We start from the raw sequence: 72,089 nt of genomic DNA, 5'->3' as shown, positions 1-72,089 counted from the left end.
TTGGGGATATGCAAAACTGTGTTTTCACAATGGATGAGATAGTGAGCGGTTAAGTAAATAAGAATAACTTTTGTCTTTTGTCTCATTCTTTTAGACATTATTTTAATATTGGAGATGATGGAAGATGTTGGGTTTAAATTACACATTGTTCCATTACTCTGAAACCTGGTTTCCTTTCTTTTTGAGCCTAAAAAACTTTTATTTCTGTTTTAACAGATAATTTCTTAAATGAGGGGTATCCTTCTTTCAAGCTGATGTAGAAGTTGGGCTGTTTAATTTTAACACAGAAGGGTAGGTTCCTGTGAGGTCCAAGTCCTTTTTCCAAATAATTTTTGAAGGAGGTACCTCTTGATGTAGAGTAATCATGTGAGTCTACTACAAAGCTGTGAGTTTGGAGTTCTAAATATGTATTCTGTTTTTAAAAAAACAAAATGCAAGTGACATCCAGTGCATTCTCTATTGTTTCTATGTACTGAATGTGTCATAGGGAAGGAAAGAACAATATGTTTCAGATTTATCACGATTTTTCTCTCATCATTACCACGTGTTAACTTTGGCCATTCCTCTAAAGGTTCCACTAAGAGGCTTTAAGGTCTCAGAAGTAGATACTTACTTGCACTGAATGTAGCCTAGGCAAACTGATTAACTTTAAAATATGACTGACAAAGAAATAATTGCAACAAGATATGCAAAAGAATTGTCAGCAAGAGATGATAAATGGAATTGATTTTCATGCAGTGCAAAATTTAACAAACAAAACAGCCACATGGATTTTGCAGAACATTGTTGTTTCATTTAACGAGTCATATTTGTTATTTGCCCAAACAAAACAAAGCTAATAGTCTTTGAAGGAGGATGTTATTTTAACTGCTTTGACAGCCACTCTGGATTTAGAATGAAAGTATCTGTTGGACAATGAGAAATATATAGAAATATCTAGCTAGAAGCTTTTCCACTAAACTGACACTTAGGTAGCAGACACTACTTTTATAAGAAAGCCATCATTTCTATGAATTTCCACACCTGTTGAAAAATAAAACAGTATGTGGTATGCTAGTGTTGGTTTGGCTCTTTTCCTTTTGTAAGGCTCTTAACTAACATCTCAGAAACCATCTCTTCTCCACCCCACCCACCCTGCCAGTCCACAAAGCCACAAAGGTTGGGGAACTCTGATCTACACTCTGTCATAGGCATAAGCATTTTCTTTTGTTTATATTCAGCTGGTCAGGATCCTCCAGTATCAGAGAAAGAGAAGCCCATTGAAAAGCAAATTAAATAAATGTGTAGGAATATGATGTGTATAAATTTGTATATTTATAGAGTGGAAAATGTAAGAGCAGGAGATGGAAGAAGAAAATAAACATCACTTTTGGCTATTTCTACTTCTCACCACTGCACAATCTGGGCAGCATAATCAGAAGTACTGAACTCACTTATCTCTGGCTGTTCTCCAATGTCTGCCCCCCCCCAACAGAAAGCCATTTGTTTTCTGAGGTTTGATGCATGGCTCTTGCACACAGCTATGCAAATGACCATTTTAGGAGCCTCTTCCCTCAGTGAGCTAGGACACTTATTTATTTAGATTTCTATATGCAAATTCCTTAGCTTAATTGATCCCAGTTCTTTTACCTGACAACAAAGATTAATTTGTTGATAGTTTTCTATTTGTCATTGTTTTAATGCAAGCATTCAGTGTAACCTATTGGTTATCTGTTCATGTGTATGTGAGTGGGTGTGAGAGAAAGGAAAATGCCTCTTCTAAGATGACTCATATTTGCATAATCTTAAAAGAAAGTACATAGGCTTCATTAGAATTATGGCAGCCTTCTCTAAATGGGTATTCAGTTGAATCGCTTGCCTCTGTGCCTGAAAGTTAGATTAATAAAGATTGTCCTGAGGTATTCATTCTCCAGCATGATTGGATGGAGAACCCATGGATGGGTTGTCTTAATCTATCTGCTCCAATTAGACTAAGTCTGAAATTTAGTACCGCTCCCTCTGTGCCAACTGCACCCCAGTTTTAGACTTAGTCTCTTTGCTCTAAGACACGTTTTTTCTTCGCTCCTGGAGCAGAAGACTGTGTATTCCTATTTTATTTTATTCCCTTTAGCTTAGTGCTAACCATTTTTATTAATAGATTTGATAATTTAAAAAAAGAAATTTTTTTTTCCAGTGATCATCCCAACCTGTAGCCTAGCAGGGTGACAGGCTGACAAACCTCGCCTTGGGGGGGGGGGGGAAACTTTACCTTTCTCCCTTTGAGAGCCTTTCAGCTTCACAATCAGCTTGAAAATTGGATTCCCAGAAGCAAGAGAAATCTCCTACCAGGGGCCGTTCCTCTGCATCAGAGGCTCCGTTCTTCTAACCAGAGCCTGGAGGCCTTAGAGGCAGGGGTAAACTTGCCAATTGACTGGGGGGCTCCGCAAGCGACAATGAGGCTCGTCAGGCCTGGAGGGAGCCTTTTCTAGGTCCCTCAGCCTCAGCAGACCGCCCCAGCAGCAGGAGAAAGTTTTTGGCACCGATCCAATTTTCGGAGCCTGGAGGCCTTACTAGGCCTCGGCCTGCCTCAGCCTCTTCAGCTCACCTAATTCCGAGGCCTGGAGGCATTATCGGCCTCGGCCAGCCTCAGCGCCTCCCAGCTGACCATCCTAATACCCTCTGCTGCGCTAGGAGCCCAGGCGATTCTTCGGAACCAGGGTTCACCACAGTTCAGGCCTCCGCTGCGCTAGGAGCCCAGGCGATTCTCAGGAACGAGGACTCATCGCAGTTTAGGCCTCAGGCCTCAAGGCCTCCTTTCTAACGGCCGTTTTTGGCGCACAGAGCTTGCGGCCGCCATTTTGAATTACCTCCCGGCCGCCATTTTGGAATTTACAGAGGCCCAGACTGCCTGCAGGATCATTCCAGAAGGCAGTTTTCTGACAAGTTGAGACAGAGGCCTCTAGATTGATCAACCTTATCACCGGACAAGAGTGATTGGATTGGGGAGGGCCAGCACGTTCCGGAAGGACGCAGTGCCTACCAACCCCCCATGCCCCCCCCTCACCAGGCTGGATCATCTCTGCTGGGCTCCCTTAGTAAGCTATAACGCCGAGGGGGGGTCGTTTTGCTGAGGTTGAGCCCAAAGCAGATTCATCATGGCAGAAAAATCTACCATCACCGGCCAAGAGGAATCATCCTACTGAGGCAAGTGGAAAGAATAACTCCAAACGAGCCAAGTCACGCAGGGAAACCACTAATCCACAGAGGTTCCCCAGGTCAGACAGGCACAACGGGAAGGCCCATTTTTAAACCCCTTTCCTCACATTGTGCCTCAGCCCCAAGGGCCTGGTCTCCCCCCCAGGGAAATTTCCCAACTAGAATCAGCCACAAGGGCGGCCTCAGGGACAGGCTTGATTAGCCAGGATACCCTTAATTTGGGCCCTCAGGCCACATTCACCCCCACTGCAGCAGGGCTTCGCCGTCCTGAGAACCAGACTCTAAACCCGGACTACCTTCAGTCCATGATAGCCCAGGCTATGGCTCAATTCATGGCTTCCAACACCCAACAGCCACCCCCACAATCCATGTATCATTCCCAATCTCCAGATATCATGGATGAACCTTCATCAGACCTAGAATCAACAGGGGCTGAACCATCGGGCCTGATTATATCAGAGGACGAAGGTATCACTTCATCTGACCCCACCGCTCCTGTCGGTCTCTTTGATTCCCTGCTAATCAGGGCCTGCACAACTGCAAACCTCTCTCAAGAGCAGGAGGCCCCATCTGCAACATCCAAGGGTCCCCATGCCATATATATCGAGCCCTCAGCCTCTCAGAATCATATCCCCTTTTTTTCTCAATATGGTTCAAAAACAATGGGAGAATTTAGGATCCCTCTCAAGTCCTGGTGCCGTAGAGAAGACATTATTCAATGTTGCCCCTTCCCTGACCTCCCTATTAGAGATTCCTGAACTCATTGTTTTCCAATGCTAACATCCTGGGGATATAGATGAGACACTTAGGGCGGAGAATAAAATGATTGACTCCGCATTGCGTAGGTCCCATCTGGCATCAGCCTGGGCAACAAAGGTGGCAACATCCATGGTCTTCTTCGCCAGGACTTCAGTCCTTGGGTTATGTGAGCTCCAAGACATGACCCTCCGGACCAGCTCAGAGCTCACCAAAATCTGGGTAAGTTAGTGGCTACATCCCAGTTCCTAGCCGACGCTTCTCGGCACATGGCTAGATACACTGTCCGGACCATCGCTGCAGACATCTCAGCACGAAGGCTCCCTTGGCCCAGGAATTGGCGAGCAGACATCAAGGCCAAATGACGTCTGGCCTCTAAACCTTACACAGGTGGACATCTCTTTGGTAAGGCACTAGAACCATACTTAACTGAAGGTAAGGACAAACGTAAAACTCTGGTTAACTCATGTCACAGAACAATTACAGGAGACAGTCCTTTCGACCACCTCCATCCTAGGACTGGGCCTGGGCATCTCTCTATTCCTTTCAAGGATCGTTCAGCATACAGAAGCAGACCCCAGATCCAGGCCAAGCAGCCCCTTCGAGGCGCGTGGGGCCATTCCTCTAAACGAGGCAAGTGATCTCACAGTCTCACCTCCCTTAGGAGGCAGGCTGGCCCTTTATTCCAGCACTTGGGCAGCCACCACAGATGCGTGGTGTTAGACACTGTCACCCAAGGTCTGAGACTAGAATTTGTTCTCAACCACCTGACAAATTCCGCTCTTGCCCTATTCCAACGAGCAGGTCCAGGGCTGATCTTATGTCAGAGGCCATAGCTCATTATTACAAATACAAGCAATTGAACCAGTACCACAAGACCATGAAGGACGAAGGTTTTACTCAAACCTCTTCATCATCCCTAAAACTTCGGGGGGCTGGAGGGCAATCTTAGACTTGAAAGGTCTAAACCTTACTTGAGGTATAAGAAGTTTTAGATGCAATCACTTTAATCAATCCTGGCCAGCATCAGGCAAGGTGACTCTCGTACCTCAATAGACCTAAATGCGGCATATTTGCACATTCCCATTTATCTGACCACAGCAAATTCCTCAGATTCAGCTATGCCCAATGCCACTACCAGTACAGAGCCCTACCATTTGGCCTCTCATCGGCACTGATGGTATTCACAAAGGTACTGGCGGTGTTCGCAGCTCACCTTAGACAAGTTCCAATCAGAATTCAATGCTATTTAGATGACATACTAATTCAGTCATCATCATTTCGAAATGCTCAGTCAGACCTCGCCCTAGCCATCAAGGTTTTTCAGGAGCACAGTTTTCTGTTAATTTCTAGAAAAGTCATACTGTACCAACAACCCGGCTCCTCCATTTGGGCGCTGTTATACACATGGACAATTGTACGGTCTACCTATCTCAGGACCGACGGAACTCTATTCAGACCCTTGTATGTCGGATCCGAAGGGACAGAGTAGGCACATTGGCCTCCCTATCACAGCTACTGGGGAAGACGGTCCTGCGTGCAAATTGTGCCATGGGCACACCTCCAGACCAGAGAATTACAGTGGCCTTTTCTTCCATTTCAGAGACTTCACACCAGCACATCCCACCAGAAGGTCTGAGTTCCACGACCGGTGTTGAACTCCCTTCGATGGTGGGACTCCCCGGCGCTGTCACGGGGAGCAGAATTCAAAGAACCAGACAGGATTACCATTACCACAGACGCAAGCCTGCTTGGGTGGGGGGCACACCTCCACACGCACTGGGCTCAAGGTCGGTGGTCCAACAGGACCTAAAGAACAAGACAAACTGGCTGGAACCCAGAGTCATACATATGGCCCTAACGAGATTCAGCGATATAGTACAGGGCCAACATGTCCTGATTTTAACCGACAGCATTACAGCCAAGGCCCATGTCAACAGACAAGGGGGGACAAGGTCCAGGCCTCTCATGCAGGAGGCCAAATTGCTGGGGTCCTGGGCGGAACTGAATCTTGCCTCCATCAGGGCGGAGTACATATCCGGAGTGACCAACCAGCAGGCGGACTCACTGAGCAGAGCAACCATGGACCAGTCCGAATGGCAGCTGGATTCGAAGGTGTTCAGAGAGATCATGGACAGGTTTGGTTCCCCAACCTTAGATCTTTTGCCTCCCCCACCAACTCACAACTTCCCAGATTCCTTTCCGGGTTCCCATCTCCATCAGCAGAGGGAACAGATGCGCTCCGCAGTCCCTGGCCCAGGGAACTGCTCTATGCCTTCCCTCCTCTGCCGCTTCTTCCTGCCACAATCAGGAAGATCCTTCGCAAATGAGCAGAGGTCCTCCTGGTTGCGTCGCATTGGCCGAGATGCTCTTGGTTCGCCTACCTGATGGAGCTCTCCACATCCCCTCCAGGGAAGGTCCCAGCAAATCGCATTTCCCTCATTCAGGGGGAACTATGCCAACCAGTCCCTCAAAGGCTCCAGTTAACATCTGGCACTTGAGAGGCAGGACTTAGGCCGAGACTCATATTCGTTGAAAGTCATAGCTATGATTCAGCAATCCAGGCGACCCTCGACGAATAGAATATACGATGCCACGTGGAGAGGCTCCCGTAATTGGTGTTCGGTTCAAAATTGACCTTTTGGCGGTTTCAACGCCAGTTATCTTGGAGTTCCTGAGGGATGGTCTAGACAAGGGGCTTTCTACAAGCACCATCCGCAGGCAGGTAGGAACACTTGCCACAGTTATTTCCTGCGGTAGGGAATCCTTAACACATCACCCTATGATATGCTCCTTCCTAAAAGGAGCTAACAACGCCAGCCCATCAACTGTACATGGATACCCGTCATGGGATCTTCATCCGGTTTTATAGGCTCTTGTTTCATACCCTTTGAACCTATTGACACTTGTTTATTCAAACAGTTATCGATGAAGGTGGCACTTCCTGTTGCTGTAACTTCAACCAGAAGGATCTCTGGACTGGCTGCTCTTCAGTGAGGAAGGACCTGTGTACTTTCCATAAGGACAGGGTAACCCTTAGGCTAGACCCCTCCTCCGTGACTAAGGTTAAGTCCTTGTATCATAGATCTCAGGAAATAGTTTTGCCAGACTTCTATCCTAACCCATCTAATGACATAGAGGTTCAGTGGAAAAAATCGGATGTGCCCAGGGCTTTATGTTGTTATATACAGAGAACCTCATCCTTCCACAGAACAGAGGCTCTGTTTGTGTCCTATCACCCTTCATCACTAGGTCAGAGGGTTTCTTCACCCACAATACACAGGTGGATTAGAGCTTGTATTTCTCTGGCATACCAGACTCAGTCACTGCGAGCTCCCAGGCATATCACGGCCCATTCCACTGGGGCACAGCTACTACAGCTGCCTGGTCTACTCAGGCCTCCGTAGAGGAAATTTGTAGAGCAGCAACATGGGCATCGCCCTCTTCCTTTGTCTGTCACTACAAGATGGATATATATGCATCTTCTACGGCTTGATTTGGCCGCAAGGTTCTAGAACACGCATTAACATCGGATGGGACCCAGGACCAATCTAATTCCCCACCCTAGGGACACAGGGCTTTGGTATGTCCCATCCGTGGGTTCTCCATCCAATCATGCTGGAGAAAGGGGCATTGTCTTACCTGAACGCCTTTTCTCAGCATGATGACGGAGAATCCACTCCCTCCCATTAGGTCAGTTGGCCTGATTCCCATATTGTTCAGACGCATCGGACTAAAGTCTGAGTATCGCCTTAGCCTAAAACTGGGGTGCAGTTGGCACAGAGGGGGCGGTACTAAATTTCAGACTTAGTCTAATTGGAGCAGATAGATTAAGACAACCCATCCGTGAATTCTCCATCATGCTGAGAAAAGGCGTTCAGGTAAGACAATGCCCCTTTTCCACCAAATATAAATGGACAAAGAATGAATTGAAGACTTGATTGCCTAATATTCAGTCAAACTGGGCAATAGACCTAAAATAAATCATTGTGAATCAATCTGAAATATTGTTGTAAGACTGCCCAATTGCTAAGGTTAAAGAAAAAGGATTAAATAGCAGTTTAATCCTGGTATCACAATCTATTTTATTCTCCCTAATATGTATGCAGGTGAATGAAGATAGAAAGGTTGATAGTCATACCTATGTAAGCATTTCTTAGTATGCATCACTAATGCTTTCTTGGAGACAAAGATTGAAATCTGTTTAAGAAATGTCTGAGCTAATTAAATGAAAACTATATTTGTGTGCAGAAGCCTCAGACACTGGTTGCTATGCATCTGGTAGTAAAAGGAGAAGGGTGTTTGCTCATGTTTGCTTTTTCTTTCTTTCAAGTTTACACTGAATATATGCCAACAAAATCTCATTACTCAGAAGTCTTTGAAACATGCATGAAACATTAATTCAGCACCTACACTCAAAAGGGAAACTGGGACAGGAGAGTGTGATGTCTATTGATAACTGTATGGACAGATAAAGACAGAAGAGCAGGGAGCTGTTTACAGATCTTTTTGTGCACCACTGTTTAAAAGATTTTCTCCTCTCTACCAATTGATATGGTAACCCTATTTTCCCCTTGCAAAAGTTGTTTAAAATTATCTCAACATCAAATTCTCCAGAGTACTCTTCATATTTGAATTTTGATGACAAATCAAGTAGGTTACACCCAATGATACAAAAATAGACCATACTGGTTAAGACTTTCCTGCAAAGGAAAGAAAAACATTGAAATTGAGCATGAAATATAAATATTTCATTAGCCTTTGGGGGGGAGGGGCAATCTGAAAATATGAACAGTATAGTGTTCAGCAGCCTTCACCTTTATAACACCTTCAGGAATAATTAAGGATCTGGTGAAGACAGAAGGGAACTACTTGAATGGTAGAAGGACTTTGGGAAAGGAATAAAGATATGGAATCAGTTCAACAATGAATTCCTGTTTTCTAAACTTCCAAACTTTAAATTAATATCCGAAAGACTCCTTTTTAGTGAACCTAACCCAGTCTGGTTCAAAGGTTGAAATATTTCTGGCTGATTTCCTGTCAAAACAGGTTCCTTTGGAATATACTGCAATTTCTAAGTTCAGGGGCAAATTTTATGGTACCGTAGAAGTCAGCTACCCAAAATAAAACATTGTAGGAGAAATGTGTTAGTTTATGGTAGGATAGAATTAGTCTAATAGCATTTTCCCCCACTAAAAATGTTATTTAAAAGAATATTTTTTATGAGTTGCAGTTTCTTCAGATTCATCTAAGATTTAAATTGGGCTGAGTGATAGAGGGAAAGGAGGGAAATACTGGTCAGTTACACAGCTGCAGTTTTTTTGTGAGACAGATTACAAGTACTTTATCAATTAATAATTGTAATCCTTTTTAAAAACATTAAAAATGTTTGTTGAGCTCTTCTAAAATTGCCTGAAACTATTTAATATGTGAGTTCAACAATCTCTCACTTAATGCATTAACTCCATTCTTTTCATTTCTTTAACTTGTATGGCCCCTTATCTCAAATTCACAACTGTACAGTATTATTGTATCTTAAAATAAGAAAAAGAAAGACATAAGGTAAACTATATAGCAACCAAGAAAAACCAATCAATGACAATGAATACAATTATGATAATGACATGGCCTCAGCCATATATCTAGGGCCCCTAGATCAATGACAAAATCAGGATTTTAAAGCATCATGAAAGGCCAGTAAAGTCAAGGTCAATCAGATGCCTGTGGGAAATGAGGTCCCAGAGGGTGGGCACCATGACAGAAAAATTGCTGTTCCTATCTCCTGTCAGATGACTCTCTGTAGAAGATGGGTAGATCTCTCCAGCCAGATCTAACAGAACAAGTAGATGCAAGAAACCTAGTCCCTACCCATGAAGGAATTTAAAAATTATATTTCTTTGAGTGGTTTGAGTAGTAGTAATTATGTTTCAGTAACTCAAGTTATTACAGACAAACTATTTTTATTATAAAAATTATTATTTAAATCTATTGTCTATAAATATCTTTCTATTGGTGCGGATCTGTATGGTTTAGTTAAGCTACAGTGAAGCTCTATGCTACAAGCACATATGATATAAGTCACTTGACAGAGAAGTGCAACTGATGGAATTAAACCAGATACTCAAACAATACAATACTACTGATCCAACAAGGTCAATAGACAACTCAAAACAGTTAGATCAGTTCCCAGGGTAGGTTTGTTAAAAGACAGACCATAGAACGAAGCAACAAAATATGTTTAAAGTAAATAGAATAGAATAGAATAGAATAGAATAGAATAGAATAGAATAGAATAGAATAGAATAGAATAGAACTGGAAGGGACCTTGGAGGTCTTCTAGTCCAGCCCCCTGCTCAAGCAGGAGAACCTATACCATTTCAGACAAATGGTTGTCCAGTCTCTTCTTAAAAACTTCCAGTGTCAGAACATTCACAACTTCTGGAGGCAGGTTGTTCCACTGATTAATTGTTCTGTCAGGAAATTTTTCCTTAGTTCTAGGTTGCTTCTCTCCTTGATTAGTTTCCATCCATTGCTTCTTGCCTTGCCTTCAGGTGCTTTGGAGAATATCTTGACTCCCTCTTCTTTGTGGCAACCCCTGAGATATTGGAACATTGCTATCATATCATCCCTAGTCCTTCTCTTCATTAAACTAGACATACCCAATTCCAGAAACTGTTCTTTATATGTTTTAGCCTCCAATCCCCTAATCATCTTTGTTGCTCTTCTCTGTACTCTTTCTAGAGTCTCAACTTCTTTTTTACATTGTGGTGATCAAAACTGGATGCAGTATTCCAGGTGTGGCATTACCAAGGCATTGTAAAGTGGTATTAATATTTCATGTGATCTTGATTCTATCCCTCTGTTAATGCAGCCTAGCACTGTGTTGGCCTTTTTGGCAGCTGCAGGACACTGCTGGCTCATATTTAAGTGATTGTCCACTAGGACTCTGAGATCCCTCTCACAGTTACTACTATTGAGCAAGGTACCCCCTATACTATACATGTGAATTTGATTTTTCTTGCCTAAATGTAGAAGCTTACTTTTTTCACCACTGAATTTCATTTTGTTAGATAGCACTCAATGCCATTGGTTGTCACCTGTATTTTACAGCTCAGACCACTGAAATGTGCATCTACATCAACAGAATCATCACATGCCTCAACACAAAGATTTGAGGTGCTTTCACATGTTTTTTTCTCAAATTTAATGTATGCCATCATCTGGAATATGTGTTTAATATATTAGAATTGTTAATTGATAAGATATTATGTGTTTCACATGTAATCTGCATTTGCCTAACCAATCTGTACTCTCCTCCCTTTCCCTACATCTCAGTCTAGTTTAATTCCTACATCTATCTAAGAATATATATTATGTGGCTGATATGAGCTGCAGATTGGAAATGCACATGCCTTTTCCTAAAATGTATTAATTTGAAAATGTACTACCAGACTCGTTCTGGTTCTAACATAAGGTAGCACTTTAATCTCTGACTTTCTTAAGTTTAAGAAATTTCTCTGTCCTGCTTTTGAGATTACATATTAATATGGCCACTGATTATTCTGTTCACTAAATTTCAAACTATATAATTTGTTTCTTAAGGATTCTAGTGACAAATGAATTTTATGTAAAATCCATGTTGTTGAAGGAAATTTTATTAATCATAAAGAAAGATTAGCTTCACATGATGTGACCTCATTCCAGATCAAGCCACCATCTTTGCCTTTGTTTTATAAAAGGAGGGAAGCAATGTCATGACACACAACATGCACTTTAGTTCTAAGAATGAACTAATGCTTGGAGCAGAATAAAAGAAATCACATTCTATTCCCATGATCATTAAGAACTTATTGCAGCAACACTTTAATGTTAAGTGTTGATTTCTGAAATTGTTGTTTATCTCCATTTTCTCTCCCTGTCTTAACCCAATGGTCTTTTCTTATATCATTACTATTATGCAACAATTTGCAATGCTTTGGAATGTCAGAAGTGCAAATTGAAAGTTTTTCAAAGATTTGTCCAAAATATCTTGCTTCAGAACTTAGCATCTCCATAACAAAAACATACTAAGTGGGATTTATTCATTTGTTTATAGCATTTATATACTACCTTTTAATTTTTGTAAGCTTTGAAGTGGCTTAAATGGTTATAAAAGCATGCAATAAAGAATGAAACAATCATTTTTTTGAAAAAAAATATAGATAATGGCTGGGGAAAGCAAAATAGAAAGAATATATACATTTCTTAAAAAAATACTAATTTACATCAAATTTAAAAGTGGTTAAAAACTGAGGAGAAGAGCTACGAGGGATATTGGTGATTTCTTCATTTTGCTATAGATGGAAAGTTCCAGAGTAGAGAATTGAAATATTCTTGAGGTTCATTGGTCCTGGAAAGCTGTTGAATTTAAAGTTATTATTTTAAATAACCAGGCCCAGAATTGTGAATAGCTCTGAATAATAATACTAACACCTTGAATCTGGCTCATTAGCAAGTGTAGGTTTTTCAAGAGAGATTGTAATATAACCCTTAGCAATCAATATACTTTTCCCTTCATTCAATTATAACTCCAGTCTCTTTCAAGGACAAACCCACATAGAATGTGTAATAGTACACGAATCTTGAGTGTATGGAATTTGGATCACAGTGGCCAATCTTCCTACCCCAAAATAAGTAAAACTGATGTAAAGTCCAGCTACTAATAAATATTCCAGCCTCTGAGGTCACTTGAGTCAAATAATGTGGAATTTAGAAATACCTCTTGAGTATGACCTGTTCCTTCAGAAAATGATTTTTTTTCAGAATAAGCAGATATCCCAATTACCAAGCCAAATTTATTCTATAGTCCAGCTATGTAATCTGTATCCTCCAAAAATATTTGTTATTGGATTTACTTAATCCTTTGGAACTTACTGCAGGCTAATACATTATAATGTTTCTGGTCCAAGGAGATCTTTTTTAAAGAGATGGCCAGACCATTGTTTCTTAAGAGCACCCTGATCCTAATCCAGTCCATGGTTTGATGGACTAAAGTTGAAACTTAACACACAAAACTGGAAAAACAAACAACAAACAAAAGCATGACACCTCATTTAAAAGTGACACAATTTAAATGATTAGAAAGATGAACAATGAAGAAGACAGCATGTCTTTGCTGGACTCACTATTACTAGTGTAGATATTTACATTATAATGCATGTCCATTTGGAATCAGATCTTTACAATCAGTTAGCTAGCTGTTGTCAGATCTTCTTCATTGCTTAGACAATATTCTGTACTCCGCAGTGTTGGGGAGATCCACACTTGCTATTTCATTGTAAGACTAGGAATTTAGAGAATAACTAACTTTAGTTATCTAGAAAAAAACAAAATAAAACCTTCAGGAATTCATTGAATTCTATAACTTTCAAAGATCACTTCAATGAGATGCCCATAGAACATAATATATACTAAAATTAAAACTCTATAAGAAAATCCCTACACATAACCTTCTTTTAGCATTCCTTTTTTATTAACTGAAATGTCTACTGATAGAATTTCTGATCTTCTGATGACTTCTGCTCTGCAAAGCGAAAGGTCTCTGCCAAGTACCAATCTTTGAGAAGCATGCATAGATTCAGCAAATAATCCTATGATAAATCAAAATGTTTATGACAGCATGAAATAGATGAAGAAGATTTCCAATCATTGGCCAAGTTAATCATTACTATATTGATTGTGTTAACATCCTGTTTAATAACATCTCAAAATGCATTCATATTTTTAGTGTACTCTGTCAGGCCCCACCACACTCAGGAATTAAAACAAAAGAAAGCTATTCTTAAACAGATATACAGTAAAACTGTTATATTTTTAGTACCACTTCTTTTTAGTAACTAATTTATGCTACAAACAATGAAATTAAGTGAAGTTAGGTTGCCTGAGGAAAACTATGTGTAACTGATTTGGACTCATATTTGCACTTTAAATAACAATAAATGTTGTCTAGTTTGATTCCCTTGATTTAGAAAAGGTCAGATAGCATGGAAGGAAATATACTCATATTTTTCATGCTTCCTAATAGTTTTCAAGTAGAACTTTGCCCACTTTTTCCTCTGGGACATACTGATACTGAAGATCCCAAGATACTTAGACAAACATTCTTAGACACTGATGTTTCTACCCTCCATTTCTGGTTTTATAAGCGCACAGTGGCTACGATGCTGGCTTGACAACAGCAAGCCTGTGATCCAGACTCAAGTGTTGCTGTGGCGAGGGTGAGCTCCCAACCTTTGCTACAGGTCTTGATGGGGTCACGAAAAGAGCCATCAACTGGCATCCCCAGGCAGCAATGATGTCACTGGCTAATCCTTTTGATATGGAAGCACTTTGGTGCTTCTGACATAGGTGCAATACAATTTTTTATTTTTGTCTAGTTTAAATGAAGAGATGAAACATGTCATTTACAGCAGTGAACAAGAGAATGGAGACCCTCCATGAACTAGATATGGTCTATGGGGCAGATGTTTTTCTTTATCCTTTATCTTTTTAGGCAATATCCTATTCCCTTATTCTGATTCCCCTTTACTTCTCATAATTTTTTCCTTCACTTCTCCAAACCCTTATTTCTCCAAATCAGATCCTTTACTAATTCATGTACTTCTCTGAGCTATCTCTTCTTTAAAGTCCCCATTTATCATCCCCACCTTTGTGATTTTTTTTTTCTAATTTTTCTCATCCCACCCCTTTTATTAAATTGTCTAGTGGCGCATTGTGTTGATTTTGAAAATAAAGCATAACATCTTCTAAGTGAGTTACTAATTTAACATGGTTCATTCATGTCCAGATTTGTAGAAGTAAAAAGGCCACATTTGTAAATTAAAAATAATTGTGAGCTACAAAGGAATATCTGGCAACCCAATTGGCTATCTGGCAGCTAGCAGAACAGGATCAGTGCTGATGAACATGGTGATGCTTGGAGATGTTGGAGACACTCAACAGTGCATCCTTTGGAGTGGCAGTAATGGCAAATTTATTGACTTAAAAAAATGCTGATGGGCCATTTGTGATCTGTGAGTCATATGTTGTGCTGAATTGCCTATTTCAGCTTGTTAACCTATTTTCAATTTAAATTGTGCAAGTTGACATGACGTTTCTCATTTATATCTAAACTTCAAAGCCTTTTTAATTCTTTTCTCTTAATCTCCATGTCTCTGATAATAAATGTTTACTAACATGTGTCTACTATGCCATTAAAGAAGCTTCCTGATTCTATAATAGACGCAGATTCATTAGAAGCAGATTCAGGCCTTGCAACTGAATTCCAATATATCTGCTGACTTCATGTTTACCACCTTTTACATTCCTTCCCCAAAAGTATCTATGCATTGTCATACTACTAGCATTGTCTGCTCTGCCTCTCAGTGAATTAGTTGTATTTAACATGGTGTCATTATAAATTGAAATATTAATCTGCAATGTCTTGAAGTTTAGAAATACCCATGTTATTTATTAGTCAATGCTAATAGTGCCTGTAGTTAATCTGAGTCATCTATTAAAAAATAGACATCACATTATATACTAATGCATACCAACATTCCAATGCAATTTCAGAATAATTCTTAATTAGCTTGTTTTAGCAAGGGATTTCATAAAATAAATGGCTCCCTTGTTTATAAATAGTTACCAGGAGCTCATATTCTAGTATGATCAAGAATGGAAAATCGGAGTTCTGTTAAGCTTTTCAGCTGAAATAAGAAAGAGAAAACAGAAGCCCTCACACGAAAGGCAGATTTCCCCCCCCCTCTATTTTAGGGTCTATGACTGGTCTTCCAATTCCCATTTGCCTTAATAAAGCCAATTATCAATAATGATAAGCTCTGTCTACAAAAAAAACCCGTCCAAAATATAGAGATACACTTTTAGGAGAATATGTTTGAAAACTTTAAGTACTGTGTGCATGTGATGTGAAACTTGAAAGTAAGCCTATAATTTTATATGTCTCTCATTTTAGAAGCATTGCTCATCAAAAGGGCTTAGTGAAAAATTTCTAAAAGAAAATTTTGGTTATCTATTCTCAAAGGGTAGATCTGGTCACAAACAGTCTTTCAACATTCTCCACTAAATTTATAGGCAGAAAGATTGGGTTAAACAATTATTACAAATTTTTCCAGGGAGTGGAGAAATTATCCAGTCATGTCTCAAAAATATCATATAACAATAGAAAAAAATAGAATGACTATAGAAAAAACCTTGGTGATAGATAGTCTTTCATGGATTCTAAGTGAAATATAAAAAGCTATAGAACAGACATGTCAAAATTGCGATGTCATGTGACATCGCACAACTTATTGGGACTGTTTTGCCATTGCCGGCAATGGGGTGGGCGCAGCTTCCACGTGATACATCTGGCCCACTGGCCAGCAGTTTGACACCCTGCTATAGAAGAACAGACTTTGGGACAGATGACTTATGTGTAAGAGCAGGTGACTGAACAAAATTGCAGGCACCTGTGCTACTTTCATTTCTTCCCTTGTGAGGGTTTCCCAAAGTGGCACAACAGAATTTCCAATAAAGATGCAACAGGTATAGGAAGAATATAGGTGTACCTCTGTAGCCACCAGCAAATAAAGCATAGCAGGCAAGGGAAAGAAGGCACTTTTTGTTTAGAAGTAGATGGTCCAAAAGAGAGGAAAAGAGGTATAGAGGTCCAGAAAGACAAAATATGTGTAAAATAAGGGGCAAAAATGTTATGTGCTGTCCAGTAACAGAAAAAGAAGAAACCTCAAAGAGCGGACAGAACAGGCTTACCTTCAATGCCTATTAGTAATAGTATAAGCACATAGGTAATCGTAATATGGCATATTGAATGATAACAGTATATAATAATAATAGTATATAGTATAAATTTTGTCATAGCAATTGAATAATAACAGTTTAGAGTAATATAGTAATTGTCATAGTAATAGTATAGCAATAGTAATAGAACAGAACATAGAAAGCACTCACATATCACTTTTATATATTTTATAAAATATTTCCCCAGGAGATATAAAGAAATCATCCATTCAGGGTACAGTGCATTTAAGTCTGAGTTAATCCATTTCAGCATGGTTCAAAAAAGAACCCATGGCAGACTATGTAAAGAAGCATAGGATGTTCATTTAAATCCTTGGCTATTTAAATCAGAATTGGAACACTTCTTTCACTTTCACTTTCCACATTTCTTCTTTGAAAGAATTTCAAGGAAATTCTTTTTCATTCAATTGAATGAGTGAAAAATAAGAGAATTATGCAGTGGCACTAAAATTTACAGTATATTCAGATCCTCTTAGTGTCTTCTGTTCAGGAACCAAAGGCAATGCAATCATAGCATGTCAAGCAAGACAATGACATTCCCCTTCTTCATTTCAGAAGAGTCTGTTGAACAGTTTGGACAATGAGACGCAGAAGTAGTATGTGTTTTCTGATGCTTACATTGTAGCAATGACAAGAACAAGTAATCATTCATGCAGAGGTGCTTCCATCTCATAGTGCAGAATGTAGCTTGGCCTTGACAGATTCCTTTTGTAACAAGATAATGCATCTCTCTAGAACTGCAGTTTCTGATAATATAGGCACAATATAAATATTTTGCAAGATAATTGGTGACAATTAACAGGAAGAGTCAACCTTTAAAATAGATTGAAGATCAATAGAATTAACATGAGCAAAATTTAATCATGGAATGAGACATTCCAGTTATTATGTCCTTTCACAACCATGTCCAAATCCTGTTTTCCCAATCTCCCAGAATTGTGTTGATATTTCATTGTGTTACTGAGCACCAGTTCTCTAGGCCCTTCCAGATATTGTAAAATGTCAGTCCATATATGACAGCTGAATGTCGACATGCCATCTATTGTTATAAATCTTCTGTTAAACTGGTACTGAAAATTCAGCAAAACCTTTGCTAACAACAAAAAATAAATATGAAACATCTCTTGCACAGAAAGCTTGGCCACGTCAGCTTCAGAGTGTTGCATAGGATGCCAGAGTTTGCAGAGAGATTAACCTTAAAAGGATGTAAGGCATACTTAGACTGTGCAGTATGTAAATCATCGAAATCTAAAGTATTCCCAGTGAGCAAGAAGAGCACAAGGCAGACGACAAGATTCTAGAGTTGGTACATGCAGATTTGGTTGGCCCAATGCAAGCCAGCTTGGGAGGAGCCAGGTATATGCTGGTCATTGTACATGATCATAGTAGATTTGGATTCTGTTATTTGCTGAAAAGTAAAAGAGAGGTATTGCAGAAGTTCAAGCAATGGGTGAGCTTCGCAGAAAGACTGCAAACTGACAGGGGTTCAGAATTCATGTCAGCAAGTTTTCAACAGTGGTTTGGGCAGCTAGGAATAAGACATAGACGCACAAATCTGTATACAGCAGTTGAGAATGGTATGGCTGAAAGACGGAATGGAGTCTTGCAGACCATGAAAGACTCACTGCTTGAAGATTCTGGTCTGAACAGGTTGTATTGGGGTGAAGCCATGTTGACTGCTAATTATTTGGTCAATAGGCTGTAGAGTTCCTCTATCAATGATACTCCATATGCTGTGCTATATGGGAGAAAGCCATCTCTAGCACATTTAAGGGTATTTGGAAACAATGCATGGGTGTATGTTCCAAAGGCAATTAGGAGAAAAGGGCAACAAAAGGCTATAAAGCTCAGATTTATGGGCTATGAGCCTGGTTCAAAGAGCTATCACTTTAGTGATGGAAGCAGAAGGATAGTAATTTCTAGATCTGCTAGCTTTGCAGAGCAGAATTGGGGCAGAATTGATGCCAATTTTGGAGATGATCCAAAGAGAGGAGAAGCTGAAAAAGAGCAAGAAAAAGAGTCAGAAGAAGATAGTGACTCTGATGTGAAGCAGGAAATGAAAATTGAACAGCTGTTGGAGAGATACAACATGAAGGATTGTAATTCTGCTCTAACACCTATGAGCATAGATTTTTCACAACACTTTGGGTGAGGACAAAAGTGAAGCTTGTGATCAGGAGATATATCAGTCAGCAATAGGAAGCCTGTTATTATCTGTCACAGTGGTCCAGACCAGACATAGCTTGTGCAGTAAGCATCTTAAGCCACTTTACTGCCACACCAATGTAGTTGCATTGGATCGGTATGAAGAGAATTCTCAGGTCTTTGAAGGGAATTGTGAATTTGGGTCTTCAAATACAGGTCTATGAAGAATTAAAGTTAAAATGTTATGTTGACAGTGATTATGCCAATAATGTGTCAAACCAAAAAGTCCAATTCTGGGTTTGTGCTATTATTTGGAAGGACTTTGATTGGATGGAAGTCAAGAAAACAAACAACTGTAGCTATTTCTACTGTGGAGGCAGAATTTATTGCTCTGTCTGAACTTTGTTCAGAGGTAACCTGGTATGTACAGCTGTTAAAGGATTTAAGTATAGAAGTTAAAGAAGCTGTAACAGTATTTGAAGACAATGCTGCTTGCATTAAAATGGCAACAGGTGACAGAGTGAAAAGTAGAAGCAAGCATGTGGACATTAAGTATTGTAATGTCAGAGAAGCCATTAAAAATAAATTAATTTGCTTGCTTCATTGTTCTTCAGATGACAATCTGGCAGATGTAATGACCAAGCCATTGGGTGAAGAACACCATAGGATAGGGATGGTGAACCTTTTAGAGACTGAGTGCCCCCAAACCGCCCCGTGCTCCCACTCCACCTCCCACCCTGCCTGCTCCGCCCCGCCCCCCCTGCCCTGCTCATTCGCAGGGCCATGCACCACCTCCAGGGCTTGCCGCAGATCACCCGGGCAGTCCTGCAGTGCCATGGCAGCCATGCCCTCTGCTTGCACCCCGAAGCATCATCTGCATGCTATGAGGCACCAAGGCGGAGTCTTGTCCCTGCTGCCCGGCTGCCATGTCCTTGGCTGCACTGCTCTGCACTGGCTGTGCTCGAGGGGACTCTTATCCAGGGGGCTGCTGGTGAGGGGGCCAAGGGAGGAGGCGGGGCTGGGACGATGGTACACATGCCCACAGAGAGGGCTCCAAGTGCCGCCTCTGGCACGCGTGCCATAGGTTCGCCACCACTGCCATAGGAAGAGTATTAAATTATTTGGTTTTATGTATACTCCAGTCATAAAAGGAGGAGTGTCAGTACGTAAGAATTTATGAACTGGAATAGCCATAGCAAGAAACAAGCCAATGAGAACTGTTTATGATTAAGACACAGTATTGGCTGTGTGAAGCATGTGATCCAGTCTAGGTCTGGGCGTGTCTTAGTCTTCCCTGTGTCCTGATCTCCTGAATTAGTTGTTGTTTTCTAATACGTTGCCAAGAACTGAATGAAACTGTATGTATCATGTTTATATATTTTTTATAGATAAAAGTTTTTCTAAACTATGCCTCCTGCTCATTTTGAATGTGTACTTATTTTGGGGGGCTTATTTTTGTGCTGGAAAGCTGTAAAACTCTAACAAGTATTCCCATTTGCACTTTTTCCCTCTGTCTTTTGCCCATTTACCCTGAATCCTACTGTGATAAATTACAGCAGCAGCTTGGAAATCACTTATTTTATTTCCTTGCAATTCCTGAGAACTCTGACATGTGCTTTATCTAGATAACTGCAAAAAAATGCACATAAGAAATGGCTTTCCAGATTCTGCCACTACCATGAGTAATCTGAAGACTGAGGGGGGGAAAAAGTGAACAATAAGCAAATCAGAAAGATTTTAGGAATGGGATCAGCCAAATCATTTTGTCAGATGTTCTCTTTAATATGTAGTTGGACCTGTCTATATCACAGTAAAGCTCTATCACTATAGATGGGGTGTAATTTTATTGTGCTGGCTTTGGGTGTTTCTTCTTACATTGCACAGAGAAAATTCCAAGAAATACATAAAATCTCTGTAGAGAGGGATTTTTCCCTAGTAGGAAAAAAAATGGAGATGAAAGAAAGAGGTGGACCTGAGTATTTATGAAATGCCATTGTTTGTGATAAATGGAGCAATGATTTGGAAAGGTTTATATGAGTCCCTACATTTCCCAAACCTTCCTTCTACAATGGGAGCATCTATAATAAGGGCCACTTAGCAATACAAATTTCCTTCTTTAGTGCATAATGGTAGCCTGAATAAAAGTTGAATTACAAAGCAGGCTAACCCAGCACATTCTTTGAGTAATGACTGTTATTTGTATCAAGAAAATAAAAAGGAGTTATGAGAACAATCAAAGGACTGATCAAAAGTGATTGTGAAAGAATAACTGAGAAGGAGTCGTGGACATTTCTAATTAAAAAAAAATAAAAGGTAAAGCCCTGGAAATTATTTTTTTTATTTTTTAAGTTTAAGAACAATAATAAAAACTATAACAAATTAAATAGAACAGAAAAAGCGAAAAGAAAAAAGGAACAGAAAAAGCCAAAAGTGGAATGAGAAAATAAAATAGAAAAAAAAGAACAAAATATAAAGATATAAAGAAATTCCAATATTCCTCCACAGATAAAGGCACAACTGTATTTCAACCTCTCTCTCTAAAGTTACACCACGACTCTTATTTTCTAGTGTTTTTTTCAAAACATCCATAATCATCAGTCATTAATAAATGCAGATACTGTGTTTTGTCTAATCAAATAAGCTAATAAAGCAATTAATTCATCACAACAAGATCTGTCAATTTCACCAACCATTCTATCTTTGAGCATGTAATAATCTCATCACAGTCATCATATACTAAAATATTCTCATGACTCCTTTATGTATCCATTAAACCTAAAAGGAAAAAAATTACTGCTTCAACTGAATATTAATCTTTAAAATCCTCTGTATCAATACAGTATATGTATTTGAATCCAAATTCTTTTTTTATATATAGTGTTTGTAATATATTGACCACAACTGTTTTAAATCACTTGCTTAATGTCTGACCTACATTGCTGTATTGTTTAACAGTTGCTACTGAAAGCCAGAATGGCTTCTCCAAGCTGATAATGAGATTTGTGGTGGGAAACTGTTACTTTAAACCTATTGGTTGCCACCTAGAGGCTAACTATATACATAGCTGTGCAGCAGCCTTTAGGGCTGCCTCTGTTCTGAATTAATAAACTTGTTGTTGTTTCAACACTCTGCCTCATTCAATGCCTAAAGAACCGAAGATATAACAGTGTTCCTATTAGGATTTCCTTAATTACAATTGCACCTGTATCATCAAACTTCAATCTAGTATTAAAATGCCACTGCAGCCCTTGATCTCTGGCCTTCTTCCTGACAAAATGCACAAGGACATGCTTAGAACAGCACACCCCGCCCCCAAAACACTTTTGGGCCTCAGGGACTGGTTCTGCGGATAAAGGCTTTTCCAGACCTGAGGAGGGAGTAGTCAAAATTAGTCTGTCAGACTTCCTCCCTCCCTCTGACTCTCCTTTCCTCTTGTCTGCAGGAAACAGAATTGGGTACAAATTTCAGTGGATCTTTGGAAATATAATTAATTTTGAATCCAGTTCCTAAATATTATTGGAAGCAAAAATACTACTATACTATATAACAGTGTGGTTATTTCTTATCTTTTATTCAGCTCAGTTTATTTAAGTTGATGTTTGACCAGCAGACAATATAAAGTAGGCAATACAAAATTAACACTAATTTTTTAATCTGTAATGGTAGATCTTAATAGTCTTACCTAAATTTACAATAATATATATATACACTTAGTCTATAAACTAAAAACTTCAAAATTACAGTATATGTAAATACATATTGTATGTATGAAATCTTTATTTTAAGTCCTAAATATGAAACAACAATAAGGCTAAAGCTTATAGAGTTAAAACTATAAATGAATAACTTCTCCATTCTAACAGCTATGAGTTATTTTACTTTTTTTCTGAAGCAGCTTGTCATGATTAAAAATACCTGGTCTTGGGTCTAACCATAGGACTGGGATAATACCTAATAAAATTAAAAATAACTGCTACCGTGTTTCCCTGAAATTAAGACCTACCCCCAAAATAAGCCCTAGCTTGATTTGGGGGGGGGTTCTAATATAAGCCCTACCCAAAAATAAACTCTAGTTTTGGGGTAAGGCACACACCTAAAAATCAAGCTAAGGCAGGGGTGGAGCTTACCATTGCAGTGAGGCCGCCCATGGATCGACACTTGCCTTGCCAGCCCACTTCTTCCACAGCCAAAGGAGCAGCTTCATTCAGCATCTAAGAATGGAGCTCAGGCCTGCATTTCGCAGTCAGAGGTCTGTCCTAAAGGCCTGTGCAGCTGAGAACTGAGCTATGGTTTCAATCCAGCTGCACAGGCCTTCCGGAAAGTCCTTGACGGCAAAATACAGGTCCGAGCTCCATTCTCAGCTGCAGAATAAATCTGCTCCTTAGGCTGCATAAGAAGTGGGCTGACTGGGAGGGGCTGTCGGTGTCGCAGCTGCGAGATGAGTGGAAAAGATCCCCCCTGCGAAAATAAGACCTGGTGCCTCTTTTGGAGGCAAAAAAAGACAGGATCTTATTTTCTGGGAAACACAAATAATTTTAAAAATAATTTATAATAATAATTTACAATAATAAAATTAGATACAAAGATTGAAATTACAAATATAGCACATAGCCCAATTCTTACTAAATATCAATTCCCATAGTACTTTATTCAGTGCTGCATAGAAATTGGCTACATTATAAGAAATAGAAAAGTCATTGTCAAAAACACTAAAACTTGCATTAAAACACTGATTTGTACAGTCTGGTACCCTTACAAGCAAAAGATGAATAAAAGTAGTGAATATCTCTGCTATATGTATAATGGAATTGGAAAGACCTGAAGGATCTTTGCTCATTGTTGACATGGACTTGTTGGCATATAATCAGTGCTTTTTTGTAAAAAAAAAAAGGTGCCGGAACTCATATCCTGTTAATCTTTTATTAAAAAAAATATATTCAGTTCTTAACATAAATTTAATTTATTGTATTTAAGGCAAATGTTTTGTCCAATTCTCATCTGGGAATTCTTGACTCCTTTCCTTGCTGTTAGTATCTATCGCCGAATGTCATTCTCTGAGTAACCACAGATCAACGTACTTTGAAGGATCAAAAAGTCTCAGAGGTGGTCCATCAAGTTTGATGAACAAAGGTGCTGAAATTGTCTTAGTCTTCAAGGAAGCTCTTGTTGGGGTGGCAAATAGATTCATCTGTGAAAACCCACATTCACATTCACTTGAAGAAATGGGAATGGTTCAGAGTCCATATCAAATGCAACAGTTTTTCTGGATATGTCTTTTCGAGAATGTATACATGGAATCCATGAATCATTTCTCTTTCATTTACTTGCAGTCTGATTGACAAGTTTCTAATTTCCACTTCTCCAAATGTCAGTTGAGTATTAACATCTTCAGGCCAATGTTTTTGATCAAGTATGAGAGACCAATACGCCAACTCATAGTTTTTGCTATCAAGCAATCATTTTTTGAGTGACTCAATTTTGTAAAAAATGTAATTGGGTCAATGGGAGGATCCTTTCTTGAATCTTTTTCATGAAGAAAAACAAAAGTGAAGATCACATACAGCAGCAACAGCGCATTTATAATAGAGCCCAAAGTTCTGTCTTTTTTCTTCAAAAACTTGTACCAGTATTTTTATTTTCTTATTTGCCTTATACAGGTCCATGTTGCGGTCCTGTAAGTCCAAACTTAATTCTGATAATTCTTGGAGAGCGTCACACATCAATCCTAGGTCCAATAAAAATTCTGTAGATGTGATTTTTCTTTTCAAGCCATCACAAGTGCATTTATCATTTTTATCTCTTGTAGGATCATGCGTTGCTTCTTCAAAATGATACGCAAGGAATTCAAAATTATTCCACACAGTCAAAACTGTATGCAAACTAGATGATACCCATCGAGTACTTAAAATTCTTCCAATTTTCAGCAGCTCAGCCCCCAGTAATTCTGCACATAAATGCAACTCTCTACTATTTTTCACCAATGATTTTTTAAAATAAGGAAATTATTTACCTTTCGCACGTAGTCAACCACTGTACACACACCCACTCATGTCATATAACCTGCCTTGCCTACCCTACAAGGTTTACCTTTGTAGTTGAAAAAAAAAACCCTTTCAATTTTTAGTGTATCCAAAAGACTAGGATTTTGTTCAAGGTAAGTTAATACTATTAATGTTACCATGCACTGTGTGGCTTTAAATTACAAGAATGCTATTTATTAATCTTTTGGGACATTTACCACTGGCATACCCATTTAGTTTAATGAGTGGAAATGTTAGCTTTCTATGTAGAATGAAATTGGCCCAATAAAACAAAATTTGGTTGCTTGTAAAAGATTGAATTATTTTTAAGAAGTTGTCAAACAAGGTGGAAAATTTTATATTTGGAGTTTAATATGGATATTGACTTGAAACAAATTAAAGTTGAAGCTTTGTCAGTGAACAGATTACTTTTAATTTACCTTTAAGTTAAACCCAATTTAATAAATAGATCTGATTAAACCTTATACTGTAGGTGTACCTTTACATCTGACCAATACATAATTAATATATGTTATTATTAATAATAATACCTCCGAATCACAAGACATTGGCTTTATTTTTATTCTTCCCCTCTGCAGTTTGAATATAAAATATAAAAGACTAAAAAGAGATTTTCGTAGACATCCCAGCCTTTGAACTACCCAAGGAACTGAAACAGCAAAGTTTCACTGTCGGGCAAGCTTCCACGCCAGCCACCTTTCTTTCCTCTCGCTTTCCCCTCTTTTTAACCTCACACCCCACCTTCTGTAAGGAAAGGCAAAAGGGTCACTCACTCTTTTGTGAAAGATGGCCTCCATGTTTATGTGTCTCCAACTGGCACCATCGGCTTCCACACCACATGGTCAGAACCACCCAATCAAGCCACAGCTGTGTTGCTCTGACGCCCCATGGCTCCTCCTACAGGAGGCAGATAGTGCCAGAGGGGACCCCGTTCTGGTGGGCTCGCACCATACTGCCAGCAGAGCATTTTCAAAAGCAACTAAGGATAGGAAGGGCAACACTAGGAAAAGAACACAAGTCCGGAATATCTGTTGAAAAAAAGTGCCGGAACACCATTCTGGTGGGTTCTATGACAAAAAAAGTCCTGCATATAATTAGTCAACTAGTCAATATATAATGGAGAACATATTCCATAGTGACTACTGGGTCATCAACATGCAGATACAACCCGTCCATTTCAAAGGATCCTTTATATTTTCCTTCTAGCACAGCTGAGGGGGAGGCATTGAAATGTGCCAAGATATCTTCTATATTTGGCATTTCTAACCATTTTAGATGGAAAATAGATACAATCTTAGATTCATAATAGGACAGTTTGAAACTCTGTCTAGGTCAAATTGCTATAATATGTAAACTATATGTTGTCTTAGTTTGGTCATTTTCCTTTGAGAATAAATAAATGGAGGATAACCTCAATACAGACCATTTAGTACAGTTATTTTCCATGAAGATAGTATTATAAATTCAAAATATTAAATAAATTTGTTTAGAAATTCAGCTTGGTGGATTACATTTTTAGGTGAGGCTGGACTTGATCTTAACAATCTCTTAGCATTTCACCTTCTTTCCTATTAACTTTTGTTTGACTTCATAATTTTTTTGGTTTCTTTCTCATCTCCCTTCTAACTCTTGCTGCCCCCTGGCCAAGTTGTGTTACTAATATATAGCAATGGTATACTGAGAAACACATTTGTTCTTCCCTTTCCTTTTCCTCTTTTCTATTTTTTTCTGCAATATTATTAAAACTGCTCCATCAACTGGCTGTAATGGGAACATCTGTATTTTCTCTTTTGCCCATATTCATGACATGACATAATGTCTGCCCTCACTAAGATCCTATAACACCAAGATAATTGAAACATAACTCACTGTAAATTACAGAGTGCTGTTCAAGGCAAGGGCCCAGCCATGCTTTCTAACATATATTCCTTTAAAGGGAGATGCATAGAGAAAACAAAGCCATTTAAAGTCCAGGGCAAACATGGGAGTGGAACAGGATGAATGAGCACTGAAATCCATACAGAAATCTACAGATACAGACAACAGCCAAAAATAACCTTAGTTGGAAAGTGATACCCAGTAGAGATGTGATCATATAGTTGATTATTCTTAAACAGTTAGCTAAAGATGTGTAATGATATGTAAAAATGATCTTGGGAGATTGGGCCCATGGACACTGCCTAGGGAATAGTTAGATAAAAGACAGCATGGATCTGCAGCTGGATAGTGGGTGGGGCAAGAGGCTCAGAAAACACCCTCTCTAATTTCTTTGGGTGTAAAGTAGACAGCAGAATTGTACTTTCAGACTTGCAAAATTCACCTAATGTAGCTTTACAATAAAGTAGATTTAGCTCATGTGGTCATGTTTCCTATCTGATCCACCTGCTAAGGCTAACAAAATAAAATATTTGTCCTAATTGTAGGACTTAAGAAGCTATCATCCCAAAGAGACCAGGCAGATCTCCACATTTTTTATTCTCCTTTTTCCTTAGCAGGGAGGGATTATTGATTCTGAGATAGCAGATGTGAGAAATTATGATATATACCTATATATACTCATAATACTTAAAAATATTTATACCCTGACCTTTAATTAGCCTGGAAGTAATAATTACTGGATTTTAGTAGCAATTAGAAAAAATACACTAATGAGGTAATTCAAAGATTATTATTTTTAAAATAATTTTGAAAATGAAGACCTGGTATGAGTGAGGGAGAAACACATTAGAACAGAACTAGAGTATTCTTGGGAAAGGGTAATATGTAATACTCCCACATACCAGAAATACTATATGGATAATAACTATTACTTCTACAAGTAGGTTTCCCTTTTTGTATGGAGGAGAAAATCCAAAGACAATTCAGAAAAAAAAAATGTCCTGTAGAATACTCACCTAATCTGACAGTCAGATATTTCCCTATGATGTATAAGAATCAACCCAACTATCTGTTGTAGGGGGGAAAGTGTTATGAAGATTGGGATAAAAGTTCTCCAACAATAATTTAAACCTAGAGGCTTCTTCAAGACTTTATATCTTTTAGACTAGCAGTCTATGATGAAGAAAATATTTTGAACTTTTTCCTCACTCCCCCTCATGTTTGCAATGATAAAATATGTTAGAAACATACTGTGAAAAATTTATACATTCAGAAATATGGTGCAGTGAATTCAGCAAGATAAGTGGGCCTGGGACAAGCAGCCTTTCTCTTTTTTCTGTCTTTATATAGATATAAATGTTTATGTTTGTATGTACATATAAAAGGTAAAGGCTTTTATATGTACATGTACACGTGTCTGACTCTAGGGGATAGTGTTCATTTCCATTTCTTAGTCGAGGGACCCAGCATTGTCCAAGATATTTCCATGGTCATATGACCAGCATGACTATATGCCAAGGCACATGGAACACTGTTACCTTCCCACTGAAGTGGTACCTATTTATCTACTTGCAGTTGCATGCTTTGGAACTGCATATTACATATACATATAAAATAAATGAAAGAGTTGATAGAAACACTACATGATTCCCAGGACATATTGGGGGAAATCCAAGATGTTCATAACCTAGTCAGCATTGAGGCTAAGCCTTTAAAAAAAACTTTAAAAATTAATTTGCTTTTTGACAGCTAGATAAATGTGCTCATGGGCATATGCCATCTGCTGGATAGATCAACTAAGGATTGGAGACTGCACGTGACACGTTTCTGAAAACTATTTCTGCAGGTCAGAGAATGAATTAGGAGGTGGAGTTAGGGAGCAGAAGTTAGTTTTCTGATGAATGGGATAAATCCAGAACTGTTCAGTAGGCTACATTCTGTGGTAAAGAAATAAGGTATTTCAGAAACTTGTAGTGCACAAAATAATACGTCAGTCTAAGAATATGCTACACAATAGAAATATGTTTTCATGAATAATAGCCTTATAAAACATAGGCAATATCTTCCATACTTATTATTGTATCGATCTTCTCAATTTGCAACACTACCATTTACTCTTTATTTCTGGTATTCCCATGTTGGGTATGTATCAATTTTGTCCATTTCTTTGGAAGACAGATTTTTATTATTAGAAAAATTGCCATAAATTACGCACATATCTAATGTCATGTCATATAAGAAAGATAGCACTGCAAAACAATTTGTACTTCATTTTCAATTATATCAGACTGGGCAATGGAATTATCCCAATGTGATAGGTGTTTTCTCTTGGAGCTGTATAGATTTTGCCTGAAGCTTTTGACCTGACTCATGACTTTTACTTTTCTACCATATCTATATTTCTTTATTTATAAATTATTTTAATGAATTGTACATATAAAATCTGCTTTCTGTTTATAGTGCATTGCTCTATGAATTATACTTGAATATCTTTGTAAACATAATTACTTTTAACCCAAGGGATATTTGTTATAAATTTGGAGGTTTCATCCTGGGCTTCCTTGAATGGTCTTGAGTTTAATTCTAATTCTGGTTGTTTTGTTTGGTATACTCCTGCAGTAGTCTTGTAAACTTCCACAGTTTTTATCTTCATTGTCTTATCCAACTCAGCTGGCAAATGATTTTGAAGTGCTCTGTGAATCACTGGCTGTTCCAGATTTTTTTGTACAAATGAACATAAACTGAAACAGCCAGTGATCTACAATTATGTAGCTATGTAAGAATAGTCCAATGGACATCAGTTTGAAAATCCAGAGATTAGGGAAACAGGACCAAACAATAAACCCAGATTCAGCAGGAAGAAGTAAGACTACACCCAAAAGCATGTCTGGAATGTAAAACAATTGTTATAAAGAAATGAAACACCAGTAAAATAGAGCCAAAGCACAGTTTAAGATTGCCTTCCTAGTCAAGCAAACTTCTTTTACCCTCCTTCCTCCATAGAACATAATCAACATAATCTTCCAAGATTATAATTCATTATAATTCATTATTATAATTCATTATTTTTCTACGTACTTTCCCTCTCCAATGTTTTACAGGAGTTATTATAACTTTATAATATAACATTATTAAGTAGAATTATTATTTTTATAATAGTGATGATAATTGTGCCAACAAGTTAGCATTAACTTGTAGTGACTATTTAGATTTCTCCAGGATGATCCGTATGGAACTTGGTCCTTCATATTTTCCAAAGGTGCACCCATTACCACTGTGATTGAGTCCATCCACTTTTATGTTGGTTGCCTTCTTCATTTCTTTACTTCCATTCTTCCAAGCATTATAGTATTGTCAAGAGCAAGGATCCTCAACCCCTGGGCTGTGCAAGTTTGAACATTTGGCATCTTTCCTTGATGATGCTAAGCATTATTTCATTTCTGTGTGAAAATAAAGATATTGTACAATAGTTTTTCACAATCCTTTAGTCACATTTTTGGTATGGTATATAGCCTGATCTTTTCCAATTGGTTGCCTTCTGTGTCCTTCTCCAGAATTTCCAGCATAGTTCATTAGAACCTATTGTGATCCATTAGAAGAGAAGCAATTTCTTCTGTTGTTAGTCAAATTTCTTACTTGGTGATGATTAATGTACTGAACTAAATTTATCTTCTAGAAGTTCTTATAAATAGGGAATATCTTCTAAGATATCTTGGAAGGAATATTTTTGCTGTATCTTATATGTTGTCCACTCCATTATACAATATGTTGTCACTTCCAATATATTAGACCCCTACCAACTATTAAGCTCCTAACTAACTCCATGCTAATCGAATGCTCCAGGAAATAGACAGGTCTTCATGGTCTTCTAGAAAGCTAAAAGGGTAGATACCTCTTGAACATAAAGTGAAAGGATATTCTAAAGGCTGGGCCAGCTACAGAGAAGGCAAACATTTGAGGTCTCACTTGGTGACAACATTTTAGGGAGGGGACCTGAAGCACACCCATTCTATGCAATGGTGGAGTAGTATAGCATATAACGTGGACTTGTGGCATGAAGGGCTTTAAAGATGATTATCTATATCTTTAATTGCACCTGGATAACAATAGGAAGCTAGGATAGCTTATGCAATGTTAGTATAACATGGATGAACCCCAGAGAACCGACAATTTCATATTCTAGTGCATTCTGGAACAGTTGCAGCTTTCATATGGTTTTCCAAGGCCTTCTATACATTGTGGGCAATAATTCAAATGGGAAATTACTAAAATATGAATGACTGTTTACAAATTGGCAAAAATGATACATAAAATGAATTTATGTAAATCCCTTGGCTATGGGTTACCACTTGCTTTTTTAGCAGGAGATGTGAGTCCAGAAAGACCCCAATATTGTGTACCAGATCTATCTGGGGGAGTGAATAGACGACAAAGAACTGGAGAAGATAACAAAATACAAAGACCTACAAATAGAAATAGAAAGACTGTGGCAAAAACAAGCAAGGGTAGTACCAATAGTAAGAGGCTCCTTGGGTGCAATCCCAAAACAACTGGAGCACCACTTGAACACCATCGGCATTGACAAATTCGCTATTAGTCAATCGACGATATCTGTAATACCATCAAACATCCACATCTGCCTATCCCAGGTCCTGGGTAAGGACTCAATAGGCAGACAAAATGCCAAATCCAGTCTGAACATCTGTCTGACTGTGCGATGATCCATAATAATAATAATAATAATAATAATAATAATAATAATAATAATAATAATAATAATAGGCACTACCTTGACGCCCCCAGTGAGGCACTACCTTGACGTGGTTGTGAGGCTTGTGCACTCTGAGGAAGATGAGAGCTATGCCAGAGGTTCAAACATACTGGACAGGTCTCATCAGAGGTCAGACAAAGAGTGTCTCTCCCATAAAAAATATGGTGAGACGTAAATTTCAGAATGCCATACCGGCTCGGACGTCGCCCGGGTTAACAAGGTCCGCACTAGATATTGGAGGTCCTGGATATCTGGTGAAAAATGGGTTACAGGACTCAGGACTGTTGGCTGAGCAACCAGGGCTAGCAGCTGCAGAACTACTGGAAGAAAAGGTGTTTACCCGTCGCAGGTACACAGTGATGGAAAACAAAGACATAATGATCTGTTACTACAGATCAAGTCCAACAAGGCGAGGATATCTAAAACGAATGCACCAATTCTGGAAAGAACAACATCCAGAATCAGAAATAACAGAACAGAGACTAGCAGATCAACGCCGATTTATAACACGAAATAAAGTATTCACAGAAACAGAATTGGACGAACTGCAAAGGTTTACCCAGGGCAAAGAAATCAAAGCCTTACCAGAAGTAATTCAGAATGTAGAGGCAAACCAGGGGGAGTTGGCAGTGAAGAATCCAGCAGAGATATACAACTGTTCTCATTTGGAAACCAGGCACCTCTTCCTCAGGAAGAACAAAACCCTCTAACTAAAGAAATAAAAGAATTGAAACAAAGAATAACTGAGCATCTAGAACAGCACAAAAACAACAGAATAAGGCTGCCTGCATTGAAGCTTGTTCCAAAGAAACAGCTAGCACAAGCATTAAAAGATGCAAATACTGCAATAGCAAGTATAAGCACCAATTCACTGCAAGAAACAAACCAACTAATGTACAGCACAGCTGCAGTTATAACAGAATACCTGGGATGCAAAATCAACAAAGAAGAAAAACAAACAAACAGTGCACCACAAAAATGGAAGGTTAGACTAGAAAATAAGATCAGCAAGTTAAGATCACATGCAAGCAAGCTAGAACAGATGAAAGAAAAGAAGCTGAAGAACAAGAAGACCAAAGAATACCTAATCAAGAAATACCACTTAGAAACAAGGAAGATCAAGGAAGCACTGGAAATAATAAAGCAACAAATAACAGCTATAGCCAGGAAAATCAGTAGATATGAAGCTCGAATTGCAAACTATAGGCAGAACCTCCAATTTCAATCCAATCAGAAACGTTTCTACCAATCCATCAATGGAGAAACTGCAAGGAATCAGTCAGTACCTGACAAGGAAGAAACAGTGCAGTTCTGGAAGCAGATATGGGATAACCCAAAGAAATACAACAAGGATGCGGCTTGGTTAAAAGAGGTGGATGCAAATAAAACAGAAGTTGAAATGAAAGAACTAGTAATAACAACAAAAATGGTAGAAAAAAGAGCAAAGAAAATCAAAAATTGGTCAGCACCAGGTGAAGATGAACTGCATGGGTTTTGGTTGAAACATCTAACTGTTATACACCCACTCATTGCCAAGCAGTTCAACAATATACTACAAGGAGGAGAAATTGAAAAGTGGCTAACAACTGGGAAAACCTACCTAATAATGAAAAATCCAGCAAAAGGGGCAACACCAGGTAACTACAGGCCAATTACCTGCTTACCAACAACTTTCAAATTACTAACTGGTGTGGTAGCTGATGCAGTGCAACAGCATCTAGTTGAAAACAATCTCTTTCCACCTGAGCAGAAAGGAAACCGCCCCAATAGCAGAGGAACAAAAGATCAACTCCTAATAGACAAAATGATCTTGGAAAACTGCAAGAGAAGGAAGACCAACCTGAATGTGGCATGGATTGACTACAAAAAGGCATTTGACTCTCTGCCACATGATTGGATAATCAAGTGCCTAGAAATAACAGGAGTAAGTAGAAACATCAGAAAATTTGTGCAAAAATCGATGGCACAATGGAAGACACAGTTGCAGATCAATGGTGAAAAGCTGGGAGAGGTTAATATCAAGAGAGGAATATTTCAAGGAGATTCATTATCACCATTACTATTTGTTATTGCACTGTTTCCTCTGTCAACAATACTGAATAACTCAGGACATGGTTATCAAACATCAAAAACATCTGCTAGACTATCCCATCTCCTTTACATGGATGATCTGAAGCTGTATGGAAAAACGCCATCTGAAATAGAATCGCTGCTCAACACTGTCCGTATATATAGCCAAGATATTGTAATGGAGTTTGGCTTGGACAAATGTGCCACACTTACTATCAAACAAGGAAAAATAGTGAAAACTGAAGGAATCAAGATGCCCCACGAAAATAACATTAAGAGTCTGGATGAGGAAGATACTACAAATACTTGGGTATCCTTCAAGCTGACAACATCAAGCACACTGAAGTCAAGAAAAAGATTAGAGGTGAATACATCAAGAGAGTGAAGAAGATCTTAAAGTCCAAACTCAATGGAGGAAATACCATAAAGGCAATCAACACCTGGGCAATCCCAGTCATTAGGTACACAGCTGGAATAGTGGACTGGACTCAAGCAGAACTAAAAGCAATGGATAGGCAGACCAGAAAAATAATGACAATGAATCATGCCCTTCATCCACGCAGTGACATTGATAGACTTTATCTACCAAGGCAAATAGGTGGGCGTGGAATGCTACAAGTACATCAGATGGTTGAAGAAGAAAAAATGGCTTTGGAAGAATATCTGAAGAACAATGATGAAGATGCACTGAAATTAGTATATCAGGAAGGCTTACTAACTACTGGAGAGACCAAACTGGCCTACAAGAAAGACCAAATGAAGAACAAAATAGAGGCATGGGAAGACAAAGCACTACATGGCCAATACATTAAAAAAATAGCTGGGAAAGCAGATAATAATAAAACCTGGCAATGGCTAAGAGCAGGAAAATTGAAGAAAGAGACCGAGGGACTAATTCTGGCTGCACAAGACCAAGCTTTAAGGACAAATGCATACAAAGTCAAAATTGAGAAGACAGCAACAGACAGTAAGTGCCGCCTATGCAAAGAAGCTGAAGAAACAGTGGACCACTTGGTAAGCTGTTGCAAGAAGATTGCACAGACTGATTACAAGCAGCGGCATGACAAAGTAGCAACAATGGTGCATTGGAAGATCTGCAAAAAATATCATTTGCCTGTAAGCAAAAACTGGTGGGATCATAAAATAGAGAAAGTCATAGAAAATGATAAAATTAAACTGCTCTGGGACTTCAGAATTCAAACAGACAAGCACCTGCAACATAACACCCCAGACTTAACAATTGTCGATAAGAAAGACAAAAAAGTCTGGATAGTGGACGTGGCAGTGCCTGGAGACAGCAGAATAGAAGAGAAAGAACTGGAGAAGATAACAAAATACAAAGACCTACAAATAGAAATAGAAAGACTGTGGCAAAAGCAAGCAAGGGTAGTACCAATAGTAATAGGCTCCTTGGGTGCAATCCCAAAACAACTGGAGCACCACTTGAACACCATTGGCATTGACAAATTGCTATTAGTCAATTGCAAAAGGCGGCCTTATTAGGAACTGCTTCCATCCTGCGACGATACCTGTAATACCATCAAACATCCACATCTGCCTATCCCAGGTCCTGGGTAAGGACTCGATAGGTAGACAAAATGCCAAATCCAGTCTGAACATCTGGCTGACTGTGCGATGATTGATAATAATAATAATAATAATAATGATAAAATTAAACTGCTCTGGGACTTCAGAATTCAAACAGACAAGCACCTGCAACATAACACCCCAGACTTAACAATTGTCGATAAGAAAGACAAAAAAGTCTGGATAGTGGATGTGGCAGTGCCTGGAAATAGCAGAATAGAAGAGAAAGAACTGGAGAAGATAACAAAATACAAAGACCTACAAATAGAAATAGAAAGACTGTGGCAAAAGCAAGCAAGGGTAGTACCAATAGTATAGGCTCCTTGGGTGCAATCCCAAAACAACTGGAGCACCACTTGAACACCATTGGCATTGACAAATTCGCTATTAGTCAATTGCAAAAGGCGGCCTTACTAGGAACTGCTTCCATCCTGCGACGATACCTGTAATACCATCAAACATCCACGTCTGCCTATCCCAGGTCCTGGGTAAGGACTCGATAGGTAGACAAAATGCCAAATCCAGTCTGAATATCTGGCTGACTGTGCGATGATCCATAATAATAATAATAATACTTAGTATATCAGGAAGGCTTACTAACTACTGGAGAGACCAAACTGGCCTACAGGAAAGACCAAATGAAGAACAGAATAGAGGCATGGGAAGACAAAGCACTACATGGCCAATACATGAAAAAAATAGCTGGGAAAGCAGATAATAATAAAACCTGGCAATGGCTAAGAGCAGGAAAATTGAAGAAAGAGACCGAGGGACTAATTCTGGCTGCACAAGACCAAGCCTTAAGGACAAATGCATACAAAGTCAAAATTGAGAAGACAGCAACAGACAGTAAGTGCCGCCTATGCAAAGAAGCTGAAGAAACAGTGGACCACTTGGTAAGCTGTTGCAAGAAGATTGCACAGAATGATTACAAGCAGCGGCATGACAAAGTAGCAACAATGGTGCATTGGAAGATCTGCAAAAAATATCATTTGCCTGTAAGCAAAAACTGGTGGGATCATAAAATAGAGAAAGTCATAGAAAATGATAAAATTAAACTGCTCTGGGACTTCAGAATTCAAACAGACAAGCACCTGCAACATAACACCCCAGACTTAACAATTGTCGATAAGAAAGACAAAAAAGTCTGGATAGTGGACGTGGCAGTGCCTGGAGACAGCAGAATAGACGAGAAAGAACTGGAGAAGATAACAAAATACAAAGACCTACAAATAGAAATAGAAAGACTGTGGCAAAAGCAAGCAAGGGTAGTACCAATAGTCATAGGCTCCTTGGGTGCAATCCCAAAACAACTGGAGCACCACTTGAACACCATTGGCATTGACAAATTCGCTATTAGTCAATTGCAAAAGGCGGCCTTATTAGGAACTGCTTCCATCCTGCGACGATATCTGTAATACCATCAAACATCCACATCTGCCTATCCCAGGTCCTGGGTAAGGACTCGATAGGTAGACAAAATGCCAAATCCAGTCTGAACATCTGGCTGACTGTGCGATGATCAATAATAATAATAATAATAATAATAATAATTATAATAATAATAACAATAAAAATTTGTGCAAAAATCGATGGCACAATGGAAGACACAGTTGCAGATCAATGGTGAGAAGCTGGGAGAGGTTAATATCAAGAGAGGAATATTTCAAGGAGATTCATTATCACCATTACTATTTGTTATTGCACTGTTTCCTCTGTCAACAATACTGAATAACTCAGGACATGGTTATCAAACATCAAAAACATCTGCTAGACTATCCCACCTCCTTTACATGGATGATCTGAAGCTGTATGGAAAAACATCATCTGAAATAGAATCGCTGCTCAACACTGTCCGTATATATAGCCAAGATATTGTAATGGAGTTTGGCTTGGACAAATGTGCCACACTTACTATCAAACAAGGAAAAATAGTGAAAACTGAAGGAATCAAGATGCCCCACGAAAATAACATTAAGAGTCTGGATGAGGAAGAGTACTACAAATACTTGGGTATCCTTCAAGCTGACAACATCAAGCACACTGAAGTCAAGAAAAAGATTAGAGGTGAATACATCAAGAGAGTGAAGAAGATCTTAAAGTACAAACTCAATGCAGGAAATACCATAAAGGAAATCAACACCTGGGCAATCCCAGTCATAAGGTACACAGCTGGTAATAGTGGACTGGACTCAAGCAGAACTAAAAGCAATGGATAGGCAGACCAGAAAAATAATGACAATGAATCACACCCTTCATCCACGCAGTGACATTGATAGACTTTATCTACCAAGGCAAATAGGTGGGCATGGAATGCTACAAGTACATCAGATGGTTGAAGAAGAAAAAATGGCTTTGGAAGAATATCTGAAGAACAATGATGAAGATGCACTGAAATTAGTATATCAGGAAGGCTTACTAACTACTGGAGAGACCAAACTGGCCTACAAGAAAGACCAAATGAAGAACAGAATAGAGGCATGGGAAGACAAAGCACTACATGGCCAATACATGAAAAAAATAGCTGGGAAAGCAGATAATAATAAAACCTGGCAATGGCTAAGAGCAGGAAAATTGAAGAAAGAGACCGAGGGACTAATTCTGGCTGCACAAGACCAAGCCTTAAGGACAAATGCATATAAAGTCAAAATTGAGAAGACAGCAACAGACAGTAAGTGCCGCCTATGCAAAGAAGCTGAAGAAACAGTGGACCACTTGGTAAGCTGTTGCAAGAAGATTGCACAGACTGATTACAAGCAGCGGTATGACAAAGTAGCAACAATGGTGCATTGGAAGATCTGCAAAAAATATCATTTGCCTGTAAGCAAAAACTGGTGGGATCATAAAATAGAGAAAGTCATAGAAAATTATAAAATTAAACTGCTCTGGGACTTCAGAATTCAAACAGACAAGCACCTGCAACATAACACCCCAGACTTAACAATTGTCGATAAGAAAGACAAAAAAGTCTGGATAGTGGACGTGGCAGTGCCTGGAGATAGCAGAATAGAAGAGAAAGAACTGGAGAATATAACAAAATACAAAGACCTACAAATAGAAATAGAAAGACTGTGGCAAAAGCAAGCAAGGGTAGTACCAATAGTGGTAGGCTCCTTGGGTGCAATCCCAAAACAACTGGAGCACCACTTGAACACCATTGGCATTGACAAATTTGCTATTAGTCAATTGCAAAAGGCGGCCTTATTAGGAACTGCTTCCATCCTGCGACGATACCTATAATACCATCAAACATCCACATCTGCCTATCCCAGGTCCTGGGTAAGGACTCGATAGGTAGACAAAATGCCAAATCCAGTCTGAACATCTGGCTGACTGTGCGATGATTGATAATAACAACAACAACAACAACAACACAATAAACATGAAAAGAAATGCAATATATAAAGTTGAACTACAACCATTACTGCAATTTGAAACCGAAAACTTTCTTTCTCAGTTCAATGAATGCACTGAAAACAAAATTGCATCTGCAAGAAGGTAACCTATTGTTTGCCTGTTATATCATCAAAGGAAGAGCCATAGAGAATATGATGAATCATGTCTTCTATTTGGCTGGCACTGCAGGGGCAGAGATATTGTTTCCTGGGTTCTTCTCTCAAAATATGCTGAAGACATAACCCATAAGAAGACCTATGTAAACCTCTTCCTCAATGGATCATTGGCAATGTTAATGAGATACTAAGATAATGTAACCTTGTGCTATATAAATAACATACCTAACTAATTACACTATGAATTTCAAGACTTTTAAATAAGACTTTGGAAGTATGACTCAGTGAACCTTGTAATTTTTTTCTCTCAGCTATGAAACTTTACTACTACTACTACTACTACTACTACTATTATTATTATTATTATTATTATTATTATTATTGATCATTGTACAGTCAGCCAGATGTTCAGACTGGATTTGGGATTTTGTCTACCTATTGAGTCCTTACCCAGAACCTGGGATAGGCAGATGTGGATGTTTGATGGTATTACAGATATCGTCGCAGGATGGAAGCAGTTCCTAATAAGGCCGCCTTTTGCAATTGACTAATAGCGAATTTGTCAATGCCAATGGTGTTCAAGTGGTGCTCCAGTTGTTTTGGGATTGCAACCAAGGAGCCTATGACTATTGGTACTACCCTTGCTTGCTTTTGCCACAGTCTTTCTATTTCTATTTGTAGGTCTTTGTATTTTGTTATCTTCTCCAGTTCTTTCTCTTCTATTCTGCTATCTCAATGCACTGCCACGTCCACTATCCAGACTTTTTTGTCTTTCTTATCGACAATTGTTAAGTCTGGGGTGTTATGTTGCAGGTGCTTGTCTGTTTGAATTCTGAAGTCCCAGAGCAGTTTAATTTTATCATTTTCTATGACTTTCTCTATTTTATGATCCCACCAGTTTTTGCTTACAGGCAAATGATATTTTTTGCAGATCTTCCAATGCACCATTGTTGCTACTTTGTCATGCCGCTGCTTGTAATCAGTTTGTGCAATCTTCTTGCAACAGCTTACCAGGTGGTCCACTGTTTCTTCAGCTTTTTTGCATAGGCGGCACTTACTGTCTGTTGCTGTCTTCTCAATTTTGACTTTATATGCATTTGTCGTTCAATCATTGTGTAACTGCAATGGGTAAACACCTTTTCTTCCAGTAGTTCTGCAGCTGCTGGCCTGGTTGCTCAGCCAACAGTCCTGAGTCCTGTAACCCATTTTTCACCAGATATCCAGGAACTCCAATATCTAGCGTGGACCTTGTTAACCCGGGCGACATCCGAGCCGGTATGGTATTCTGAAATGTACGTCATCATCATCATCATCATCATCATCATCATCATCATCATCATCATTATTATTATTATTATTATTATTATTATTATTATTATTATGCTTGTCATACAGTGTTGTTGAAACCAGGGGTCACAACAATAAACTTAGTATTTGCTTGCATTGTCTTGGTTGTCTTTTTAGAGAAACAATGATTTCATCATATGCACATTAAAAAGATATACTGTTTAGCCTCAGGCTCAAGTGAGTTCAGAGCTGATATTGCAGTATTTACAGAATGTTGTGAGAATAAGCCACCCTATTTATTGGGTGGAAAATAAATAATAAAATAAAATAAAAATAATAAAATAAGATAAAATAAAATAATGTAAAGTGCATTTTGAAAAGAGTAGTTAGATTCATAGAACATGTTTAATTTTGATACTGAATTAATCCATTCTCTGTGTTTGCATAACACACTGAAGTATAAATTAATCAGAGAGATGGGTTTAGAAAACATAAAGTCAAAGGTTCAAACTAACTGAGGTTAGCACTTTGTATGAACGTATTATGTGGAGAAAATATATTCCACTGTATGAGACTGCCTTTGACATAAGAAAGCAAATCCAGTTGTTCTCATTGAGATAGTTTCTTAATTTCTTCCTGATTAGAAATTGGAAAACTTTATTGACCCCATGGTAAAGTCATTTTTTGATCTGATAGATAAACAGAGGCAGCAGTATGAGATTGACTATGATCAGACTTTTTGCTTGCTGTTGTATATAACACTGTTGAAGCATAACAATTAAATTGGCAGCATAGTGGTTTATCATGCAATGTATCAATTTAGCCATAGACATAAATGATGGAGGACAAAATGTGATGGGTACAGTTATAGAAGAAGGGTTTTCTTAACATTAATTCAGTAGAAATGAATTAGTTTTGTAGAAAATCTTTCATAAATGAAAAGATATTAAAATCATCCTGATGAAGAAACTCTCAAAAAATATAACACTGAGTGCATAGAAAATCTTCCAGTCTCTGTTTTTTGCCTTCTTAGGATATGCAACTTCAAGAGTAAGCTTTTTGGTGTCTAATGAAACATAATCTAAGTTAGATGGGCAACCAGATACTGACAAGAGCAAAATGTGATTATACCTCTTAGATGTGAAGTAAAGATCAAATGTGACTCCGACAGATCTAATTATCTAATGTCCTCTTTTATCATGAGTATATGTACAGAAAAAGAAGTACATGATAGAAACATAAATGATATAAATTATTCTGCCTGTTACTTGGTCCTCTTGTTGCAGCTCATATTGTACAATGGCAAAGATTTCTGATTTTCCTCACATTTCTCTTGAGTCTTGCCACAATAGATGGCTTTCTAGGATTCCTGCTGTATATCCCTTCAAATGCATTCCATCAACAGTGCCAATTTGTATGAGAGTTTGCTTTTCTCTCCTTTCCTCCATCTCCCCTTTCCTTCCCTTCCCTTCCCATCCCATCCCATCCCATCCCATCTCATCCCGTCTATCTCAAGCAATGACTCTGGGCAGTTTATAATTCAGAAAATATATTATGATTAAAAATAAAAGTTTCCTCAGATAGTCAACAAAGAATTGTTTCCTGTTGATGAAAAATAATATATTCATTTAATAACTATTGCCATTAATTCTGAACATTTAAAAAAAGATATTTCTGAAAATTGAGTGAAAATTATAGAATAGTTGCTTTTATTGATAGGCAAATTGCTGCTGGTGATGATGGTGATTTAAATTTAATATTTTGAATTCATGAGAAATTCTTTTTAGTGGTTTTACCACTTTCATTTCTCCTGCATTGTATGTTAGAAGAGGGTAGCTTGAAGGTGTGTGAATTTCAACTCTTCAAATTAACAACATAAATAAAATTTGTCAGTGATGTATAAAATGGACAAAAAGTTCACAGATTTGCCTAGTTTGAATGTAAAAGTAAAAGCCCTATTTATGTTTAAAAATAGATAGAAATTTGTAAAATTGTATCTTTCACTTATCTACAAAACGAACAAATCAAAATTCTCAATCCACTAGATATATAGTATATGGCCACAGCGTAAATGTTCAAGTTATACCTGTCTCATGAAGCTATTAAGTACGAAAAACACATCAAAGAAAAAATGAAGTGCAAAAACCCTAAGGTAGTTGCCATTTAACACCATTAACATAGCAGTAATTACACTTTAAGGAACAATACAGATTTTTGTCTGGAAAAACCAATATCTCAGTTTTACTGATTCTTAATTAAGTTTTTTTAAATTTAAGTTCAGCGTTGATGATTGGAATTTATGAATATTTTTAGATAATTAAAACAGCATTATTAAATTTTCTGTACATTTGTTTTCCAAAATCAAACTAATAAATCTCTATTTTAAAAAGTATAATTTTCAGTCATTAATATTATGTTTTCTTGAAATTGTACATTCATTATTTTTCCACCAGAATTTAAATATTTATATTTGCTTCAGCTCTAGATGTCAAATATTGATGATAGGAAGAAAGAAACAAAATGAAACAACAGAATGAATGAAAACTGGTTAATTCAAAGGAAGAAACATTGTGAATGAAATAATGTGCAAATGAAAGCATTTATCTGTTCACGTCTACTAATCTAATTTGTCTACTGCTACTAAAGCAGTGGTTCTCAACCTGTGGGTCGGGACCCCATTTGGGGTCGAACGACCATTTCACGGGGGTCGCCAAACAAGGCTGTCTGCCATTTTTCCCCCTTTTCTTTGGCCACGCCCCTGGCACCCGGATGTATAAGTGGTTGGGGTTCACCACAACATGGGGAACTGTATTATGGGGTCGCGGCATTAGAAAGGTTGAGAACCACTGTACTAAAGGAAAGATACTTTCCTTGCCTTTCATTTTGTCCCTATTATATTGTCTTCTTACAGTCAGGATGAGGTTGATATCTAGGTTTATGCTGACAACACATCTTTTTATTGGATGAATAGGCAAAATCCTTCTCCAAATCATTCCAGCATGATTTTAATAGTTAGAAGTGGTAACTTTTGGATAATAAATTGATATTTAATTTTAAAGAGATGCAGGCTGTGTTCTATGAAACAGATGGCAAATTGAAATGATGAAAGCTTGCCTCTTCACTTATTCCATGCTTTGTTTTGAAAAACTGTCATGAGAAACTTCAGATTTATACCCAGAAAAACAGGATCTTTAAAAGGACAAGGCATTACAATTTACATATTGTACCACATGTGTGTGGATGAGTGAGTTGGAAAAAAAGGAAATTGGATTAAAATTATTATTATTAATTATACTGGTGAACTGTTAGGTAAATTTGTTCTATTTTGAATTTAAGAAACACTGAAAGGATTAAAATACTGGGTTTTATATACTATTCACAATTTTTCTGTTTAGTAGCCTTGAATGGCAAGGATGATGGGTTAGCCAAGCAAAGTGGGCTAATCAATGTTCTTTAATATTGTTGGTACAATTTTCCCTTGCCCCCAAGGCAGATTTAAATATTGTCAGGGTACAATGGAGGAGAATAGCAGATTCATTAAAAATCATTGTATTAGGTAAAGAACAAGTGGTTATAATTTATCTCAGAATTATCTTTTCTGCAATCATCATTATTGTGGGACAGCTAATGATATGCTTGCATATGTTTGTGAAAACTACCTGTAGATCTCTATTCTGAAATCAACAGTAAAACTAATTTGAATAAAAACAAAATATCCTGTGCCAATATGGATTTGATATATGCATCAGACAGGTAAACATGGAATTGTGCTTCTGATGGATTTCTTTTTTTTTTCAAATGTACAAATCTAAATAATATCAAGTCAAGTGTACTCTGATTAACATTGAACAAAGTCCCTATTTAGGTGATCTACTCCATTAATTCGATGAGACAGTAACATTGTCAGTAGATCTGAATAACAAATATGAATGTCTTACAATCAAAACTGTGGCTTTGATGTAATAGGAGATAATCTGATTGTAAGTACTACAGACTTTTGAACCACTACAGACTTTTGAAGATGAACTGTTACAGCCTCTTCAGAAAGTGATGGATTCCATTTTGGAAAGAGGAAGAATGCCTGAAAGCTGTACAGTTCCAAATATATCATTTTGACACAAAGAAAGTCAGGATCCAACTTTAGCAAAAAATTATTGACCAATGTCTTATCAAATATTAATTATAAAATATTTACTTATGATTTTAGCTGAAAAAAATGAAGTGTCCTCCACAACTTTAAATGTGAAAAATAATATGGCTTTTTGCATAAAAGACAGTTAAGAGATAATATCTTAAAATATTTGGAACATCAGAATAAAAACAAGCTGTATTGATTGTTTTGGATGCAGAGAAAGCTTTTGACAATTTGAATTGGGCTTTCCAGTTTAAACTTCTGGAAAATTGATGTATACATAACAAAGCCTAAATAATAGTTAATGGAAACTGATAAAACCCTGTAGAATACAAAAAAGGACATGTCAAGAATATCCCTTTTTGCCACTACTGTTCATTTTGGCTCCTGAAGTTTTGAATAGAGGCACAAGACAAATAAAGACAAAGTGAGGAAAGCTAAGGCTCAGAGTGAACTAAGGCTTGCGACCAAAGTAAAAAATAACAGAAAAGCTTCTTTCAATATGTAAAAAACAAGAAAAAAGTTAAGTAAATGATTGGTCCATTAGTGGGGGAAAGTGGCAAGAAGGTGACAAGCAACAGGGAGAAAGCAGAATTATTTAACTCGTTTTTTTGCATCTGTCTTTACACAAAGGGAAAAAACAGTCCAACCTATCAAAAACAGTACCATAAAAAACAGATTAGAAACACAAGTTGAGATAGGCAAGACAATAGTGAGTACCTGTCCAGCCTAGACGAGTTCAGATCACCAGAACCAGATGGATTAAACCCCAAGGTTCTCAAGGAACTGGCAGATGTGATCTCAGAACCACTAAACTATATTTTTCAAAGATCCTGGAGCACTGGGAAACTACCAGAGGACTGGAAAAGAGCCGATGTAGTTCCCATCTTCAAAAAAGGAAAAAAAATGGATCCAGGAAACTACAGACCTATCAGCCTGACCTCAATACCTGGGAAGATTCTGGAAAATTAATCAAACAATGAATCAGCAAACACCTAGAGGCAAACAAAGTCATTACTAAAAGCCAACATGGGTTTGTCAAAAACAGATCATGCCAGACAAATCTTATTGCATTCTTTACCAAGTGACAGAATTAGTGTATCAGAAGAATGCTGTGGATATAAATTACTTGGACTTCAGTAAGGCATTTGATAAAGTAGATCACAACATCTTCATCAACGATTTGGACGAAGGGATAGATGGGGAACTCATCAAATTGGTAGATGACACAAGCTGGCAGGAATAGCCAACACTCCAGAAAATAGGCTTAAGATACCGGATAATCTGGACAGATTAAACACTGGGTGCTATTTAACAAAATGAAATTCAATGGTGAAAAAAGTAAGGTTCTACAATCAGGCAAGAAAAACCAAATGTACAAGTATAGTATAGGTGGTACCTTGCTCAATAGTAGTAACTGTGAGAGGGACCTTGGAGTCCTAGTGGACAATCACTTAAATATGAGCCAGCAGTGCGCTGCAGCTACTAAAGAAGCCAACACAGTGCTAGGCTGTATTAACAGAGGGATAGAATCAAGATGACGTGAAGTATTTTTTTTAAAATCCTCTATTTTCTCTTTTTTTATTGAAAGTTTTTTAAATTTTACAAAACAAATCCCCTCCCCACCCACCCCCCACCCTCCCATACCCTCCCCCACCTCCCCAAACCTCCCAAACCCTCCCCCAACCTTCCCAGAGCTGAGTACCGGCTTAATTAAAATTTTTCAGAAAAAGAAAAGAAAAACTTAAAACACATATAAATCCTAAACAAATCTAAATACATTAAATTAAATAGGTTATCTTCTCTAAAAAATAATAATTGCAATCATTAAACACATTATAATATACTCTAAACATTTTCTAGTATCATACTTATATTATTATCCATCATTCTGTATAAACTCCCTCCAAAACACAAATTTAAACATTACTTTCTTTGAATATCTATACCTACAATATAAAATCTAATCTCTCCCTCTTTCTTTATCCTAGAACACAAAAATAAACATATAAACCTTCATTATACCATTAAAACTAAATACTCTTTGAATACTTAAACTAAATACTTACTTAAACTTAAACTTCTTATCTAAGATTTTCATTCAATCTCCATAATCTTCTCTCCTATCAAAAAAAAACTTAAAAGACATATAAATCCTAAACAAATCTAGGTACATTTAATTAAACAAGTTATCTTCTCTTAATAATAATAATAATAATAAAAACCCCCAATCATTAAATACATTATAATATACTCTGAACCTTTTCATATCATACTTACGTTATTATCCATCATTCTTTATAAACTCCCTCCAAAACACAAATTTAAACATTACTTAAAACATTAGAATTCCCTTATACACATTTAAATCTTTACCAATAACAAATTCCATCCACAATAAACACATTCCTTATCAGTCTCTCTTGTCCATAAACCATTAAAATTCCCTTATACACATTTAAATCTTTACCAATAACAAATTCCATCCACAATAAACACATTCCTTATCAGTCTCTCTTGTCCATAAACCTCAAAAGAAGTGCTTTGAAAACTGCCCTTAAAGCTAACTCCAAAAAGTTTGTAAATCTTGCTTCTCCCACAGACTCAGTACTCTTTTGAATACTTAAACTAAGTACTTAAACTTAAACTTCTTATCTAGAATTTTCATTCGATCTCCATCCTTGTCAGTCTCTCTTATCCATAAATCTCAAAAGAAGTGCTTTGAAATCTGCCTTTAAAGGTAGCTCCAAAAAGTTTATAAATCCTGCTTCTCCTGCACTCAGGAGCCAATACTTGTGAGGCTTCCTTAAACTCCTTCTTCTGTTGCTCTTTTTCTTTACGATTATATGTTGCACGAGTTGTCCTCTGCTCCTTCATCTCGACTTGTTGAGGCCCCTCAAACTGAGATTTCCCATTTTTCATTAATATAGGCTCTTCAGACTGCAATTCTACCCTTAAAGGTTGCTCCAAAAAATTTATAAATCCTACTTCTCCCGCAGATTCAGAAACCAATAGTTGTGAGGCTTCCTTAACCTTCTTCTGTTGCTCCTTTTCTTTACAGTTATATGTTGCACAGGTTATCCTCTGCTCCTCCATCTCAACTTGTTGAGGCCCCTCAAACTGAGGTTTCCCAATTTTCATAAGTATAGGCTCTTCAGACTGCAATTCTACCTTCTTTTCTTCCAAAGCTTTAAACTTAATAGATGGCGATGAACATACCCCCAGGACCGAAGTATAAAAGTCTTTTGCTTGAGAAACAGTATTAAGTCTATAACATATCCCCAGGTAATTCACCACCATTCCAATCGGAACATCCCATCTGAACAAGATTCGTCTCTTTTTAAGTTCATCTGCTAAAAAAGCAAACTCCTTTCTTCTTCTTAAAATTTTAGATGGGATCTCCTTTAGAATTATAACATCTTGTGAAGCAATTTGAAATCTCTTCTTATAAAAAGCTTGTATAATTTCGTTGCGCAGGGATCTTTTCCCAAAGTAAATTACCACATCTCTTGGCAAATTCTTTTGCACTGCCACCACAGAGTTAACTCTAAATAATTTTTCAATTTCACTAAGTATTTCCTCTTTTTCTTTATTCAAAATCACAGCAAAGTCCTTTGCAACCATCTCTCTCAGATCTCCTTGCACAGACTCTCCCAAACCTCTGATTCTTAAGGCATATTCCATTTGTCTATATTGAAGCATAAGAATCTCATTTTCCATTTCTTTTTCCATGCTTTCAAATTTTCCCTCCATCAATTCCACTTTTTCTGTTACCTCTTCTACACGAGAGTTCAGCTTTTCAAGAACAGAGGCAACTCCTTTTAGAGCCAAAACTATCTCTTGCCTCAAAATCTTATTATTTTCCTCTAAAATCTCTTTCATTTCTGCCCTAATTTGAGATATAACATTTCCCATCATATCTTGCAAATCCTTCACAATTATTGGCTGTACCAAGGAAGAGGGTGAAGCTATTGATTTAGGTTGTTGCACTGATGATAACACCGAAGAAGAAACCACCTTAGGAGCTGTAGGAATTACTGGATGCTTTGGAGCCATCTTAAAAAAAATCTTTACTCCTTCTTAAAAATTACAAAAATTAAGCAAAAGAAAAAGAGAGATTAAGTCCAAAAAAATTCAAAAAATCCTTCAAAAGGAGATCATTATAACAAAAAAAATACTGAACGCTTTGGAGCCATCTTAGAAAAATCTTTACTCCTTCTTAAAAGTTACAAAAATTAAACAAAAGAAAAAGAGAGATTAACTCCAAAAAATCAAAAAATCCTTCAAAAGGAGATCATTATAATAAAAAGAAAGGAGTTAAAAAAAGAAAAGGGAAGAAGAAAAAAATAATTAAATAGAAAAAATCCATTCCATTTTTTTAAAAGTACAAAAAGCAAAACAAAGAAGTTAAACAAAAATAATAATGCTTCTAAAATCCAAACCCAACATCAAAATCAAATCCACATTCCGTTCCAATCATTAAAAAAAAAGGAAAAGGATAAAAAAAACACCAAAAAGCCTGCCGATCGCCATTCTACCTTCCCAAAGGAAAAAAAAAAAAAACCGAAAGGCTTGCCGATCGCCATTTTACTTTCCCTTTCAACAAAAGGAAAAAAAATAAAAAGAGGGAATATAAAAGTAAAAGTAAATCTTTAAACTTAAAATCCAAATAAAATCAAAGAAAGCAAAAGTTAAATCCTCTACTCAGCTCTGGATGATGTGAAGTATTAATACCACTTTACAATACCTTGGTAAGGCCACATTTGGAATACTGCATCCAATTTTGGTCACCACGATGTAAAAAAGATGTTGAGACTCTAGAAAGAGTAAAGAGAAGAGCAACAAAGATGATTAGGGAACTGGAGGCTAAAACATATAAGGAACGGTTGCTGAAATTGGATATGTCTAGTTTAATGAAGAGAAGGATGAAGGGGGACATGATAGCAGTGTTCCAATATCTCAGGGGCTGCCACAAAGAAGAGGGAGTCAAGCTATTCTCCAAAGTGCCTGAAGGCAGGACAAGAAGCAACAGATGAAAACTAATCAAGGAGAGAAGCAACCTACAACTAAGGAGAAACTTCCTGACAGTTAGAACAATTAACCAGTGGAACAACCTGCCTCCAGAAGTGGTGAAATGGTATAGGGTTTCCTGACTGAACAGGAGGTTGGACTAGATGACCTCTAAGATCCCTTCCAACTTTTATTATTATTACTATTATGGATCATCGCACAGTCAGCCAAATGTTCAGACTGGATTTGACATTTTGTCTACCTATCGAGTCCTTACCCAGGACCTGGGATAGGCAGATGTGGATGTTTGATGGTATTACAGATATCGTCGCAGGATGGAAGCAGTTCCTAGTAAGGCCGCCTTTTGCAATTGACTAATAGCGAATTTGTCAATGCCAATGGTGTTCAAGTGGTGCTCCAGTTGTTTTGGGATTGCACCCAAGGAGCCTATGACTATTGGTACTACCCTTGCTTGCTTTTGCCACAGTCTTTCTATTTCTATTTGTAGGTCTTTGTATTTTGTTATCTTCTCCAGTTCTTTCTCTTCTATTCTGCTGTCTCCAGGCACTGCCACGTCCACTATCCAGACTTTTTTGTCTTTCTTATCGACAATTGTTAAGTCTGGGGTGTTATGTTGCAGGTGCTTGTCTGTTTGAATTCTGAAGTCCCAGAGCAGTTTAATTTTATCATTTTCTATGACTTTCTCTATTTTATGATCCCACCAGTTTTTGCTTACAGGCAAATGATATTTTTTGCAGATCTTCCAATGCACCATTGTTGCTACTTTGTCATGCCGCTGCTTGTAATCAGTCTGTGCAATCTTCTTGCAACAGCTTACCAAGTGGTCCACTGTTTCTTCAGCTTCTTTGCATAGGCGGCACTTACTGTCTGTTGCTGTCTTCTCAATTTTGACTTTGTATGCATTTGTCCTTAAGGCTTGGTCTTGTGCAGCCAGAATTAGTCCCTCGGTCTCTTTCTTCAATTTTCCTGCTCTTAGCCATTGCCAGGTTTTATTATTATCTGCTTTCCCAGCTATTTTTTTCATGTATTGGCCATGTAGTGCTTTGTCTTCCCATGCCTCTATTCTGTTCTTCATTTGGTCTTTCTTGTAGGCCAGTTTGGTCTCTCCAGTAGTTAGTAAGCCTTCCTGATATACTAATTTCAGTGCATCTTCATCATTGTTCTTCAGATATTCTTCCAAAGCCATTTTTTCTTCTTCAACCATCTGATGTACTTGTAGCATTCCACGCCCACCTATTTGCCTTGGTAGATAAAGTCTATCAATGTCACTGCGTGGATGAAGGGCGTGATTCATTGTCATTATTTTTCTGGTCTGCCTATCCATTGCTTTTAGTTCTGCTTGAGTCCAGTCCATTATTCCAGCTGTGTACCTAATGACTGGGATTGCACAGGTGTTGATTGCCTTTTGGTATTTCCTCCATTGAGTTTGGACTTTAAGATCTTCTTCACTCTCTTAATGTATTCACCTCTAATCTTTTTCTTGACTTCAGTGTGCTTGATGTTGTCAGCTTGAAGGATACCCGAGTATTTGTAGTACTCTTCCTCATCCAGACTCTTAATGTTATTTTCATGGGGCATTTTGATTCCTTCAGTTTTCACTATTTTTCCTTGTTTGATAGTAAGTGTGACACATTTGTCCAAGCCAAACTCCATTACAATATCTTGGCTATATATACGGACAGTGTTGAGCAGTGATTCTATTTCAGATGATGTTTTTCCATACAGCTTCAGATCATCCATGTAAAGGAGGTGGGATAGTCTGGCAGATGTTTTTGATGTTTGATAGCCATGTCCTGAGTTATTCAGTATTGTTGACAGAGGAAACAGTGCAATAACAAATAGTAATGGTGATAATGAATCTCCTTGAAATATTCCTCTCTTGATATTAACCTCTCCCAGCCTCTCACCATTGATCTGCAACTGTGTCTTCCATTGTGTCATCGATCTTTGCACAAATTTTCTGATGTTTCTACTGACTCCTGTTATTTCTAGGCACTTTATTATCCAATCATGTGGCAGAGAGTCAAATGCCTTTTTGTAGTCAATCCATGCCACATTCAGGTTGGTCTTCCTTCTCTTGCAGTTTTCCAAGATCATTTTGTCTATTAGGAGTTGATCTTTTGTTCCTCTGCTATTGGGCGGTTTCCTTTCTGCTCAGGTGGAAAGAGATTGTTTTCAACTAGATGCTGTTGTACTGCATCAGCTACCACACCAGTTAGTAATTTGAAAGTTGTTGGTAAGCAGGTAATTGGCCTGTAGTTACCTGGTGTTGCCCCTTTTGCTGGATTTTTCATTATTAGGTAGGTTTTCCCAGTTGTTAGCCACTTTTCAATTTCTCCTCCTTGTAGTATATTGTTGAACTGCTTGGCAATGAATGGGTGTATAACAGTTAGATGTTTCAACCAAAACCCATGCAGTTCATCTTCACCTGGTGCTGACCAATTTTTGATTTTCTTTGCTCTTTTTTCTACCATTTTTGTTGTTATTACTAGTTCTTTCATTTCAACTTCTGTTTTATTTGCATCCACCTCTTTTAACCAAGCCACATCCTTGTTGTATTTCTTTGGGTTATCCCATATCTGTTTCCAGAACTGCACTGTTTCTTCCTTGTCAGGTACTGACTGATTCCTTGTAGTTTTTCCATTGATGGATTGGTAGAAACGTTTCTGATTGGATTGAAATTGGAGATTCTGCCTATAGTTTGCAATTCGAGCTTCATATCTACTGATTTTCCTGGCTATAGCTGTTATTTGTTGCTTTATTATTTCCAGTGCTTCTTTGATCTTCCTTGTTTCTAAGTGGTATTTCTTGATTAGGTATTCTTTGGTCTTCTTGTTCTTCAGCTTCTTTTCTTTCATCTGTTCTAGCTTGCTTTCATGTGATCTTAACTTGCTGATCTTATTTTCTAGTCTAACCTTCCATTTTTCTGGTGCACTGTTTGTTTGTTTTTCTTCTTTGTTGATTTTGCATCCCAGGTATTCAGTTATAACTGCAGCTGTGCTGTACATTAGTTGGTTTGTTTGTTGCAGTGAATTGGTGCTTATACTTGCTATTGCAGTATTTGCATCTTTTAATGCTTGTGCTAGCTGTTTCTTTGGAACAGGTTTCAATGCAGGCAGCCTTATTCTGTTGTTTTTGTGCTGTTCTAGATGCTCAGTTATTCTTTGTTTCAATTCTTTTATTTCTTTAGTTAGAGGGTTTTGTTCTTCCTGAGGAAGAGGTGCCTGGTTTTCAAATGAGAACAGTTGTATATCTCTGCTGGATTCCTTCACTGCCAACTCCCCCTGGTTTGCCTCTACATTCTGAATTACTTCTGGTAAGGCTTTGATTTCTTTGCCCTGGCTAAACCTTTGCAGTTCGTCCAATTCTGTTTCTGTGAATACTTTATTTTGTATTATAAATCGGCGTTGATCTGCTAGTCTCTGTTCTGTTATTTCTGATTCTGGATGTTGTTCTTTCCAGAACTGGTGCATTCATTTTAGATATCCTCTCCTTGTTGGACTTGATCTGTAGTAACAGATCATTATTTCTTTGTTTTCAATTATTAGTATTAGTATTAGTATTAGTATGACTAACATGAATTGTATGTTGTTTCAAAATAATTATTTTAAGGTAGGGAACAAAATTAATAAGGACTTATTAAGATGGAAAAACTTTAATTATGATTGTTTCCAACAATTTATGCAACAACAATGAATGTATTATTTAAAATGTTGTTTTTATTTCAAATAATGCCTATTTTGAAAAATGATATATATTTTAAACAGTGGCAAAGAGATCTATTTAGATTTATATGACAAGAAACAAACCAAGCGTTAAATTCTTCAAGTTCCAAAAGAAAGAGGAGGATTATGATTGTCAGATTTTAAGCTGTATTTTGTAGCCTGCTGTTTGGTTTGGATGAAAAAGTGCATGTTCCTGAGAAATATGTGAATGTTAGAATTAGAAAAACATAACCTGAGGTTTGGTTGGCATGCCTCTTTATAGTATGATAAAGTTAAAGTTGATGTAGATTTCAAAAACCATTTTGTGAGAAGTACCATATTAAAAATATGGCTTAAATACAAACCCAGGCTATTTCCAAGAATACCTTTTCTGGGCTCAGAAAAAAAAATACAGAAAGTAAATAGTAAGCAAAAATCAGTTAACATACCAAGATTTGTTAGCACAGGAACATGGAGAACTTATGATGAAGTCAGGAGAACAACTCACTGCAGAGGGATATAGTTTTCAAAGTTTTTGATATGCACAAAAGAGTACTATAATGATGCAATGTGATGTGGTTACATTTAATCATTAATTAATTAATTAATTAAATCTATTTGCCTCATCTTGTATCCAATGATTCTGGGCAATTTACAGCATAAAAACATTATAAAAACATTAAAATCAATAATCATAAAACACAACAGATAAAATCATTAACAAATACAAACCATTAAAGCCAGATGGAAAAAAGAGGGAGCAGGACATACAGGGTATGGGGAGGTGTGATTAAGTTTTAATTAATTTGAAATTGAATAGTGTAGAAATGATGAAATATGAATAGAAAATGTTTGCTGAGATATGAAGTGGTAGAAGAAGTTAAAGAATACATGATAAAATGAGCTAAGAATTTTGATCACAGTATGGACCAATGGAAAGGAATATGGGTAAAAGGATTGAAACTTATATTGTGTTATGATTTAAAACAGAATTTTTATAAAATGATGTACCATTGGTATATGGCAGCAAAGGAATTATCTATGATGTATAAAGGCACATCTAGTCAATACTGCAAATATAAAAGAATATGAAGGGAGATTTTATCACGCATGTAGAAAATTTAAAAAAAAACGAATACAAGTACATATCATGATGCAAAGAATTTTAAATATTAGATGAAACCAGAGCTTTCTTTTTTTACTGGAACTAATGGACAATCAATCAGAAAACACTTATGGAAAATTAATTTTATACATATTACTGAAGAAAGATTATTCTATGCACAGTAATGGAGAAAGACTGAAATACCCACAGTGGAGAAATGGATTGTGAAAGTGGCAGAATTAGCAGAAATGACAACACTGGCTTGCCTGATCAGGGATAAAACAATAAGTATTTTCATGAAAGATTGGAAACTTTTTATGGACTTTTTGCTGAAAATGGAAAAAAATGAATTTGTGATTATTGGATTTCTTGGTTAAAAAAAAGGTTGAATATAAGGCAGAAGGGATCTCTATAATGTAATTTGAATGAGAGGGGAGATAACATTTTTTTTTTTTTGCAGCTGCTGCAAATAACGGAAGTCTTTCTATCTTTCTTCTTTTTTTCTAGCATACACAGATATGTGTCCTTCCGTATTTAAGTCTAGTAGTACAAACACAAACACACGCACACACACACACACACACACATACTTAAATACGTAAGGATTTGTAAAAAAAAAAGTGGAGTCCTGGTCTTATTATTTCTGTTCATGTCTGTTGAGTCCTCAGCTTAATGGCAATAAATCACAGAGCATCTCGTAGAGTTAAGAAGCTTTTATTGTTGTTCCTTCAGCTCCGTTTCAGCTCTGAGGCATGCAGGCCTCTCTGCCTCTCTTAAGAACATTCCCTGGGCCAAATAGCAACATTTGGTGCGCTCTGCTCCTCGCGCATGTGCGCGAAGCAGGCGCCAGCCAGTCTGGTCCCGGGCAGCTTGCAACTGCCCGGGACTGTTGCAACGTCCCGAGCCTGCCTTTGCAGGCTTGGGACACAACACCCCTCCCCCCCGGCTAAGACTAATAACCATATGAATAGTTACATGCGACCTCAACACGAGCGTGGTGTGCCAACCCATGCTCCAATGTTACTGGGTTATTGTTCTGGGCATTAATACCCAACGCCCATATTCCCATTGCTCCCAACAGCAGACACCTTCTCACTGTTTCTGCTTTGCCAGCAGAGTTACAAAATCCTCAAGGTACTTAGGAGATCTCTTGACTCTCTGTGACCTCCTTAGACCCTGAGAATTCCCAATTCCATTTTGCCCAGAGGATGACATGGATTTGCCCCCTCTATCAGACCCTGGTGGTCCCCATGGACCGTGCCCCATTGCCTGGTCTGCTTGCTTGCCCACCGGGCTTGTCAGACCAGGATTTTGTTCTCCCAATAACCTGGTTGACCTGCCTAGTTGCAGGCTCTCAGGCCTCTCTGTAGAACTGCCACTGTTAGGCAACTCTGTAGTGCCTCCCAGGCCCACACTGGACCTATCAGGGGGCTGCATTCCTTCGCTCCCCAGTTCTGTAATGGGACTGTCTGGGGCTTCAGTATTTCCCCAAAACTCAGTTGCCCCCCCCATCTGTGCCGGAGGTGTCAGAAGTGGGATGTGCCTCTCCGGCCACCTCCCTGTGTAAATACCTCCTTCTGGAAACAGTAGCAGTACTGGGCCAACTAGACTGGTTGTTTGCCAGCTCTCTTGCAATGTTTGAGTTATTAGGATGCTCCCGGTTATTCTCCCTGACTGGAGTGCTGAATGGTATTGGTGAATGATGAGCATGCCCCCTGGGTGACTCCCTGGATGGAGTAGGCACTGGTGCCTGTGTGCTTCCTAGTTCCCATGGATTCCTGTTTGGAACACTTGCGGAATCTTGGAGTAGGCCTTCTGTGGCCTCTCTGTTGGGGCCCGGCTGCTGCCAACACCCATCCCTTTGCCCATTGAGGTCCCCCTCTCCCCCTGGAAAAGGCCCAGGAGTTTCTGAGGATAAGTCCAGTCTTGTACACAGCTGGTTAATATGCCGCCGAAGGACACGACCGTCATCCAACGAGACCTTGTATGACAAGGGACCTGTAACCTTGCAAACTACAGCAGGAACCCACAAGTGACCTGGTCCGTAGTTACGGGTCCATACCGGGGCACCCACTTTCAATTGCCTCGGTGCCCTGGGTTGTGTAACCTTAGGAGGTAGTCTGTCTGGGTGCAACTGGTCAAGTTTAGTAATCAGTTTGCGCCCCCAGCGAAGTTCAGCTGGGCTTTTCCTAATAGAAGTTGAAAGTGTGGTGCGGTACGCAAGAAGAAAGTCTGCCAACCTGTGGTGCCAGTCCCCATAGGTCAGTTTCTTTAAAGCATCCTTGGTGATGTGGCCCATCCGTTCAGCCATACCGTTGGTGGAAGGGTGGAAAGGTGCAGAGGTGGCATGACGAATCATGTTGGCCTGTAAGAAAGCTTGGAATTCGGAAGAGGTGAATTGAGGGCCGTTGTCAGACACCAACACATCCGGAAGACCATGTGCAGCAAAAATCCCCCTCAGTACTTGAATGGTCCTGGCAGCGGTGGTTGAAGAGACAGGTACAACCTCAAGCCATTTTGAATAGCTATCAACCAGGACCAAGAAGAATTGAGCCTGAAAAGGCCCAGCATAATCGATGTGCACCCTAGACCAAGGTAACTGTGTTTCTTCCCATCTATGCAAAGGGGCCTGGGGCATTTCTGGGCGTGAGCGCTGACAAAGGTGGCAAGCGTGCACCTTAGCCTCAATTTCCTTGTCTAACCCAGGCCACCACAAATGGCTGCGCGCAAGCGCCTTCATTCTTACAATGCCAGGATGACCCTCGTGAAGGGAACCTAAGACTCTAGACCTCATTGAGGTAGGAATAACAACTCTGCTGCCCTACAGCAGACAACCCTGAAAAGTGGATAACTCATGTCTCTTAAGCCAGAAACTCTGAAACTCAATGCCTGGACAACTCTCTGGCCATCCAGACAAAACCCAGGATAAGACACGAGAGAGTGTGAGATCTGTGGCTGATTCAGCAGCCACATCCCTGGCATTTAAAGGTGACTCAGGCAGCTCCTGAATGGAAAGGATGTTGATGGCAGGGGCAGGATCAGCCTCCACTACTTGTAAGGGTAATCTACTTAGGCCATCAGCATGGCCCATTTCTTTGCCAGGTTTGTGAATTAAAGAAAAATTATAGGCTGACAGAAAAATTGACCATCTCAGCATCCTGGGGGAGATGATATGGGGGGTTTGTTTCTTTGTAGTAAACAACCCCAACAAAGGCTTATGGTCAGTGTAGACCGTGAAATGTCTGCCATATAAAAAATCATGGAATTTTTTTAATTCCAGCAACAACAGCTAAGGCCTCCCTGTCTATCTGGGCGTAGTTTCGCTCAGCAGAAGACAAGGTTCTGGAGTAATATGCAAGAGGAACCTGAGTTCCATCCGGCCTAAGGTGGCTAAATACTGCTCCCACCCCATAAGGGGAGGCATCACAAGCGATGCACACAGGGAGAGTTTCATTAAAATGTGCAAGCACATTATTGGATGTGAGTAAAGCCTTAACCTCATTGAAGCTTGCTTCATGTGCTTGTGACCACTGCCACACTGCCTGTTTGTCCAGAAGCCTATGAAGTGGTTCAGCTACATTAGCCTTGTGAGGAATGAATGAATTATAGAAATTCAAAAGGCCCAGAAAAGCTTGTAGTTCAGCTTTGGACTTAGGCCTAGGAGCTTGCATGATAGCTTTTAATTTGGACTCAGCAGGATGAATCCCATTGGCATCTATTTTGAATCCCAGAAAATCTGTAGAAGGCACCCCAATTTTACATTTGTCTTTTTTAAGCTTGAGGCCTGTTTTCCGGAACCGCAGCAGGACAGCCCTCAATCTCTCAGCTAAATTTTGAGTGGAATCTCCAGCAATTAAGACATCATCAAAGTAGGGGCAAACCCCTGGTATACCCCTCAAGGTATTTTCCATTACGCTTTGGAAAATTCCAGGAGCCACATTTACTCCAAATTGTAGTCTTTTGACTTTGAATGCCCCCCTATGTGTTACAATGGTTTGTGCTATAGCAGCAGCTTCATCAACAGGTAACTATTGATAAGCCTGTGCTAAATCTAGCTTTGCAAAAACACGCCCCCCCCCCTTGAGGGAAGCCAGAATATGGCTTACTACAGGTACAGGATAGGCATGTTGTTGCAATGCCTTATTTAGGGTGCATTTGTAATCTGCACAGATGCGAATGTCAACATTAGCCTTAAGAGGAGTGACTATGGGAGTTTCCCAAGGACTGGAGTCAACAGGTTCTAAGACTTCTTGCTGAATCAATTTGTCCAATTCAGCATCAATTTTTCCTTTTAAAGCAAAAGGTACTCTCCTTGCTTTTATTCTGATAGGAGTGACAGTGGGGTCCAATTTTAAGGAAACTGGGGGCCCTTTGTATGTACCCAGCTGTGGGCTGAAGACATCTGCAAATTCTTTGCAGACTTCTTGTAGACCTACTGTTTGCAAGCTATTGAGCCCTGTAACTTGTATTCCCAAGGCCTCAAACCAATCGAGTCCTATGAGACTTGTGCGCTCACCCCCCACTATCAATACATCTAATGGACCTTCAAAATCCTTATATTGTACGTTAAGGGTGGCCTCCCCCTTAACACACACCTTGGAGTTTTGAAAGTCTGTTAGAACTATATTGGATGGCCTAAGCTTGGCCTGGAACCCACTGCTACAGCAAATCTTTCTGAATGTGTGAATGGAAATAACTGAAAGTGCAGACCCAGTGTCTAGTTCCATGACAAATGGAACTCCTTGCAACTTCACTTTAAGTGACAGTTTCTTTTTGAGTGGTTTGTGTGTGCCTGTCCTATAAATGCTTCTTCATGAAGCACAGAAACCCACCCTGTTTTGGCTGGGGACCCTGGTACCTTTCAGGCGCAATTCTTCTCGTGGTTGTACCTTCTGATGGCCCAGACACACAGCTGCTATGTGGCCTTGCTTTCCACATGCTCTATAGATTGCAGAACGGAACCTGCAGTCGGTCCTCTTGTGGCGACCTCCACACCCGAAGCACTTGGGTACAGCTGAAGACTTTTCTTTGCCTTCCTTCTGCTTCCTTTCTTTGGCTGGGTAGAGATGATCCACCTCTTCTTCAGGATACTCTTCCGAGCTCTCCTGGACTCCCTCATGGTGCATGGAAACAGCTTCTGGAGTACTTCTGATAGGCCTCATATTCTTGATTGCCCGACCTGCTGCCTCTTCTGCAGTAACCTCTCTCAAGGCATCTTGAAACGATATGTCTTCTTTTGCAAAAAGTCTCTGCTGCAAGTCTCTGTTTCTAAGCCCACATACAAATCTGTCTCTCAGCCTTTCTTCTAAGTCTTTAAACTCATGAGCTTGGCTGCTCTTCTCAAAGCTGCAATGTATTCTTTAGCTGGTTCACCAGCCCGTTGATCCCTCTGTTCAAAGGTATGTCTCCATGCAATAACAGACAACTGGGGCTGAAAATGTTCTTTTAGTAATTTTTTAAAATCTGTGTAGGTAACAGATTCAAGAGGCGCAGGGGCTGCTAAGTTTTCAGCAATTTCAAATGCATCTTGACCACAAACACAGAGCAAAGTAGTGGCCTTTAAGCCATCTTCTCTTACTTGGTTTACTTTCAAATAGTTTTCTACTCTGGCCACATAAGACTCCCATCTTTCTGGGTGCTTGATATCAAATTCAGAAATCTTTCCTATCTTTGCCATTTTCTCTTTTGTAATGGAAAGGGTCGATCAGCCAGCTTACCTCCAATGACGCTGTATTGGCAGGCAGGTGCTGAATTTAACGCCGTCTTCCTAGCTGTTCTCCGGACTCCTGGGTAAGCTTACAATTCTTTTAATTGCTTGTAAGGCATCCCATCCTCGTCGCCAGTTGTTGAGTCCTCAGCTTAATGGCAATAAATCACAGAGCATCTCGTAGAGTTAAGAAGCTTTTATTGTTGTTCCTTCAGCTCCGTTTCAGCTCTGAGGTACGCAGGCCTCTCTGCCTCTCTTAAGAACATTCCCTGGGCCAAATGGCAACATTTGGCGCGCTCTGCTCCTCGCGCATGTGCGCGAAGCAGGCGCCAGCCAGTCTGGTCCCGGGCAGCTTGCAACTGCCCGGGACTGTTGCAACGTCCCGAGCCTGCCTTTGCAGGCTCAGGACACAACAATGTCATTGGCCATAAAACAATTATTAAAATAAAGAATATTGAATCATAACTCCATTAGGAATACTTTTCGTCTTGTCTATATAACTGTCATCTGTATATAGTTCTTATGTTAAGCTGCCAGCCAAAACAGTCTCCATGGGCTCTGAAGCAATCCAAAATCACACAGACACTGAGAGAGACAGAAATACAGATATATAATCCACAGGAGAGCTGAAATGAAAGTGATGAAAAAACCATTACAAAAAGAAAAGAACATGAACAACCCCCACCAGATGTGCCAGTGACAATATTTGTTTAGCAAATATTGGAATGTGCATGTATTCTGATCTCATGATTAAGTAGTATCAACAATTTAATCACAAGCTCAATAGTATTCTCTCCCATGTTTTTGTTTGCCTGGAGATGTAAAGCAGACTTTTCCCCCACCTTGACATTCTTTCTGTTCTCCTAGGATTTAACTAGTACAATAACTTTTTGCTCTTTATTGTGCATCAGTATTTTTTTTTTAAAAAAAAAACAATAAATATGTTTTTATATGCATATTTTGAGTGGAAATGCAATTGTCAGCTAAGGTACCTTAAAATATTTTCCCTTCAAATATCAAATTTAATCAGAACACAATAATGTTGGTGGATCAAAAGATGTACCTCTGGGTATGTTTTTCAATTCATTAATTTAACTCTCTGTTAGATTTATTTTGTTTTTATTTATGCATGCATACAAGTCTTGTTTGGGATATTATTTCCCAACAATTGTGTTTATCTTGTCACAAAATTAATTCAAAAATGAAGCATCATAACAAGCCTCAGAATTAGTCAATTATGCAAGCCAATTCCAGATCTTCAAATGGTATCAGTTCCTCTGTAAAATAGGAATGGATTTGAGTAGTCAGGAGACAAAGGAAAACAGAGGAGAGGAAGAAAGAAAATGAAGGGTTGAGTTGGTGGAAATAACAAGTAAGAAATAAATGTAGATCCATTCTTATGGATCTTTTGGAAGAAAGAGACAACAGGCCTAGGGAGGAAGATGGAGACAATAGAGAAGACGGAGACAACCCCCGTGGGATGAATGGGTTATCTGGGGGTTAGCAAAGTACGATTAGTAATGCAAAAATGTGATTTGACTGGATGGCGCTGATATTTTTAAGCCTTTTGGGTAGATGGAGTTATGCTTTATTTTAGTGAATAAAGATGAACAATAGCACTTCCCAAAAAACCCCCAAAAACAATGAGCTATGTATTGTTAATTCTTTAGCCATCTGAATTTCTCCAGATGTTGATAAATGCTGATTTAATGTTTGCATTGTAGATGTTTTCCTATAATGACAATTTTATTAAACACTAATTGAGTCAATATATTGGGTAGTTTAGAATTAATATAAGTAAATAAATAAAAACATTTCAGCAGCCACAAAAAGAAAGACAATGATGGGGCAGCTGCGATCTATGGTTCAGCAATATCTGAAAGATGACTAATTTCCTGTTCCTGACATGCACCCTGCAGATAAACTTTCTTTGAGAGAACTCCCTCCCTCCAACATCATACGTTATGTAGGTTAAGCTATTAACAGGTGTTTATTTTTTATTACATTTCATTTAGTTAACATGGATGAAAATTAAATTAGTATATCACTGGTCGTAAGTCGAGGACTGTTCAACCGGTTGTACGTCGTGGACTACCCAACTGGTGCAGCACCGTTTGCAGAATGGGACTTTTGGCGGGCTCAGCAGGGCAGAGACAGCCTGGACAATTCCTATTGGCTTTTGAAAGCCAATAGAATTAGACTCTATTCAAGAGAGTCTATTCTATTGGCTTTTGAAAGCCAATAGAATAAAAGGGAGTAGCACAGCTAAGGAAAAGGGGGGAAAAATGGCGGACTGCGTTGTTTGGCGACCCCTGTGAAATGGTCGTCCGACCCCAAATGGGGTGCCGACCCACAGGTTGAGAACCACTGATCTACAGGAAGGGAAGTCTATAGTGGGGTGCCCCAGGGCTCTGTTCTAGGCCCAGTGTTCTTCAATATCTTCATCAATGATTTGGATGGGGGATAGATGGGGAACTCATCAAATTTGCAAACGACACCAAGCTGGCAGGAATAGCCAACACTCCAGAAGATAGCTTAGGATACAGAAGGATCTGGACAGACTAGAACACTGGGCGCTATATAACAAAATGAAATTCAGTGGTGAAAAAAGTAAGGTTCTACATTTAGGTAAGAAAAACCAAATGTACAGGTATAGTATAGGGGGTAGTAGTAGTAATTGTGAGAGGATCTTGGAGTCCTAGTGGAAAATCACTTAAATATGAGCCAGCAGTGCGCTGCAGCTACCAAAAAAACCCAGCACAGTGCTAGACTGCATTAACAGAGGGATAGAATCAAGATCACGTGAAGTATTAATACCACTTTACAATGCCTTGGTAAGCCCACACTTGGAATACTGCATCCAGTTTTGGTCACCATGATGTAAAAAAGATGTTGAGACTCTAGAAAGAGTACAGAGAAGAGCAACAAAGATGATTAGGGGACTGGAGGCTAAAACATATAAGGAATTGGGTATGTCTAGTTTAATGAAGAGAAAGACGAGGGGGGGACATGATAGCAGTGTTCCAATATCTCAGGGGCTGCCAGAAAGAAGAGGGAGTCAAGCTATTCTCCAAAGTCCCTGAAGACAGGACAAGAAGCAACAGATGAAAACTAATCAAGGAGAGAAGCACCCTACAACTAAGGAGAAACTTCCTGACAGTTAGAACAATTAACCAGTGGAACAACCTGCCTCCAGAAGTTGTGAATGTTCCAACACTGGAAGTTTTTAAGAAGAGACTGGACAGCCATTTGCCTGAAATGGTATAGGGTTTCCTGCCTGAGCAGGGGGTTGGACTTGATGTTTTCCAAGGTCCCTTCCAACTTTATTATTATTATTATTATTATTATTATGGATCATCGCACAGTCAGCCAGATGTTCAGACTGGATTTGGCATTTTGTCTACCTATCGAGTCCTTACCCAGGACCTGGGATAGGCAGATGTGGATGTTTGATGGTATTACAGGTATCGTCGCAGGATGGAAGCAGTTCCTAATAAGGCCGCCTTTTGCAATTGACTAATAGCGAATTTGTCAATGCCAATGGTATTCAAGTGGTGCTCCAGTTGTTTTGGGATTGCACCCAAGGAGCCTATTACTATTGGTACCACCCTTGCTTGCTTTTGCCACAGTCTTTCTATTTCTATTTGTAGGTCTTTATATTTTGTTATCTTCTCCAGTTCTTTCTCTTCTATTCTGCTGTCTCCAGGCACTGCCACGTCCACTATCCAGACTTTTTTGTCTTTCTTATCGACAATTGTTAAGTCTGGGGTGTTATGTTGCAGGTGCTTGTCTGTTTGAATTCTGAAGTCCCAGAGCAGTTTAATTTTATCATTTTCTATGACGTTCTCTATTTTATGATCCCACCAGTTTTTGCTTACAGGCAAATGATATTTTTTGCAGATCTTCCAATGCACCATTGTTGCTACTTTGTCATGCCGCTGCTTGTAATCAGTCTGTGCAATCTTCTTGCAACAGCTTACCAAGTGGTCCACTGTTTCTTCAGCTTCTTTGCATAGGCGGCACTTACTGTCTGTTGCTGTCTTCTCAATTTTGACTTTGTATGCATTTGTCCTTAAGGCTTGGTCTTGTGCAGCCAGAATTAGTCCCTCGGTCTCTTTCTTCAATTTTCCTGCTCTTAGCCATTGCCAGGTTTTATTATTATCTGCTTTCCCAGCTATTTTTTTCATGTATTGGCCATGTAGTGCTTTGTCTTCCCATGCCTCTATTCTGTTCTTCATTTGGTCTTTCTTGTAGGCCAGTTTGGTCTCTCCAGTAGTTAGTAAGCCTTCCTGATATACTAATTTCAGTGCATCTTCATCATTGTTCTTCAGATATTCTTCCAAAGCCATTTTTTCTTCTTCAACCATCTGATGTACTTGTAGCATTCCACGCCCACCTATTTGCCTTGGTAGATAAAGTCTATCAATGTCACTGCGTGGATGAAGGGCATGATTCATTGTCATTATTTTTCTGGTCTGCCTATCCATTGCTTTTAGTTCTGCTTGAGTCCAGTCCACTATTCCAGCTGTGTACCTAATGACTGGGATTGCCCAGGTGTTGATTGCCTTTATGGTATTTCCTCCATTGAGTTTGGATTTTAAGATCTTCTTCACTCTCTTGATGTATTCACCTCTAATCTTTTTCTTGACTTCAGTGTGCTTGATGTTGTCAGCTTGAAGGATACCCAAGTATTTGTAGTACTCTTCCTCATCCAGACTCTTAATGTTATTTTCGTGGGGCATCTTGATTCCTTCAGTTTTCACTATTTTTCCTTGTTTGATAGTAAGTGTGGCACATTTGTCCAAGCCAAACTCCATTACAATATCTTGGCTATATATACGGACAGTGTTGAGCAGCGATTCTATTTCAGATGATGTTTTTCCATACAGCTTCAGATCATCCATGTAAAGGAGGTGGGATAGTCTAGCAGATGTTTTTGATGTTTGATAGCCATGTCCTGAGTTATTCAGTATTGTTGACAGAGGAAACAGTGCAATAACAAATAGTAATGGTGATAATGAATCTCCTTGAAATATCCCTCTCTTGATATTAACCTCTCCCAGCTTCTCACCATTGATCTGCAACTGTGTCTTCCATTGTGCCATCGATCTTTGCACAAATTTTCTGATGTTTCTACTGACTCCTGTTATTTCTAGGCACTTGATTATCCAATCATGTGGCAGAGAGTCAAATGCCTTTTTGTAGTCAATCCATGCCACATTCAGGTTGGTCTTCCTTCTCTTGCAGTTTTCCAAGATCATTTTGTCTATTAGGAGTTGATCTTTTGTTCCTCTGCTATTGGGGCGGTTTCCTTTCTGCTCAGGTCGAAAGAGATTGTTTTCAACTAGATGCTGTTGTACTGCATCAGCTATCACACCAGTTAGTAATTTGAAAGTTGTTGGTAAGCAGGTAATTGGCCTGTAGTTACCTGGTGTTGCCCCTTTTGCTGGATTTTTCATTATTAGGTAGGTTTTCCCAGTTGTTAGCCACTTTTCAATTTCTCCTCCTTGTAGTATATTGTTGAACTGCTTGGCAATGAGTGGGTGTATAACAGTTAGATGTTTCAACCAAAACCCATGCAGTTCATCTTCACCTGGTGCTGACCAATTTTTGATTTTCTTTGCTCTTTTTTCTACCATTTTTGTTGTTATTACTAGTTCTTTCATTTCAACTTCTGTTTTATTTGCATCCACCTCTTTTAACCAAGCCGCATCCTTGTTGTATTTCTTTGGGTTATCCCATATCTGCTTCCAGAACTGCACTGTTTCTTCCTTGTCAGGTACTGACTGATTCCTTGCAGTTTCTCCATTGATGGATTGGTAGAAACGTTTCTGATTGGATTGAAATTGGAGGTTCTGCCTATAGTTTGCAATTCGAGCTTCATATCTACTGATTTTCCTGGCTATAGCTGTTATTTGTTGCTTTATTATTTCCAGTGCTTCCTTGATCTTCCTTGTTTCTAAGTGGTATTTCTTGATTAGGTATTCTTTGGTCTTCTTGTTCTTCAGCTTCTTTTCTTTCATCTGTTCTAGCTTGCTTGCATGTGATCTTAACTTGCTGATCTTATTTTCTAGTCTAACCTTCCATTTTTGTGGTGCACTGTTTGTTTGTTTTTCTTCTTTGTTGATTTTGCATCCCAGGTATTCTGTTATAACTGCAGCTGTGCTGTACATTAGTTGGTTTGTTTCTTGCAGTGAATTGGTGCTTATACTTGCTATTGCAGTATTTGCATCTTTTAATGCTTGTGCTAGCTGTTTCTTTGAAACAAGCTTCAATGCAGGCAGCCTTATTCTGTTGTTTTTGTGCTGTTCTAGATGCTCAGTTATTCTTTGTTTCAATTCTTTTATTTCTTTAGTTAGAGGGTTTTGTTCTTCCTGAGGTAGAGGTGCCTGGTTTCCAAATGAGAACAGTTGTATATTTCTGCTAGATTCCTTCACTGCCAACTCCCCCTGGTTAGCCTCTACATTCTGAATTACTTCTGGTAAGGCTTTGATTTCTTTGCCCTGGGTAAACCTTTGCAGTTCGTCCAATTCTGTTTCTGTGAATATTTTGTTTCGTGTTATAAATCGGCGTTGATCTGCTAGTCTCTGTTCTGTTATTTCTGATTCTGGATGTTGTTCTTTCCAGAACTGGTGCATTCGTTTTAGATATCCTCTTCTTGTTGGACTTGATCTGTAGTAACAGATCATTATTTCTTTGTTTTCCATCACTGTGTATCTGCGACGGGTAAACACCTTTTCTTCCAGTAGTTCTGCAGCTGCTGGCCCTGGTTGCTCAGCCAACAGTCCTGAGTCCTGTAACCCATTTTTCATCAGATATCCAGGAACTCCAATATCTAGTGCGGACCTTGTTAACCCGGGCGACGTCCGAGCCGGTATGGCATTCTGCAATTTACGTCTCACCATATTTTTTTATGGGAGAGACACTCTTTGTCTGACTCCTCTGATGAGACCTGTCCAGTATGGTTGAACCTCTGGCATAGCTCTCATCTTCCTCAGAGTACACAAGCCCCACAACAACGTCAAGGTAGTGCCTCACTGGGGGATTATTATTATTATTATTATTATTATTATTATTATCATCATCATCATCATCATCATCATCATCATCATATCATTATCATTATTATTATTATGGATCATCGCACAGTCAGCCAGATGTTCAGACTGGATTTGGCATTTTATCTACCTATCGAGTCCTTACCCAGGACCTGGGATAGGCAGATGTGAATGTTTGATGGTATTACAGATATCGTCGCAGGATGAAAGCAGTTCCTAATAAGGCCGCCTTTTGCAATTGACTAATAGCGAATTTGTCAATGCCAATGGTGTTCAAGTGGTGCTCCATTTTTTTGGGGATTGCACCCAAGGAGCCTATTACTATTGGTACTACCCTTGCTTGTTTTTGCCACAGTCTTTCTATTTTTATTGTAGGTCTTTGTATTTTGTTATCTTCTCCAGTTCTTTCTCGTCTATTCTGCTGTCTCGAGGCACTGCCACGTCCACTATCCAGATTTTTATTATTATTATTATTATTATTGATCATCACACAGTCAGCCAGATGTTCAGACTGGATTTGGCATTTTGTTTACCTATCGAGTTCTTACCCAGGACCTGGGATAGGCAGATGTGGATGTTTGATGGTATTACAGGTATCGTCGCAGGATGAAAGCAGTTCCTAATAAGGCCGCCTTTTGCAATTGACTAATAGCGAATTTGTCAATGCCAGTGGTGTTCAAGTGGTGTTCCAGTTGTTTTGGGATTGCACCCAAGGAGCCTATTACTATTGGTACTACCCTTGCTTGTTTTTGCCACAGTCTTTCTATTTTTATTTGTAGGTCTTTGTATTTTGTTATCTTCTCCAGTTCTTTCTCGTCTATTCTGCTGTCTCGAGGCACTGCCACGTCCACTATCCAGATTATTATTATTATTATTATTATTATTATTATTATTATTATTGATCATCGCACAGTCAGACAGATGTTCAGACTGGATTTGGCATTTTGTCTACCTATCGAGTTCTTACCCAGGACCTGGGATAGGCAGATGTGGATGTTTGATGGTATTACAGGTATCGTCGCAGGATGGAAGCAGTTCCTAATAAGGCCGCCTTTTGCAATTGACTAATAGCGAATTTGTCAATGCCAATGGTGTTCAAGTGGTGCTCCAGTTGTTTTGGGATTGCACCCAAGGAGCCTATTACTATTGGTACTACCCTTGCTTGCTTTTGCCACAGTCTTTCTATTTCTATTTGTAGGTCTTTATATTTTGTTATCTTCTCCAGTTCTTTCTCTTCTATTCTGCTGTCTCCAGGCACTGCCACGTCCACTATCCAGACTTTTTTGTCTTTCTTATCGACAATTGTTAAGTCTGGGGTGTTATGTTGCAGGTGCTTGTCTGTTTGAATTCTGAAGTCCCAGAGCAGTTTAATTTTATCATTTTCTATGACTTTCTCTATTTTATGATCCCACCAGTTTTTGCTTACAGGCAAATGATATTTTTTGCAGATCTTCCAATGCACCATTGTTGCTACCTTGTCATGCCGCTGCTTGTAATCAGTCTGTGCACTCTTCTTGCAACAGCTTACCAGGTAGTCCACTGTTTCTTCAGCTTCTTTGCATAGGCGGCACTTACTGTCTGTTGCTGTCTTCTCAATTTTGACTTTGTATGCATTTGTCCTTAAGGCTTGGTCTTGTGCAGCCAGAATTAGTCCCTCGGTCTCTTTCTTCAATTTTCCTGCTCTTAGCCATTGCCAGGTTTTATTATTATCTGCTTTCCCAGCTATTTTTTTCATGTATTGGCCATGTAGTGCTTTGTCTTCCCATTCCTCTATTCTGTTCTTCATTTGGTCTTTCTTGTAGGCCAGTTTGGTCTCTCCAGTAGTTAGTAAGCCTTCCTGATATACTAATTTCAGTGCATCTTCATCCTTGTTCTTCAGATATTCTTCCAAAGCCATTTTTTCTTCTTCAACCATCTGATGTACTTGTAGCATTCCACGCCTTGGTAGATAAAGTCTATCAATGTATATTTTTTATGGGAGAGACACTCTTTGTCTGACTCCTCTGATGAGACCTGTCCAGTATGGTTGAACCTCTGGCATAGCTCTCATCTTCCTCAGAGTACACAAGCCCCACAATCATGTCAAGGTAGTGCCTCACTGGGGGATGATGATGATGATGATGATGATGATGATGATGATGATGATGATTATTATTATTATATTAGCTGAGTCACCAAGTGAGCTCAGTGAATAAGCAGGATATGAACTTCTTCCAAGTTCAGCTCTAAATATGATGACACATGGGCTGTTCTTGTGCTTACTTTTCTTCTGCTTCAGAAAGTGTAATATATTTCACAAGCCAAAGTTAACAAACTATGGTTATGGAGAGTCTCCTTGCAATTATTAGAGAGACACACAATTATAGAGATTATGAAAGCGGTCCATTGAAATATGTGTTAATATTATTTCAGTAATTTGTTACACCAAATAAAATTTACTGGAAAAATGGTGTGTATGTATGCATGTGTGTCTTTGTGTGCATGTAAACATCTATACACACATGTTTATACAGACATACACACAGTAATATACTCACATATGCATGCATATACAAACATTCTATGTTAATTTGGAATCACTGAGACTTAATATCAGAGTGAACATAATAAACATGTTTTAAGATTCAGACAATTATATAATTGGAATATAAAATTCTGGAATATTGTTAAATAATGTTTGAATATATGTCTCTGTGTCTGCCTGTATCTCTGAAACAGAGATGAAACAGAGAGGGACCGATGAAGTATAGCACAGCAAATGAAATATAAATTCACAGAAAGTGAAATTATTTACTGTAATAATATTAACTTTAATAATCAAACAATATACACTGATTTTTCATATCAGATCTTCAATTATTTATTACTATAATTGGTATCTTCTTTGTTTAATGTTAATATTTCTTAACATTTGAACATCTTTTGGCTCTAAAAAATTCATTTTCTAAAAAAAGTCCTGCTGACATAAAATTAATTAAAAATGTGATTTAAAACTAAAATACTAATGATAATAAAAATGATTCTTGCCCATATAAGGCCACATCTAAGAAAGCTAGGGAGGCAAGAACCTAACTGGAGTTAAGAACAATCTTATTAAACAAAGCTAATTAGCTGATTAAAAATACCTTGTCATGCACTCTTGGAAGTCAATTTTTTTAAAACCCTGTTGGTTGATAAGAAAGGCCAACTGATGTATATATTCAGTTTTGATTTCATTGTGATGCGACAAAGCCAATCATATAGAGCTGTACCACAAAAATCAGCATCCAAAAGGATAAGATCTATCTGATCAGCTTTGTCATGAATTTCTATTATTTAGTCTTTTCCCAGATGAGAAAAATAATTTCTTTAACAACTGAGCTAAGAAAAGTGCCACAATAGTTTCTTTTGCTTGCTGACTTGGGAAATAGTCTCCAGGTGCTATTCCTTCTTCAAGCTACAAGAAGGCTATCTCAACATCCCTATTAATTTCTGCTTATTGTCACACTTATTTCTTGAAAAAAAATAAAGAGCATACCTTGTCATTCTAAGAGTTTGACATTCTCCTTGTTTCCATATGTGTTAGTAAGCCAACACTGATTCCTGGGTATGACCTATTGTTTATTTTCCAAGAAAGGACATCACATTTCTGTTTTATGGTTTGTTTCTCACCTTTTCAGCAGTACTTCTGTACATTTGCCTATTTCAACTAGATTGTGGATAATTGTCAACAATTTTCCCTCTTCAGAAGGGTTTATAAAATGGAGGGGATCCAGATTGATAATACATACAAAGAATTATGGTCAGTAGGAATTTGACACCTTCTCTAGCAACAAATATTTTAGCAGACACCTGAAGATGTCTGTAGCAGAGTGGCAACAAAAGAAATTGGGCTGAAGTGTAGCTTCTCATACACAGAGGGAGGATACCTGTGGGCTGCCTTGTAACCCCCTGAGGCTTGTTGTGTGCTTTGGTTTTCACCAGGAATAAACTAAACTATTATGTGAAACTATTTAATCTCTTTCCTGTTACTTGTCACATTAGTAGGATTCTGTCATTTTAGGTAATATCGGCATGTACAATGAACAACATTGTTGATTTTATCTGCATTCTTTCATGCCATTCTATTCACAGTAAAGAAAAGAAGTTGTCTTGTTTCTTTTATCTGTCTTCACTCTACAGTCACAACATTATGCTACATGCCTCTGAATATTTAATCTAACAGAATATTCAATATATTTCAATTTATAATGAATATATGAAATAATTTTTACACGAGCAATGGCAATTATTTATTTTCTATTTGCAACCAACAAATCTCAGGCTAAATAAAAGCAACAAATATCCTAATTATGGTGAGTCTGCAAGGTATTCTGAAATGGATCAACTTCAAGAACCTGGATAGTACTGAAAGTCAGCTTCTGAGCTTTTGTTCTAATATTAATAATAGTGGAATATATCCTTAATTAATCCTGAAACTGCTGTAGTGGTCTATCTTTTAAGAAAACCTATTACCCAAATGTATGATGTTTGATTTCTTTAAAAGACTAGCATTTTATTCTAGGGACCATATTAATACTTTAATATTTCTTTTTTTTTAAAGAGCCAGCTTGGTGAAGTAGTTAAGACATTAGAAGTTGGGAGACCATGAGTTCTAGTCTTTCCTTATAAAGCCACATTGGCGACTTGGGGCCAGTGATTCTCTATTAGTCCTAAGAAGCAGATAGTGACAAACAGCTTCTGAAATCTTTCTAAGAAAACTGCAAGGGCTCATCTAGGCAATCGCCAGGAGTCAAGACTGACACAAAGGAACCCCCCTCCCTTAAAAAAAAACCCTATAAAAACACAATAATGGTACTACAATTCATATTCTTTTTTCTACATGTACTTGTGGTTTTTATTCACTTTCCTATATTGAATCAGTGTATGGATCAGTAGATATTCCAAATAAAACTTACAATGGTAGTTGTTAAGGAACTCTCTTCTTAGACACACAATATTGGCTAATTAAAAACACACTAATTGTTGAAAATAAAGTTCCATAACAAATTCCTTAAACATACTGAATCAATAAAATCAGGGTGATGAAATTTAGAGGATTTTATGGATTTCAGTATATTTTCGCCACATTTTGCTTTATGCATATGAAATGATTTTTTCTGTTATTTAAATGGTAAAGTAGAAAGTGGAAGCATGAACGTCTATTAAATAGATACACAATATATGTATAAACCTGGAATCATGTGTAGAGAACAATGAAGTTTTAAGATCAATTTGAAACACTTCCTGGGACA

The 72,089-nt window shown here is 38.4% G+C and overlaps 1 pseudogene; it reads right to left on the bottom strand.

Moving 5' to 3' along the window:
- Positions 1 to 23,980: 23,980 nt before the first annotated feature.
- Positions 23,981 to 58,550, bottom strand: LOC120300821 (annotated as a pseudogene).
- Between the last annotated feature and the right edge of the window lie 13,539 nt (positions 58,551 to 72,089).

The sequence above is a fragment of the Crotalus tigris genome, unplaced genomic scaffold (assembly GCF_016545835.1).
Source record: "Crotalus tigris isolate CLP2741 ecotype Arizona unplaced genomic scaffold, ASM1654583v1 scf7180000024359.8030256, whole genome shotgun sequence".
NCBI classification, from domain to species: domain Eukaryota; kingdom Metazoa; phylum Chordata; class Lepidosauria; order Squamata; family Viperidae; genus Crotalus; species Crotalus tigris.
This window is presented reverse-complemented; position numbering and strand designations above follow the sequence as displayed.